This window comes from Lolium rigidum, chromosome 6 (genome assembly GCF_022539505.1).
Source record: "Lolium rigidum isolate FL_2022 chromosome 6, APGP_CSIRO_Lrig_0.1, whole genome shotgun sequence".
Lineage (NCBI taxonomy): Eukaryota > Viridiplantae > Streptophyta > Magnoliopsida > Poales > Poaceae > Lolium > Lolium rigidum.
In genome coordinates, this window is record NC_061513.1 from 314,633,596 (window position 1) to 314,705,684 (window position 72,089).

A 72,089-nucleotide genomic window follows, 5' to 3' on the forward strand; every position below is an offset into this window, starting at 1 on the left:
GGAGGGAGGACGGCGGGGGTCGGCCGGGAACAGACGAGGGAGAGGGTCGCCGGTGGCCGGCAGGAGTGGCGGCGGCGGCCTTGTGCGGGTGGTGGCGCGGCTGATACTTGGGGAAACCCTAGCGTGCTGCTCTCTCCTCTATCGTGAGTGCTGGAAACAAATCGCTCGGGTTGGCCGAGAATGAGGAGTTTGGAAAGGCAAATACTGATTCCACTCAGCGGTGGCAGCCAACGTAAATATTCCCGAATGACATGGGCAAGTCAAAAAAAGGTTAGCTGGTTAAAGTGAAAGCTGCGAGAAGCCATCTGAAGCACCTCCGAAGGTGCTTTCCCGAGTCTGCCTATTTCGGCCAATGGCTTTGGCAAAGCCAGAAGCGAAGCTGCCCCTTTTGTTTGGATTTCGTGGCTTATTCTACTGGAAAGCCACCAAAAGCTGAAACAAACAGGCCCTAAGGTCCAATTGAAAAATTAGAAAAATTGTAGAAAACACAATTAATATTTTAATCGAGCTTGAGTTTATGTTACTAAACTATATTATGGGCATCGACCAAAGACACATAGTTAGTGCGAACTGAATTATTTTTAAATGATTACTTAAAAGTGTGAACACATTGTTACTTACAATTATGTTTTATGTTACACTAAAGTTCATCAAAGCACACGTACCATATAAACTTTAATAGTGTTGTGTTCTACCATTAGAGCAACAAACGGCATAAATTATGAAGGAGATGAAGTATCGTAGCATATTATTTCATGTCATAATACAAATGATCAAAAGAATCCTACCATATTGTTGCTGTTACATAGGTTCGCGGTGATGATACACCCGCATAAACTCAAGTAAAATATGGAAACCTATTATGATGAAAACAAATACGTTAACTTTTAGACCGTGTTCTAATTTCTACTCATGTTTAAGGTTCATTCTAAATTAATAATTATCTTTAAAAATAGTCTAAAAGCTAGATCAAGGTTTTGGATTCAAATTTCGGTACATTGACATATTGACCTTGAAATAATCTTTGAAGTTAGTCTTTCGTTATAATCAATTTTAGATTTTTTAAATACATTGTAAATTAAGCGATAGATCAATATACAATATTTCACTTCACTGTAATGCAACGATGAATGCAGAAAATAACATTCAACTTTAAAACCCTAACTCTATTAAGCAATGATGATGGAGCGGTCGATCACGATGCCCTCTCATTAAAAACCTTCTTGTTTAAAAGAGCATGCATTGCTATGCATCCTAAGGCTCTTTGGCGACCATCCCTAGCCACCTACCTCTACAACCTAACCTATGATACCCCTGCAAGCATATATTCTTATATTGCAGCCTCCAAAAGTCTATGATCTAATAAGTCTCATTTTTTCATGCTGAATTTATACGTAATGATATTTTTTTGGTTCTAATATATGTTATATATTAATTTCATGATGTGCCATGTCAAATCCTTATTTTCAAATATAACTAGCGGGGTGATTGTGATCACTCATTATATCAAAAAAGGTAATTTGTATTGATCTCTCATACACAACATTAAACATACATTTTCTCATTAATGTGAAGCTATGCTTTTTTTTGTTATACAAGGATTCATCTTTTTGTTTTCATTTCGGATGCTTAAGGAAATGTCTTATTACAACGGATTTCACTCTAAAACAAGTCAAATAAAATGTATCACCCTTGGGTGCATATAATGTATGCCCATTAGCATATTATTATTATATTGTACGTGTGGTTATCCATCGATCCTTGAGATATTTACCTAACTTGGTAAAGTGAACGAAACTAGCAAACTTATCGAGATTTCTAAACCGCGATATTACTCGTAGGTGTAACTAAATAGAAAACTCTAGAGCTTTGAAGTTTTAACAATTGCCGACAACTATTAGGGGCCCAATGGTATGAGTGAACAAACAGGAAGCAGAAAGAAAGAGGTTCTCGTTCCCTCCCCTGTGTGACTGTGAGTGTGTCCTCTAGCTAGGTCTTGGCTCCGTTCCCAAATCCACGCGAGCGAGGAGTTCGCCGGAATGGCCCGCCGCCGCAGCACGGGCCTCCGTTCCGAAATCCACGCGAGCGAGTACGGCTCCCGAGTGGCCCGCCGCCGCAGCCCGCGCCTCCATCCCCAAATCCAGCCGAGCGAGGAGTCCGCCGGAGTGACACCCCGCCGCAGCCCGCGCCTACATCCCCAAAATCGCGCGCGCGAGGACTGCGCCGGATTGACCCGCCGCATCCGTCGCCGCAGAGCCACCTCGCCGGCGGAGCCTCCCAGCCTGCCGGACGACGACGACATGCTCCGGGAGATCCTCACCCGTCTCCCCCCGGAGCCGTCCTCCCTCCCGCGCGCCTCCGCCGTCTGCATGCGCTGGCGAGGGCTCGTCACCGACCCCAAGTTCCACCGCCAGTTCCTTGCGCACCATCGGAAGCCGCCCCACCTCGGCGTCATCCTGTGGTTCAGAAAGGAGGGGATCGTGTTCAACCCCATACTTGACCCTCCTGACCGCATCCCTCCCGCGCGCTTCTCCCTTGGACGCTACAGCAGCCGCGGCGACGATTGCATTTTGCTCGATTGCCGCCACGGTCTCGTCCTCATTTCCGACTGGGCACGGCATGAGGTCGCTGTGTGCGACCCCATCACCGGCGAGCAGCGCTGCGTGGCTGTTCCGTCCGAGATGAGGACTGGCTACCTCAAAGGGGTGGTGCTCTGCGCTGCCGGTGACCGGGGGCTTGCTGTCCGGGGGCAGAGACGATACTCCATGTCTTGCCTGTGTTTACACCTTGGAGACCGGCCTTTGGGGCAATCTCATCTCAACTGAGTCTTCATGGGATCTTTCTGATGGTGTCCCTGAAACCCTTGCTGTTCCTGCAACCCTTGTTGGTGATTGCCTTTACTGGTTACTGGGTTATGACATAATAGAGTTTGATTTCGATAAACAGAACCTAGCTGTGTTCATGGGGCCTCCATGTCCTGATTCTATGATATACGGAAACCATCAGATCATCCAGACTGCGGATGGCGCTGTTCGCTACGCCGTTTTGTCATATCCTCGCTTTGAAATGTGGCAGAGGAACATCGAGTGTCATGGTATTGCCACATGGGTGACGTGGAAGACCATCGAAATGCACAACATTCTTCAGCTCCGTTCTCTGGATTCAAGAAAGTGGGTACTGCTTGGGTATGATGGGGATGATGTTCTATTTTTATGGTATGCCTCAAGTGTCTACTTGGTTCAACTTAAACCGATGCAGGCCAGGAAACTTAATGGAATCTCTTCTCCCCTCATGACTCGCTATCATCTTTTCAAGAGTTTCTTTATGCCAGGTGATTCTCATTCTTAGCCCTTGTAGTGTAGGAATAACCTAATCTAGCTACCTTTGTCACATGATTGCTCGAATAACTTATTTCTGTTTTTAAAGTGTTTACCAACAACTTCAACTCACCAATTGCCCTTTTGACGATAGATAAGCAAACTAATATCTGTATTCCTTAGCATATGTTATCATTAGATATAGTTTTCAGCACTATCCTTATATCCAAATGAAGTATCAGCTGAGTAACTCTCTTGGCACATTTGTAACCTCAGAGCTAGTTATTCTTATATCCCAGAATGTTTATGGTTCTGATCTTGTTATTAAATAACTCCATATGAACTGCTTTTGTTGAGTCCATATGCAGCGCACAAAAATAAACTGCGTTTCTGGACTGTCAAGCTCCAGTTATTTAGAAGTGAATACCCAAAATCACTTTTGTTGTTACAAGAATTTATTAGTCTTGTCATATTTTAGTTTTGTATGCTTGACAGTTCGTGGGATGAGTTTAACATGAGATAAAGTAGATACCATGTCTTGGTTCTTATCAGCTAAATTCTCAATGATTAAATATCTAAGTATATTCCTCTTAGGACTATTCTTTCCATTTTACAACAGATGGGTATATTTGTTTGTCTATTGCTAGTAATAGTATCAAAAGTGAGCTATAAATCATCTATACAAATTAAGCTGTTTCGCTCAAGTTATATATGTCAGCTCGTCTGTGTTATTGACTCACCGTTACCTTCTCTTATGCATTTGCCTTTTCCTCGGTATTGTTATTAATTGTATGACTTCTTCTGCTTATAGGCACAGCCATTGCTGGTGGATTTAATGCAGCTGAATTGTCGCACATAGGATGGCTATCTGGTTTGATGTTCTAATGTGCTGAAGTAGTTCAACAGGTAAGAAGATCTTGTTGATGTAGTTTGTGAGATCTGGTTTCTAGACTGTTTGAGTACGGATAGCATACACCCATAAGGCCACAAAGTGATTTTTCATTTGACTGTTGGGATTCACTTATGTAGATAACACGGAGACCAATTAAAATGATGGTTATGCCAAGATAAATGGATTCTTTTTTAGACTGTAGGTGATATACAGATGATCGAAATGCTGAATATGGTTTTGGTGTTGAAATTTCTTGTGAGTGCTTATCTGGACATGCATAGATCTTTCCCTCGTTTTAGCTGTTTCATAGTCTGTAAGCTCAAATAGATTGCCCCTTTTCTTTTGGCTTCAGCTTGTGCAGATACTAGCTTCAGAGCTCTAAAAAAATTAGTTGTCATCAGCATTAAAGAGCTCATCTGGTGGGAGACGCCCTAAAATAATTAGTTGTTTATTTTGTTACGTATTAGTTTACTACAACAAATTATAGTGTAAGAATGCATCAAGGATTTACATTTTGTTGTCATCAGCATTCCTAGGAGATATCGGCAGTGAATTACAGAGCTCTTTTTTTTTTTGACGGGTCAACGGTGGGGGCAAAGCCCCACCTGAAACTTTATTATTAATCCAAAACAAAGGCGGAAGACCGCAAACAAGAGGGAGGATTACAAAGCGACACTTAAAGCCTCACCACACCGGGAGAAAAACGCACACACGAGGCTAAACGAGCGGGTTTAGGGCCTCACAGACATTCGCACACCACACTTCCATGGGAGGACTAGACAGTTTCTTCGGGAGGCGATGGAGCCAGAGCTCGCAGTGAGTGCTGATCATGCACGAAAGCTGGTGGGGAGGAGTCAAAGCATCATCGAAGACCTTGCGGTTCCTGCTTTTCCAGACAGAGCTCTTTTTTATGTTGATTAGCTGATAATGAGTTCATTTCTCCAGGTGAAGGGATAGCGGCTGCTGCAGTTCTCATCAGTCTGTCGCATTGATCAATGTAGTCGGCAGTGTTTACATGTTATGTGAACAAAAAAAAAAGTCATTGTGCCATAGTCTAGCTTGATTTCTAGTGTAGCAAGATGCTTTTGAGTACCTAATCTAGGGAATTTCAGCTTCCCCAAGTATTATTTCAAGTCGGATTCTGCCGTATCTTGCCCGTTTTACATGGTTGTGCTTGGCCAGCTCCTTATCTTGCCCGTTTCGAGTGCTCGGCAAGTACTGCAGGTTGTAAACTACCTGAATGCCAGGACATTGCTCCATACTGTTTATTGCAAAGCAGCACGTGGTTTGTATGGAAAATAATTAGACCCACAATGTGCGTACCATAACTCGACTAAATGGTGTTGTTCTATATAATCTCGCCTATCTGGACGACTGAACCTGGTTTCAGCCTACAGGTCATTCAACCGAAACTAATCAGAAGCACGCTGTTCTATCCTTTTCTGTCCACACGATCACCCAAATAGATAAAGTCGAATCTCGGCGGGCGTGTTAGCTAGGGCCTAACATTATTTTCCCTGGCTCGATACAGTCAGATCTCGGTGGGCGTGGTAGATATGGCGTAGCATTGTGTATCAGTCTGGCGACCAAAAGGAGGCCCAACCAGACGACTTCACCGCCGGCGAGCTTTAGGATCGGCAGAGTGCTTCGTCTCCGGCGCCTCCCTCAACTCTCACCGTCCGGAGGTGCGGCGACGGGACCTCCCTGACCGTCCAAGTCTCCCCTATCTCGCCGTGGCCGGTGGTGGCGGCGACAACGATGAGGTAAGTCAGCCAGCCAACTTCCCTGCTAGCGAAATCGCCCTTTCAGATATTCACGCCTTCCTGCGTGTTAGTAGGAGTGGAAATTGATGAAATTTGAACTTACAATATCAATAAATCGAAACCGAATCAAGCCTCATTTGCTCTCAGTATCCAGGAGCTCGACCTTAGTTAAGCTTCGTAGAACGCATTGCCATCTTGAGTTGTAAGCGAACGACTTTTCTTTTTGTTGTTGTGCCGAGTTAGCCAAGGACATTGGTGATATTGCTTCCACTGACAAAACGAATGGTGGCCAAACCGAATGCTATCTTCACGAAATGCGCAGATACCGGCACAGAAGCACAGAGATTCATGGCAAAACAATGGGATGAAGAGCTATTTAAGTATTTATTAATGATAGCCGGCCCTGAGTGATGAACCAAATTCAACATTCCTAGTTGCTCAATTTGTATTGCTTTAACTGTTATTAACATGTCTCCGTGAGGTCAAGTTGACCATATCAAACTTCTAGCCAGCACCAACTAGTAGTATCATTATTAATTGTTGTCAAGGACTTGTGAGCAGATATCTAATACATTATAGGACGGGGACGGCCACATTTAATACTAAAGATTCTCCCTGCTGCTCAGCTTGTTCTGCACACTGATTGGCACACCATGTTTTTTCAAAGTTTGCACTAATGAAACTCAATGTTTTGTCAGAGCTATTGGGTTGTTAAGAGAAGCAAGAGCAATGTTAAGTTCTCAGAAACAAATGACGATTTCAAGAGCTTGGCTGGTTCTTGTAGGCTTTAACAGGACTAGCGTTCCCCACTCACCAAGCCATGACAATGTTTTGATGATTTTAGACTCTGAAGTGCACAGGGAGGTCACCAGATCTACATCGGTTTCAAGCTAGGTGGGTTGCCCTTAATTTGGTTTTGTCTCTATTTCCTACCTCTTTTGGCAATATCCTAGATTGTACCACCAGAACTATCACTCTAGCAGATCAAAAGTAAGCAGTTTTCCTTGTCAGTACAAGCCGGGCATGTGGCTGCTCTCCGGTCTTAAGGGGTAAAAGGAACAAGGAGGACACCTCAAGTTGAAGATCAAATCCAGCTGCTTGTCATCAGCAAGCTAGCACACTCAGTCATAGTGTCATACCCATGACTCCATGAAAGTTTAGGATCTCTATGAGACTATTCTAAGGGTTTCAGATTCTGAACTGCACAAGGTGTTCATCAAGATTGATCAGATCTAAGCCATCAAAAGACTGGTGGTCCATGCTTCCCTAGTTTTCTGCCTATCTTACGTTGTACTTAGAACAATCTCCCGCAGTGCAAACTTTTTTTTTTGCGGGGAACCCTCAGTACAAACTAAAATCACTACTGATGTATATCTTTTGAAGTTAGTAACCCTACTATACTTTGAAAGGAATGCATAGACATTTTTCTTCCTCCACCACAAACACACTAAAGATTTTTCCGGGAAAAGGACCAGATTGTTAAATTATAACGGCGCCAAGGTTTTCCAATCTGGTAGTATGTTCAGCTTTTTGTTGCCGCCTATCATTTCTCTTGGATTAACAAAATATCTTGACTCATTCCTTAGTGTAGTTGCTGGTAATGCTTGTTACTTACGATATACTTAGCCCATGATGGACATATGCTCTTGCACTGTAAATACACACACACACACTGGCGTGGGAATTTCTAGCCTGCTAAAGTCAACACCCCTTTTAATTAAAGTAGTTTTAGCTAGATTAAAGATATATTGGTTTTGCCTAATGACTCTTGTGACATTATTATAGCTTTGTCTTCTTATTTTCTTGTTTGCGGTACTTCTTGCAGCCTAACCAACAACTCTAGTTATTTATATCTCCATACATCTGGCAATACTATTAGATGGATATTGAGAAAAAATGGAATTATGTTATCCGTAAGGCCCGAACTGTCAATTGACCAAATGTCTGAAAGTAGTAATATCCACATCCGTGAGCTGGCAGTTTGTCAGATTTGCTTCCCTCTTTCTTTTACTTGTTTAAGTTTCAACAGTTGGGGCATTTTAACCCTGAGATGTACCGATATGGAAGTGGAGCATGCATAGTCCATTATTTGGTGAGTGTTAGTTATCCCAGTCAATTAATAACATCAAGTTTGCCGCAGTTGACTATATCACATTCTCAAGTGTTTTGAAATTCTCATGGACCTGCCTGTCATAAGTACTGTTATTTTTTTATTATGTGAGTTCGATTTAGACAGGTCAACACTATAAACTAAGAGTTTAGGACTATACTTTCAAAGATTCTGCCCATTTAATTTTCTGTTCTGGTTGGAGAGTTTTGATCTGTTTTGGCAAGTGCTTGCTACTAGCACAATGCATTAATAGTCTAATTTATACATGAATTCATTTTGCAGTCGCCACTCTCATGATATTGAGGAAATTATACAGCTAGGCCACCACCCAACAATGAGAAAGTAGCAATTCTTAGAATGCAATGGCAGAGATTGTGATTCTTCTAGCCATTCAAAAGATAGGAATCGCCTTGGCAAATGGAGCAGCAGACCAGGCTAGCGCACAGTTTGCGAAGTACGGGACACAATTACTAGAGCTACAGGGCAGCACTGGACGTGTTGCCCGGGAGCTTCGAGTAATGCATGATGTTCTTTGTCAAATGGACATTCGAAACCACAACAATCAAGTATATGAGGGCTGGTTCCAGGAGGTACAGAAAGTAGCACATGTGATGGAGGACATGGTCGATGAGTACATGTATCTTGTTGGTTGGGAACATAATAAGGGTCTTATCTTTTACCTGAACAAAGGGCTCAGAAAACCAAGATCTCTGCCCTCTTTGAAACGGATAGCTTTCAAGGTGAAGGAAATAGAGAAAGACCTTTTACACCTGTCAGAGACAAAAAACTGTTGGGTTCCCATGATAAGCATCGGGGATACTGGCAGTTCAAATTACATTGTCAAGATGTCCCAAGATCTAGCAAATATTTCACGTTCCCTTGACGAAGAAGATCTAGTGGGGGTGGATAAAAACAGAGAAAAACTTGAGCAGTGGTTGGCAGGTGATGATTTGGAATGGTCTGTGATAGCGCTGCTTGGAATGGGAGGGCTTGGTAAGACAGCTTTAGCTGCAAACGTCTACAAGAAGGAAAGAGATAAATTCCAATGCCACGCCTGGGTCTCCATCTCCCAAACTTACTCTAGAGAAGATGTTTTGAGGGATATAGTCAAGGAACTTTTCAAAGATAAAGTCAGTGATCTATCTAACACTGTGGCTATGGATATCACATGCCTTGAAGAAACATTGAAGAAATATTTGGAGAAACAGAAGTATTTGATCATATTGGATGATGTTTGGACTCCCGAAGCATTTGATGACTTGTCTAGGGCACTTATTCATAATGATAAGGGCAGTAGACTAATAATCACGACAAGGGAAGGTGGTGTGGCTACACTTGCCTCTCAAGGACATATCTTAACACTGGAAGAATTACCAGAAGACAAGGCATGGGACCTATTTTGTATTAAAGCCTTTCCAAAAGATACAAATCATCAATGTCCCGCAGAGTTGAAGCCTTTGTCCGAGAAAATAGTTAGCAAGTGCAAAGGGTTGCCTCTTGTTATTGTGTTAGTTGGTAGCCTCTTGCGTGCGCGTGAGAAAAGCGTGGAAGAATGGAGAAGAATAAAGGACCAACTGAGTTGGGAACTAAAGAACAATTCGAGGCTCGATCACCTAAGGAATGTTTTACATCTGAGCTTCATCTACCTTCCAACACATTTGAAAAGTTGTTTCCTGTACTGCAGCTTATTTCCGGAAGACTATCTTTTCAGAAGGAAACAACTTGTGCGGTTATGGATAGCAGAGGGTTTCATCGAGGAGAGGGGTGAAAGCACATTAGAAGAAGTTGCAGAAGGCTATCTAAAGGAGTTGATTGACAGAAACATGCTACAACTTGTTGAGAGGAATTCATTTGGTAGGATGAAGAAATTCAGAATGCATGACATCTTACGTGAATTGGCACTTGGTTTGTGCCAGAAGAACTGTTTTGGTGCTACACATGAGGCCAAATGTAGGGGTTTAATCGAGACTGATTGTCGTCGATTGGTACTGCACAAACTTGAAAAAGATATTCAGCAGTCATTTTCTAGTATACACCGACTTCGAACTGTCATTACACTGGACAATGACATGTCATCATTCACTGTACTACCTCTGTTATGTAAGAAATCAAGATATATGACAGTGCTAGAATTAAGTGGTCTGCTGACCGAGAAGATTCCAGATGCTATTGGAGATCTTTTTAATCTCCGCCATTTGGGTTTGCGTAATTCAAAAGTGAAGATGCTCCCGAGGTCTGTTGATAAGCTTTCAAATTTGTTGACACTAGACCTTTATAGATCTGAAATGAATGAGCTGCCTAGTGGGATTGGGAAACTGAAGAAGCTTAGGCACTTGCCGAGAAAGTAATTGATCCAGATTGGAGAGAGATTCAATGTTCCAGGGGTATGCGTATCCCCAATGGGCTTGGGAATCTAACAAACCTGCAGACACTACATGCATTGGAAGCAGATGATGAGTCTGTTAGACATTTAGGGGAGCTGAGGCAACTGACAAACTTGAGTTTGCGGAATGTGAAGGGAATCTACTGTCGACGCATCAGTGAGTATCTACTTCAGATGCAGCATTTGTCCAAACTAGATGTGAATGCAAGTGATGAGAATGAGGTTCTGTTGTTGAGTGTCGTTCTGCCAAACCTGCGAAAGCTACGTTTGAGAGGACGATTAGCGGAAGGGGCATTGGACGACTCTCCTCTTTTCCAAGCTGTTGTGGGGCAGAATTTGTATTCATTGGCTCTATTTTGGTCACAGCTGAGAGAAGACCCCCTGCCTCCCCTTTCCCGTTTGTCGAACTTGACGCGTCTGCATTTCAGCAGAGCATACAATGGACAGCAGCTTGCATTTCTCAAGGGGTGGTTTCCCAAGCTAAAGATTCTCTATCTAAGAGACCTTCCTAATCTGAATCGGCTTGAGGTGCAGCAAGGTGCCATGGCGAGCCTGGAAACATTCTACTTAGTCAACCTGAACAGCATGACGGAGGTCCCACATGGCATTGAGTTCCTCATGCCCCTTGAGTATCTAGGCTTCCACGAAATCACTAGTTACTTCTTGATGTTGCTACGCCAGTGTTCTGCACTTCGAGGGACGCAGTTGCGCTATACTCTTCGAGATTGACCTGCCACACTGGTCGTGAAATGTGTAAGTATGTAAGCTATAGCCACTCGCTTCCTAGTACCACTACTTGTTTGCTCCCTCATCTCCAATCTTACTTCCTTAACATGTTAAGATACGGTATTGGTTATGTAGGTCATGGAGAAGGAAGTATTTCATTCAGTGAGTTATGGCATCAGTGAATCTGAAAAAGTGAAGATGCATATCCAGTGTTCGTATACGTTCCTGCTGCAGCTGATGGACTACATCCCGTTGGGGTTTCCTCTGGTTTTTCAAGATGTACAACTGCACCATTTTGCTGACGTCCACCTACGATACTCTTCACTTCTACTGCTACATCTACCTCCTGCTACCGCTGTTCATGTGCTTTTTCTCGTCACATGTGATAATAATTGCCTATCGATTCTGGCTGTGGCTTTTAAATAGCACATCACTTACTGTTGTTTCTGTAACCTGCTAGTTGGGGAACCTTGAAACGATGTCTCGATCAGGACCTCCGTTTTATAAATCTCTCTTATTCTGGACATGCATGTACATGATTTTTTTCCTTCTGGATTATGCTCCTTGTGAGCAATACATAGCCACAAAGGTGCAAGGAAGAGATGGACCTATAGATTATTACTAAGATTACAATGTTTTATGAGTGCTGAGGTAGAAACGAATGGCTAGCATACACCCACAAGGTCACAAACCACTTTTCATTTGGCTGTAGGCATTCACTCATGTAAATAACACGAAAAACAATCAAAATGATGGTTATGCCGAGATAAATGGCTCCTTTTTAGATTGCAATTGATGTCCAGATGATCGAAATGCTGAATATTGTTCTGCTGTTCAAATTTCCGACACTTACTATGGATTGTATGGAACATAATTAGATCCACAATCTGCGTACTATAGCTCGACTAAATGGTGTTGTTCCTCTCTGGACGACTGAACCTGGTTTCAGTTTACAGGTCATTCATATAGGCCTACATGAATGAAAAGATCGGAACGCATAGGCAGAAATCTCGCCTATCAATTCGTCGTTCTCACGGCCATTCAATGCTGGTGAATGGTGACACGTGACCATCGGCAGCAAGTCTCCGGTCACACCCACCATCACATGAACACGGTAGCAGAGAGTAGCACTCCTAGTTGGGAATTCTGAATTGCTACACTGAATCTGACTCGTACCTGCAAACTCTTCTTCAGGCCGTGTAACTGTCGAGATGGCACAAAACCTCGTGGCATATATGCCTAACAGGATGAACGAACCGACAATACAAAATGGTACAGTAAATAGCAGGAAAAAATTGGACAATATTACACGGCCACGCAGCTCCTGAAGAAGGCTAGTCTGTATTTCTGAGATCATGCAATATTCATCTACAGAAGGTGAAAATATCAGTCTAGCTTTACACAAGGTACTACGGCAACTCCAAGGAGGCAAATTATTTCTAACCCAAATTGTGTTCGTTTCTGTCCGTTTTGGTGGGTAGAGCATAAATGTCATTTTGCGTCTCATGCATACTGTAGTGTAGCGGCTGCGGTACACCGACCTACTTCAGCAACTCCTTGGAGAATGACATAACATACGCGCGAGACCGATCGCCACCTCCTAGAATATCTAGGCCAGCCGTGGACAACGAAAGCTCCTACTCGCGTCCGTAGGGGACCGGGAGTAGGGATCGGCGACGGAGAAGGGCTGGTCCGCCACTGCAGAGAAGAACTAGGAGCAAGCGACTATGGCGGTGGAGAAGCAAGCAACGGTGGCGGCTGCTACCTCAACTCCCAGGACGTGTTGTGGCTCCAACCGGTGGCACGTCGAGTAGGCTCTAGAAGTTTCGAACCAGTAGTGCACACATGCAACATGGGGTTTTTTTTGGAGAGAGAGATTCAAGAGAGAAGTAGTGGAGACTGTTGGATTTGTTTGATTGGCGTGGGAGCGGACAAGCTGGCAAACGAACACGTCCATTTGGACTCGAATTGACCCCAAATTTGGGTCCAAACGAACAAAAACCGTATAACATCTCCATTTGGATGGTGCATTGAGACATATTTGTTGTTTGTACGGACAAAACAGACAAATGGTTCATAAACGGGGTACCTCGAAATTGCTATTACTCACCTAATAATATATGTCTCCTAGGTAGATTATTACATTTTAGCACTTTATAATGGATATAGTGGCAAGACTTGTCTAGGATCTCTGCACTAGGTGAGATTTTCTGCATTAGGTGAGATTTTAGGATCAACTCATAGAAATTATATTTTGAAGTTTGCGAAAATGTAATTTTTTTTATATAAAATAGCTATGTGATGTAACTACAGCTCCTAGAAATTTCAGGTCAAAATTCAATCTATATTTGTATAAACAAAGTGAATAATTTTACTCTGAATGGTGTCACCTTTCACACCTAAATTTGTCTTTCTTTTTTCAATAAAGAGTATATATTAACACTACTAGGAAAAGGCCTAGCCGTAAGACTGCCATCAGTGGCGCACCATGCCTGCCGTGCGCCACTACTACTTAGCGGTGGCGCACCACAAAACGGTGGGCCACTGTTACAAAAGTAGTAGTGGCGCACCTTGATTCTGGTGCGCCATAAGTAAGTGGTGACAGGAGGCCAGATCCTCCCCAACCTAGTAGTGGCGCACGTCTATGGGGTGCGCCACTGCTACATTCCTTACCTATGGCGCACGTTGTAGAGGTGCGCCACCTGCTAGGAGGTGTCCGGAGACCGTTTAGAGATGATAGGCTTAGCAATGGCGCACTGCTGTGGTGCGCCACTGCTACATAGGTTACCTATGGCGCATGTCATTAGGTGCGCCACTGCTAGGGGTTGGCCAGAGCCCCTTTAGAGATGAGAGGCGTAGCAGTGGCGCACCACCTAGCAGTGCGCCATTGCTATGTTACCCTAGCAGTGGCGCACGGCTATGTGGTGCGCCACTGCTAACCTGGGACCATTTCCTGCTTTTCACCCTCCACTCACATGTGCCACCCACTTTCCCCAAACACTCTTGCACCACCACCTCCCACCAAATCTGGATCTGGTCGTGTTGCCCCTCCTTCCCACCTCATTTTCACCTCTTCATTCACCAAAATTAAGTTGGTAAACTTAATTTTCTTCATAGGTAAGTAATGGTGAAGCTTTCTTAGCTCAATACCTACTCAATCTCAACTTTTTACCTCATCCAACACTCTAGGTCTCGCCGTATCGGTAACTTTGTTGGTTTTATGCTTTGTGTGTGACCGGTTCCGATCGTCTTGCACACACACGTGTGTGTGCACATATGTTATGCGAAGCTCATGTGTTGTGCGCATGCGCGAAAAGCTTGTCGCGATCACGTGCATGTGTGTTGTTGTATGCGAAGCCGCCTCCACATGTGTTGTATATGCAAAGCCTCCGATCCACACATGTGTTGCATGTGTTTGTTTGCAGGGATTTGAAATGCGATGGAGTTGCCAATATTTTGCCGAAACGTTGATTCATTTCCGTTTCGGCGAATAGTGGGCATACTCGCATATACATATGTCCTATTTTTAGGGAAGGTCATGCCAAAATTTTCTTTTGGTATGCTAAGATATCCATTTTCTCTATACCCGCAGGCGACCATGGTCCGCATGATGAGCGAAGGCGTTGTGGCTAGGTTTTTGAAAGCCGCGACAGCCGAGATGATTAGAAATAACCAAAAGGAGATAAGATGTCCGTGTCGAAGATGCAAGCTGACGAGCCTTATGGACCCTAAAGCCGATATGGTGCGGGACCACCTTCTCATGCGTGGTTTCATGGATGGCTATCGGTGGGAAGGCGACGAAGATGATTATGAATTTGTCCATGGGATTTCAACAAGAAATAAGGAAGGAGGTGATCGGGATGTAGAAGATCTCGGGCATGATCGGGATGTAGAAGATCCCGGAGATGATCATGATCACAATGTGGGAGATCCTGGACCCGATGATGAGGAAGATCAAGATGGAGGTCATCATGACGATCATGAAGATGAAGACGATGGACCATCGTCGATGGACTGGGTGCAGGACCCTTATCTTCAAGAGCTACTTCTCAAGCAGACGAGTAACGCAAGAGCTGCCGCCCGAGAGAAAGCCAAGATGGATCAACTGGAGGTAGACGCGGTTACTCCATTGTATGAAGGATGCAGGCCGGAGGATACCCGCCTGAAAGTAACGCTCATGGCACCGGAGATGAAGGTAAAGCACAAAATGACCGACAAATCCTTCAACGACAACATGTCATTCTGGCAGGAACGTCTTCCCAAAGGTAACACGTGTCCGACTAGTATCGAGGAGGCCAAGAAAATCGTGTGTCCTCTGGATTTACCGCATGTGAAATATCATGTGTGCTTGAACGATTGCATCATTTATCGGAACGAGCACGCGGCGTGTACCATATGTCCGGTGTGCGGCGTCGGCTCGGTACAAGAAGGGGAAGAAAGCTCCTCGGAAGGTGGTGTGGTACTTTCCGATCACTCCTCGTCCGCAGCGGTATTTCGCGGATCCTAAGCAAGCAAAGCTAATGCGCTGGCACGCGGAGATGAGGAAGGTAGAAGATGACGCAGATGATCCGGACAAAAAGGAAAAGGACAGGATGTTGAGACACCCTTCGGATGCTAGCCAGTGGAATGCGTTGAACCTCGAGTACCCAGAATTTGGGGACGATCCTAGGAACATAAGGCTGGGCGCGAGCACCGACGGAGTCAATCCGTTTGGCAGCCGCAGCAGCACGCATAGCACCCGGCCCGTGTTTGTGTGGATGTACAACCTCCCCCCTGGTTGTGCATGAAGAGGAAGTACATTCAAATGAGTATGCTAATTGAAGGGCCGAAACAACCAGGGAACGACATCAATCCGTATATGGGGCTTCGAAAGAGGAGCTAGCCACGCTATGGGACACGCCTGCCAATACGTGGGACGCCGCCGCGGAAGAATATTTCCCTATGAGAGCCGCACTCGCTCACGACGGTGCACGACTTTCTCGGTTACGGATATGTCGCGGGGCAGGTGGTCCACGGATTCAATGCATGCGTCGGGTGCATGGACGACACAACGTACCGCCGGCTAGATAGAGATCCCGGGTCCTCGAAAACGGTGTTCATGGGACATCGAAGGTGGCTTCGCGAGGACGACGCATGGAGGAAACGCAAGGATCTGTTCGATGGTCAAGACGAACCCCGAAGACGGCCACGTACGAGAAGCGGCGAGCAAATAGACGAGCTATTGAAAAATTGGAAAGAGTGCCCACCGCCGGGAAAGAAGCGAAAGGCGCCGAGCCGCTGCTTAAGGTATGGAAGACGAGGTCTGTTTTCCGGGACTTGCCGTATCGGAAGATCCTCCGTGTGCCTCACAGCCTTGATGTCATGCACATCACGAAGAACGTGTGCGAGAGTCTGCTTGGTACCCTCCTCAACATGCCAGAGAAGACCAAAGATGGGCCGAAAGCAAGGTACGACTTGCAATCAATTGGGATCAGGGAGGAGCTTCACGCGGGACGCCCTAATGATGATGATGATGACGATGACGATGATGAGGCGGAGGACACGCAAAGTCGTCGCAAGGGCAAAAATGCCAAAAAGATTGAATATTACTGCCCCCCGCGTGCTTCACTCTAAGTCGAAGGAGATCGAGCAGTTTTTCGACTCGTCTCCTAGGAGTAAAACTTCCCTACGGTTACGCGGGGAAGATAAGCAGGTACCTAGACAAAGCGAAGCATAGGTTCAGCGGGATGAAGTCTCACGACCGTCACGTGCCGATGACGCGGATACTTCCGGTTGCAATCCGTGGGATCATGGACGCGCACGTCCGTGAAACGCTTTTTGGCCTATGCAACTTTTTCGACGTCATCTCTCGGAAGTCCGTTGGCGTGAGGCAACTTAGAAGGCTACAGGAAGAGATCGTGGTGATACCGTGCGAGCTTGAGATGTACTTCCCGCCCGCTTTCTTCGACGTTATGGTGCATCTCGCTGGTACATATCGTGGAGGATATCATCCAACCGGGGCCGATGTTCCCGCACAGCATGATGCCGTTCGAAAGGATGAATGGTGTCATCAAAGGGTACGTTCGCAACAGGTCACGTCCGGACGGAAGCATAGCCAAGGGCTTTTCGACCGAAGAGTGCATCTCCTTCCGCACGAGTTATCTAGAAATCGAGAACCCCGTTGGCCTGCCCGTAAACAGGCATCTCGGGAAGCTCGCTGGATGGGGTCACCGCGACGGTAGCCGCGAAATGCATGTCGACTTCAAGGGTCGAATCGCCGACTTTGAAAGAGCAAACCTAGTCGCGCTACAACACATAGACGTGGTCGATCCTTGGGTGGTAGAGCACAAAACCTTCATCGCAAAGACGTACAGTGATCAGGGCCAACAGAGGACAGACGGAGATATAATCAAAGAGCACAACTCAACCTTCACGCGGTGGTTCAAGGACAAGATGCTGACGTACCCTATAGACGAGGATTCTTCTGCGGAAGAAAAACTCATATTCGCCTTGTCACAGGGCGCCGAACACAACCTGGATGACATTTCGTGCGTACGATATCAACGGCTACACATTCTACACCGAGGAAAAGGACATGAAGAGCGATTATCGAACTCCGGGTAACGATGGAGTCCTACACCGGTGACGTCAAGCGGAGATACTACGGAAAGATCGAGGAGATCTGGGAGCTGAGCTACGCCGGAGAGAATGTGCCGATGTTCCGTGTCGTGGGCCAAGAACGTCATAAAAGAAGACCGGCATTTCACCACCATGGTTATACCCGAAGCCAAATCCAAGACAGCGGGCGCAAAGGTCACCGCGAAATATGAGCCATGGGTACTAGCTTCCCAAGTGGACCAATGCTTCTTCATTACCGACCCGCAAAAGCCCAGCCGTGTTGTCGTGAGGAGAGGCAAAAGGAGCATCATCGGAATGGATGGAGCCGCCAACGAGCTAGACTTTGACCAAGTACGGCGATCCGAAGATGGAAGATGACGATGACGATGATGAAGAACCATACACAACAAGAAGAAGCAGGACCACCCTACCTAAAGGCCGTCCATTCAAGAGAAGAAGTCTAGGAGTTCCGGGGCTAAATTATTCAACCGCGAGAAAGAAGGGCAAGAAGATTGTGAAAAGATAATTATGTATCATTTTTTTTTAGATCAATTATGTATCATTTTCTTGTATGAATAATGGATGTCATATTGTTAATCTACACATTGTACCGATCAAAATAGACATATAATTTATATTTTTGGATATTTTCTAGATTCTATAGTATTTTAAATATTCTACATAATAATAATTATTTATGCCTTTTATTTTGGTGTATTATGCTATGTACTATAGTGTTAAATCAATTTAATGAAAAAGTGAAAAAAATGGGGCCGCCAGTGGTTCGAACCTCGGCCGGCCAGGTTTGGCAAACCAACCAAGGGACAGAGCCGTGCGGTACTAATCGATTTCGTCAAACCCTGGTCTGTTTGCGTTTTGACCCAAACCTATACTGGTAGTGGCGCACCCCTAGAAGTGCGCCATTGCTAAGACTCATAGTGGCGCACCCCTTGAAGTGCGCCATTGCTAAGGGGGTCTGTGACTTAGACAAAAATCCCCGGCGCGCCGTCCCTTGGTTCTCCCCATTCTCCCCACTCGCTCTCGATTCACCTCCCACCGGCGACGCCCTCTCCGACGCCACCTCCCACCGGCGACCACCGGCGGCCGCCCCTCCCTCGATTCACCTCGGACCCCGGCGACGCCCGCCACGCGCGAGCGACGCCCGCCGGCTACCTGCCCCCGCCCCTCCCGACCGCAGTCATCGGGCGACGGAGAGGCTCCCCTCCCGGCGGCGACAGGTACCTCCTCCCTCCTCCCTACGCCTCCCTCCGCCCGCCGTCTTCTTTTTCGGGGCCTCCCCTTCCCTCCTTCACCCCTTCCCCCTGGCCGCCCCTCCCTGCCATGACCCAACCCTAACCCTAGAACTGCGGGTCGGGAGATGGTTTAACGGCGGCGGGAGGTGGTTCAACAGCGGCGGAAGGTGGGCGAACGACGGGACTAGGGGAGCCCGGTGCCCTCTCCCATGGACGTCGCAAAAATTCTGCCCGCCGCAAGACCGTCACCGCCATGGACGTCGTGCCACTACGGCTTCGGAGGCTGAGCTCGGGAGTTCTCTTTAGCTGGGTTGGCCTGCGCCTAGAGCTGCTAGGCTTTCGATTTGGATGCTAATAATGAATGAATTTGGTGTTGCTGGATAATTGATTCCGTGTCAACTGTGCTTGTGTAGAAATATTTGTTCCTCAACTTTGCTTGTTTTCATCCTTCAGATACATTATTACTTTGTGGATTGTTGTCTGGAATATGAAGTTACTTTGTCACAACTTCGTAAATCTGAATCACCAATTTACAGCTAGCGTGGATTGCAAATGACAATAATTTTTACAATCATCCGCCTCATCATTGTTATTCCACCGGCTGTCATTCTTTCTAACCGAACATGTCCTGAAATCGTAATTTATTCTTTTGTTTCACCGTTGTAATTGCATCTTACAAACTAATAACTCGTGAAAACTATTTTAAGTGCTTGCTGAACATTGCTTGCTGAACATTGGCATACTGAACATTGTGTGAAAAAAGGGAAAATTGGCATACCGAACATTGCTTGATGCTATCTCGATTCTCGGCCATAGTCCGTAGTGTCATTTTCCTATGTAAAGTTTCCATTTATTTGATTCCTTTTTAATGCTGATTTTAATGCTGCTAGGTGTGTATGTTGCTGCTACTTCCTGGAACTTGAGCACCTGACCTGATCTTCCTCGACCCGGAGCAACGCCACCGTCCCTCTTCTTCCCCTGAGCGACGCCGCCGTCCCTCTTCTTCCTCTCCGCCGGCGACGCCTTGCGCTACCACCCCTCCCCTTCTTCCTCTCCACCGGCGACGCCCTGCGCCCTGCACCAGATCCCACCGCGCAGGTACGTCCCCCTCGATTCACCTCCCCGCCGGCGGTCGCCTCCCCCCTCGATTCTCATCTGCTATTTAAGTTAAACAACTTACATGTGCTATTATTTTTCATATCTCTGTTTCCCTAAAGGTGAAAAAAAAGAAAGCTTCTCTGTTTGAACTCCACAGTACCATGAACATTTTGTTTGTTTCCCTTGGATCTCTCTTTCTCGCCGTAGCGTTAGTTTTTTTAGCTTACTCGGATGAAAGCTTGATGTTCTTGCTGCATATGTGTTTGCTAGCTTGCTACTCGCTAGTTGCTATGTGCTTGCTACTTGCTAGTTGCTAGGTTGTTAGTTGCTAGGTACCAATACTGTTAGCTTCCTCTTCGCCCCAATTCACCGACGCCTCTCTCCGTCGGGGCCTCTCTCCGCTCGCTGTTGCGCATCCTTCCCAAGTAGCCGCCGTGCTCCTCCCCTCCCCCCTCCTGCTCGCTGCTCGGTGCTCCCCTCGAGCCGGTGCTACTCCCGCTGCTGCTTGCTGCTTGGTGGTGCTGCTTGGTGGTGCCTGCCGCTTGATGCTCGTCGTTAGGTGCTGTCATGTCGTTAGGCTGTTAGGTGTTGTTAGGTGCTGAACTGAAATTCATATTAGGTCTGTTAGTTGATCTCGTCTCACGAAAAAATATGTTCCTTGTTAGCATGGTGAGGTGCTGCTAGGTGAGGTGCTGCTAGGTGCATTGGCTTAATTTGAAGGAAAAACATATAGATAAATGGCTATGTGCACCGACCAGTGAGCATTTCCTTCATAAAAAAAATAAAGAGCTACCCTTTTAGAGTGAAATAGGCCAAATCTAAACTAACTTGTTAGCAGTTTCATTTAGTTTAGGTGGCAGTAGCAAATTTAGGTTTAGGTGGCAGTAGCAAATTTAGGTTTAGGAAATTTAGGTTTAGGTGGCAGTAGCTTAGGTTCATCCACTGCTGCTGCTACCTAGTTGCTCCTCAGTAGCTTAGGTTCATCCACTGTGTGCTATGTGCTTGCTTGTTGCTGCTCCTATGTGCTTGCTTGTTGCTGCTGCTATTTTGGGAAGTCTATGGTTTTCCCTTACAACATACTACCGCTGATTTAACTCGCAAAAGAATTAGTAATGAAGAAGAAGCATGGCACTATATTGATGCTCACAATGTTCATTTTGATGTTTACAAGCACTAGTTGTTGCACGCCGCGCCGCCCGACCTCCACGCGCACCTTGGAGCAGCAGCTGGAGAAGCACGCCGCGCCGCCCTCGACCGCTGACGCCGCCGCAGAGGACCGCCGCCGCACTTGCAGACAGGTAGCTTGTTGTTGATGCATGCTGCTAGCTAGTTGCTGCTGCTAGCTGTTGATGCATGCTGCTAGCTGCTGCTGCTACTAGCTGCTGCTAGCTTGCCGCCGCTTGTCGTTGATGCATATTGCCGCTAGCCGCCGTCGCTACTAGTCTGCTACTAGCCGTTGTTGCTGCCGCCGCTGCTACTTGCCGTTGATGCCGCTGGTGTATATGGTGTCATATTCTTGTGCATGTGCCATGGTGCTCAGCTGGTGTATATGAGGAACAATTGTGCATGTGCCATGGTGCTGAGCTGGTGTATATGGTGACATATTCTTGTGCAGGGATCGACAGAGTTGCCCATTATCGCCGAAATGTTGATTCATTTCCGTTTCGGCGAAAATGGGGCACTCATATGTACATAAATTAGCATAGGTCATGCCCAATTTTGTTAGTGGAATGGATCGTAATATGGTTCAAAAATGTAAACATGTAGGATGGCCGGTCCCGGTGGCCGGCGAGGCGGTCGAGGCCGCGGTCTCGGGCGCCCGGGCCGGGGAAGGGGCCGCCGCGGTGGAGCAAGCAAGGGCCCCACTGGCCACCGTCACCCGCATCCTCCTCGTCTTCGGATGAGGAACGCCGCTTCGAGTTCCTCCTCCGCATCGACGACGACCCACTCGGCATCAAGAGGCTACCGGACAAGTTCGCCGAGTTCGTCGACGGCGTCGAGCCGGCGCACTTGCAGCTACGGGAGGCAGGCTGCAACTTCTGCCGCTGGTCCGTGGAGGTCCCTGTTCGACGGGCAGGGCAAGATGTACCTGCACACGGGGTGGGACAAGTTCGCCCGTGACCTCCACCTCGAGCCCGGCTGCCAGCTCACCTTCCTGTACGAGGGGGACGGCGAGATGATCGTCAAGGTGTTCGACGACACCGCCTGCCGTGTGCACTACCCCCACACCGGCGAATCCGGCTCGGACACCGATAGTTAGAACTTTTATCAACTCTATCTTCATTGCTTCGTGTTGTTTGAATTCTATATTAAATTGTATGAAGCTACGATGTTAGGTATGATGATGTTATGTCCAAATATCAATCTCTTGTGCATCCTACCTTGCCATTCCATTTGCTTTGGTATCTCAAAATGCCGATGATTAGAATGTTTGGTCAATCGTACACTCCGGGTGACGCCGGTGAGCCCGGTGTGATGGCACAAATATCAATCTCTTGTGCATCCTACCTGGCCTCACTGACGCCATCCCGGGATGTTCATATTTGTTTCGACCAACAATGTATGAGGCATTCCATTTAGTTCATACTAGCTACTTCTTAATTGCATTGGCCTTTCTTCCATTGTAGTGCCGATGATTAAATTGTTTGGTCACTTGTACACTTCGGCGTGGGGCCGGTGAGCCCGGTGCGATGGCACAAATATCAATCTCTTGTGCATCCTACCCGGCCTCACCGACCCCATCCCGAATGTTAATATTTCTTTCGACCAACAAAGTATGAGGCATATGATATCTAGTTGAGATACCACTTGGCTCTTTCTTCCATTTTAGTGCCGATGATTAGAATGTTTGGTCACCTATACGCCGCAATATACTTTCTAGACGGGCCCTCTTTCCCAGCCGCCGTTCCGTGAACGAGTCCTTGACGAGACAACAACGCCGACATGCCTCTCCGGTGTGGAACCACGCCAGTCCAAGCCGCCTCCCTTGTGGCCGCAAGGGAGGCGGCTGGGACTGCCGTGGTTTTGCGCCGGAGAGGCGGATCGGCGTTGTTGTGTCGTCAAGGACCCGTCTCATGGAACGGCGGCCGGGAAAAGGGCGCCCTTCTGCAAATTATACTGCGGTGTATACTGCAACTATGGTTTCTGACCATAGTATTTGTGTTGACCAATAATGTATGAGGCACTTATTCCATTTTGTCATTCCATTTGCTTTGGTATTTTCAAAATGCCGATGATTAAAATGTTTGGTCACCGTACACTTGGGGGTGGCGTAAGTGAGCCCGGTAAGATAGCACAAATATCAATCTCTTGTGCATCGGACTTGGTCTCACTTACGCCATCCTCGAATGTTAAAATTTGTTTTGACCAACAATGTATGAGGCCCTTGTCATTCCATTTGCTTTGGTTTTTCAGAATGCCGATGATTAGAATGTTTGGTCACCTATACACTTGGAGGAGGGGCCAGTGAACCTGGTGCGATGACACAAATATCAATCTCTTGTGCATCCTACTTGGTTTCACTGACGCCTTCTCTAAATGTTCATATTTGTTCCGACCAACAAAATATGAGGCATTCCATTTAATTCATACTAGCTACTTGTCTCTTATTTGAGTTTGCACTTCTTAATTGCATTGGCCGATGATTAAATTTCGTGGTCACTACACTTGGGGAGGCGCTAGTGAGCCCGGTGCGATGACACAAGTATCAATCTCTTGTGCATCCTACCTGGCCTCACTAACGCCTTCCCTAAATGTTAATATTTGTTTGGACCAACAATGTATGAGGCATTCCATTTAGTTCATACTAGCTACTTGTCTCTTATTTGAGTTTGCACTTCTTAGTTTCTTTGGCTTGTTCATATATGTGCAGATATGACGTGGTATGTCGTGTACAAGGGCAAGGTTCCCGGAGTCTACAACGACTGGGAGGAGTGTCGAAGACAGGTTCACCGTTTTAGCGGTAACAGCTACAAAGGGTACACCACTAGAGCGGAGGCCGAAGACAGATACGCACGCTATCTGGCGGGAGAGAGGACGGAGCGGAGGAGGAACCGAATGAAGACCACTATTATCGGGATGGTGCTAGTAGTGACTCTAGCTCTCTTCTATGTGATTGTACTTTAGATGATCGATCTTGTGTAACCACTAGCTCATTTGCGACTTTGTAACCCCGTAACTTGCATTGTAACCTCGTAACTTCTCTAATGTGAAATCTTGTGAATCATGTGGGGCTAATGTGAAGAATTATGTATGGATAAGTTGTGCTGTTGTTTATATGTGTTATGTATCCTGTATTGTGCTATTGTACTGTGATATACAACCTGTATAAATACCTGCCAGGATACAAAAAAAAAATTCGAAATACATAGCAGTGGCGCACTAGTGGCCCATCAGTGGCGCACGTCCACTAACTAGCAGTGGCGCACTACGCTGGATCCAGTGGCGCACTGCCCTGTGATCCCCTCCGAGACTAGCAGTGGCGCACCAGGAACCTCAGCAGTGGCGCACGTCCTGGAGACAGCAGTGGCGCACGTCCACACGCAGCAGTGGCGCACCGCCTCGCTGAAACAGTGGCGCACGCAAAACGGTAGCACTGGCGCACCTCGTCTAGACAGTGGTGGCGCACTGCCATTGACCAACAGTGGCGCACTACTTTGGAGTAATAGTGGCGCACTGTCTGTGAAGGAGATATGCCCTAGAGGCAATAATAAAGTGGTTATTATTTATATCTTTATGTTTATGATAAATGTTTATATATCATGCTAGAATTGTATTAACCGAAACATTAGTACATGTGTGATATGTAGACAAACAAGAAGTCCCTAGTATGCCTCTTAAACTAGCTTGTTGATTAATGGATGATTAGTTTCATAATCATGAACATTGGATGTTATTAATAACAAGGTTATGTCATTGTGTGAATGATATAATGGACACACCCAATTAAGCGTAGCATAAGATCTCGTCATTAAGTTATTTGCTATAAGCTTTCGATACATAGTTACCTAGTCCTTATGACCATGAGATCATGTAAATCACTTATACCGGAAAGGTACTTTGATTACACCAAACACCACTGCGTAAATGGGTGGCTACAAAGGTGGGATTAAGTATCCGGAAAGTATGAGTTGAGGCATATGGATCAACAGTGGGATTTGTCCATCCCGATGACGGATAGATATACTCGGGCCCTCTCGGTGGAATGTCGTCTAATGTCTTGCAAGCATATGAATGAGTTCATAAGAGACCACATACCACGGTACGAGTAAAGAGTACTTGTCGGAGACGAGGTTGAACAAGGTATAGAGTGATACCGAAGATCAAACCTCGGACAAGTAAAATATCGCGAGACAAAGGGAATTGGTAATATATGTGTATGGTTCATTCGATCACTAAAGTCATCGTTGAATATGTGGGAGCCATTATGGATCTCCGGATCCCGCTATTGGTTATTGGTCGGAGTGAGTACTCAACCATGTCCGCATAGTTCTCGAACCGTAGGGTGACACACTTAAAGTTGGATGTTGAAATGGTAGCACTTGAATTATGGAATGGAGTTCGAATATTTGTTCGGAGTCCCGGATGAGATCCCGGACATCACGAGGAGTTCCGGAATGGTCCGGAGAATAAGATTCATATATAGGATGTCATTTTATGTGAAATAAAATGTCGCGGAAGGTTCTATGGAAGGTTCTAGAAAAAGTCCGGAAGAAACCACCAAGGAAGGTGGAGTCCACAAGGGACTCCACCTCCATGGCCGGCCAGCCCTAGATGGGGTGGAGTCCCAAGTGGACTCCACCATAGGGGGCCGGCCACCCCCACATGGGAGGTGGGAATCCCACCTTTGGGTGGGAGTCCTAGTTGGGCTAGGTTTCCCCTCCTATGGAAGGTTTTGGTTTCGGGTCTTATTCGAAGACTTGGACACCAACACTTGGGATCCACCTATATAATGAGGGGCCAAGGGAGGGGCCGGCCACCCCAAGACCACAAGCTGGCCGCCCCCCTAGAGTGGCCGGCCACCCCTCCCAAACCCTAGCCAAGCTCCTCTCCTCCATATTGCCCGCATAGCTTAGCGAAGCTCCGCCGGACTTCTTCACCGCCACCGACACCACGCCGTCGTGCTGTCGGATTCAAGAGGAGCTACTACTTCCGCTGCCCGCTGGAACGGGGAGGTGGACATCGTCTTCATCAACAACCGAACGTGTGACCGAGTACGGAGGTGCTGCCCGTTCGTGGCACCGGAACCGATCGTGATCAAGATCTTCTACACGCTTTTGCAAGCGGCAAGTGATCGTCTACCGCAGCAATAAGAGCCTACTCTTATAGGCTTTGGAATCTCTTCAAGGGTTAGTCTTGATCATCCCCTCGTTGCTCCCATCTTCTAGATTGCATCTTGGCTTGGATTGCGTGTTCGCGGTAGGAAAATTTTTGTTTTCTATGCAACGTTATCCTACGAGTGGTATCGAGCCGTGTCTATGCATAGATGGTTGCACGAGTAGAACACAATGGTTTGTGGGCGTTGATGCTCTTGTTATCTTTAGTTTGAGTACTTTGCATCTTTGTGGCATAGTGGGATGAAGCGGCTCGGACTAACTTTACATGACCGCGTTCATGAGACTTGTTCCTCGTTCGACATGCAACTTGTATTGCATAAGAGGCTTTGCGGGTGTCCGTCTCTCCTACTATAGTGAAGATTCAATTTACTCTTCTATTGAAAACATTAGTATCAACGTTGTGGTTCATGTTCGTAGGTAGATTAGATCTCTCTCGAAAACCCTAAACCACGTAAAATATGCAAACCAAATTAGAGACGTCTAACTTGTTTTTGCAGGGTTTGGTGATGTGATATGGCCATAATGTGATGATGAATATGTATGAGATGATCATTATTGTATTGTGGCAACCGGCAGGAGCCTTATGGTTGTCTTTAAATTTCATGTTGAGTAGTATTTCAAAGTAGTTGTAATAGTTGCTACATGAGGTGAACAACCATGAAGACGGCGCCATGAACCTTGACGCTACGCCAACGATGATGGAGATCATGCCCGTTAATGATGGAGATCATGTCCGTGCTTTGGAGATGAAGATCGAAGGCGCAACGACAAAAGGGCCATATCATATCACATATGAATTGCATGTGATGTTAATCCTTTATGCATCTTATTTTGCTTAGAACGCGACGGTAGCATTATAAGATGATCCCTCACATTAATATCAAGATAATAAAGTGTTCTCCCCTCGTATGCACCGTTGTAACAGTTCGTCGTTTCAAAGCATCTCGTGATGATCGGATGTGATAGATTCAACGATTCACATACAACGGGTGTAAGCCATGTTGCACACGCGGAATACTTGGGTTTGCTTGACGAGCCTAGCATGTACAGACATGGCCTCGGGACAACGGAAACCGAAAGGTTGAACACGAGTCATATGGATGATATGATCAACATGTTGATGTTCACCATTGAAGCTACATCATCTCACGTGATGATCGGTTTTGGTGTAGTGGATTTGGATCGTGTACCACTTAACAACTATGAGGGATGTTGTATTAAGTGGGAGTTCATTAGTAATTAGATTAAAACATGAACTAATTATCATAAACATAGTCTCGAGTAGTATTTTGAATTAATTTTGTAGTATTGGCATCCGTTTACTACTATGCGCTAGTCTTATAATTGAGATAGAAATACTCGTTAAAATCTGACAAGAAACTTTACGGATTGGTACCGTATTGTTAAAGAATCAAGAATTGATTAAGTCCTATTGCAAACTTTTAGTAAACCTCACATTGTTGATTCAAAGAGCTATGGTTTCAATTAGTACCTAAAGTTATCTTGTCTCCGTGAAACTTGAAGTTCAAATCTGTTTGAAAAGTAAGGAGCTGAAAATTTAGTTTTCGAAATAATCAAAGTACGAGATATATGTGATATCTAAGACCTTATTGCAAGATGATAGAATATAAATTTGGTGAGACTACATAAACTCATAAGTTTTATGGGAATGTACGAAGGTTGAAGACGCAAGGCGTCCCAATCCTCCAACTATTGGGGCACTAACGATATTCGCATATCCATGAAGTGATTGTCCTTAGTATGCACCGTTGCTAAGACTCGTCGTTTCGAAGCATCACGTGATGATCGGGTGTTATAGATTCTACGTGTGCTTCCAACGGGTGCAAGCCAGATTTGCATATGCGAATACTAAGGTTTAAACTTTATGAGCCTAGCATGTACAGACATGGTCTCAGAAAGTTATCATGAATTGATGGATAAAATTATGAGTGAAATTGTTCATCATATTACAAAGTTACTAATAGTGAAATCTGAAACACTTGTCATATGATGATCAACTTCAAAGTAAGAACCTCAAGGTTATTGGTATTTGACCAACAAACCTAGAAGTTATTGATGTTGAAATGTTTTTCTGAATAATGAGGAAAGCTAAAAGAGAAACTGCAAAAGATATTTTGGCAAAAGAAAAGAAAAGACTAGAAAGTCTAGCTCAGGTGTATATAAATGATATACATGTTATGGTTGTATTCCTAGTTAAGTTACACAATGAAATTCTTGGGTATTAGTACCATATTGGTTGGTATGAAGTGTCATACAAAACAACGCAATACAAGAATACAATGGCCTAAGTGATCGACAAGGAATATGATAGGAATGCACGTCCGGAACAAAATAAAGTGTTATTATGTTCGTCGTTGGCATTCTATCTAGCCCTTAGAATTTATAATAAAGAACTTAATAATTGTTATTTTGCTCTGGTCAAATGAAAACAATGAGTTGTTCAAATTATGACATTACTCCATGTACGATGGATAAGTTATTATAAATCTTAATGGTGAAACATACATACATAACACTGACGCTAAAAATGCCATAAGGCAAATGATTTGAATTCCACTTATTTGTGGAACCGCAATTTAGGTCATGTTAGAAAGGATCGCATGAAGGAACTCCATGCAAATGGATTTTTGGAGTCATTTGATTTTTTGAATCGTTTGGCGCTTGCAAATCTTTTCTAAAAGAATGATTAAAATACCGTTCATAGGCCAAAAGTAGAACGGACAACTAACTTAGTGGAAAAATACATGATGATGTATGTGGTTCATCGGGCATAGTTGTGTGCGGGAGATTCTTCTACTTCATGAAAACTTTCAACAATGAATTGAGTATATATATGTGGATATATTCAAAAAGGAAGAAGTTTTGAAACATTTGAATGGATTCAAATAAATTTCAAGCATGAAGTGGAAATCATCGTAATAGAAATCAAATATCTATGATTGGATCATGGTGGAAATATTTGAATTACGAGTTTTAGCGAAACTTCTAAGAGAGTTATGAAATTGTTTTACAACTTACGTTTCTTGGAGTATCATAGTGATGATGAAGTATCCAAGAGATATATCCAAATTTTGTTGGATCAATGATGAGATAAAATATTGATGCCATTATATTTTTGTGGATTATGCTTTAGTGACTACCGCTTTTACACTCGAATAGAGCATCATCATGATCCGTTGAAATGACACCATACAAGTTATGGCATGGGTATAAACCCTAATAGTCAACCAAAATCGGATGAATGTCTTTGTTGGTTATCCCGGAGATTTAATTGGGAATTCTTCCCACGAGACAAAGACAAAAGTGTTTGTCAATGTTTCTTATTTCCGAGAAATTGTTTCGAGTGAAGTATTTGAGTGGGAGGACATTATAATTTGATAAGGTTTATGAACCCGAGCATAATGATCAGAGTAGCGCAGCATCGGAATTGGTTTCGGAAGCGACCACGACGATCATGGCTCTCATGACTACAAAGTGTTTTAGCCATGGAGATCGAAGTACATATTGAACCTTGTAGGTATGGTTTACTTTGTGATCAAATAAATGATTTGTGGACAAAGGATTGATTTTGAACAATGATAAACCAACTACAAACAAAGAAGTTATGATGGGCCCTGACTCCGTTAAAATGGCTATACGCCATGAAATCCAAGATAGATGAATACTTTTTGAAAGTAAATAGATCTATAAAATTGATGGACTTGGATGAAATATCCTTGAAGAAGCTTGACTTGTCGAAAAGTTGTTTATGACAAAGTTCAAAGAATTGACTACGACAAGATTAGATCTTCCGTAGCAATGCTTAAAGTCTATATGGATTATTCTAGTAATCACTACATATTTCCTTTATGAAGATATGTTAGTAGGATGGCAAAATACATTACTTATCAGAAGTGTGTATTAAAGGTGTATACAAGATACAACCAAGAGTTTTGTCTGGTCCGTGGTATATTAGATAGGTATACAAACTTCAACTTGATGAAGTAAGTATCGCGGAGTTTGAATCTTCACCGGATGAAATAGTCAAAGAGTTTTTGATTTCATCAGAAATGATGAAGAGGCTTGCATTTGCAAGAAATTAAGTGGGAGCGCTAAGACACATTTATAATACTTTATGTAGGTGACATATAGTTGGTTATAAATGATGTAATTATATACTTGATTAAAAGGATATGGATCTGAAACAAATTTAGTGTCAAGATCTATGAAGATAGATTGAAACACATAAATAAGTTTAAGTCAAAGTACATATGATGGATATTGAAGTAGTTCAATATAGAAATATTAAGAAAATGTTCTTGTCATGTGAAGGTTTAACAAGACTTGAGTGTATCTGACACTCGATGAGTAAAAACACATGAGTGATTTTAGATCACGAATAAAATGTACACAATCAGATATAATGTGCTATAAAGTGTTATGAGCATATACCAGAATGATTCATATGATGATCATTGGACGACAGTAAGAATATCCTTGAGTACTTTAGAAGAACTAAGGATATATATATATATTTGTATGAAGAAATGACAAACAAATCGCTGTAAGGTGTTACACCGATATTGGTTTTGTCACATATAAAATATAATTTCAATCTCAAATTAGACTAAGTGTTGTTTAAAAGGTAGCATAATGAGCTAGAAGTTGTCTATGCTAGATTTAGAAGAGTTCTAAATATTGTGACGGATTCTACAAAAGAAGGCCGAGTATGTCATTGTTTTGACAATGACAAAGGATGTTAAGTCAAGAGGTTCTTTGAGAACATGGTGTAGTTCCGACGGAATCAGAACTTTGAAGCTATATTGTGTATGACAATATTAGTGACATATTTCGGACCGCGGAATTAAGGTTCCACCAGAAGACCAAACATATTTAATGCCGACTCATTTGGAAATGAGTGATGCGTTGAGACGCAAATGAATTACAAAATACATACGTTTCTGAGCGTGTCAGATCCGTTGACTAAAAACCTCTCCCGTGAGCAATACATGATAAAACACCGGAAGGCCAAGGTGTTATATCTTTACAAATGTAAACTAGATTATTGACTCTAGTGCAAGTGGGAGACCGAAGGAGATATGCCCTAGAGGCAATAATAAAGTGGTTATTATTTATATCTTTATGTTTATGATAAATGTTTATATATCATGCTAGAATTGTATTAACCGAAACATTAGTACATGTGTGATATGTAGACAAACAAGAAGTCCCTAGTATGCCTCTTAAACTAGCTTGTTGATTAATGGATGATTAGTTTCATAATCATGAACATTGGATGTTATTAATAACAAGGTTATGTCATTGTGTGAATGATATAATGGACACACCCAATTAAGCGTAGCATAAGATCTCGTCATTAAGTTATTTGCTATAAGCTTTCGATACATAGTTACCTAGTCCTTATGACCATGAGATCATGTAAATCACTTATACCGGAAAGGTACTTTGATTACACCAAACACCACCGCGTAAATGGGTGGCTATAAAGGTGGGATTAAGTATCCGGAAAGTATGAGTTGAGGCATATGGATCAACGAGTGGGATTTGTCCATCCCGATGACGGATAGATATACTCCGGGCCCTCTCGGTGGAATGTCGTCTAATGTCTTGCAAGCATATGAATGAGTTCATAAGAGACCACATACCACGGTACGAGTAAAGAGTACTTGTCGGGAGACGAGGTTGAACAAGGTATAGAGTGATACCGAAGATCAAACCTCGGACAAGTAAAATATCGCGAGACAAAGGGAATTGGTAATATATGTGTATGGTTCATTCGATCACTAAAGTCATCGTTGAATATGTGGGAGCCATTATGGATCTCCGGATCCCGCTATTGGTTATTGGTCGGAGTGAGTACTCAACCATGTCCGCATAGTTCTCGAACCGTAGGGTGACACACTTAAAGTTGGATGTTGAAATGGTAGCACTTGAATTATGGAATGGAGTTCGAATATTTGTTCGAGTCCCGGATGAGATCCCGGACATCACGAGGAGTTCCGGAATGGTCCGGAGAATAAGATTCATATATAGGATGTCATTTTATGTGAAATAAAATGTCGCGGAAGGTTCTATGGAAGGTTCTAGAAGGTTCTAGAAAAGTCCGGAAGAAACCACCAAGGAAGGTGGAGTCCACAAGGGACTCCACCTCCATGGCCGGCCAGCCCTAGATGGGGTGGAGTCCCAAGTGGACTCCACCATAGGGGCCGGCCACCCCCACATGGGAGGTGGGAATCCCACCTTTGGGTGGGAGTCCTAGTTGGGCTAGGTTTCCCCTCCTATGGAAGGTTTTGGTTTCGGGTCTTATTCGAAGACTTGGACACCAACACTTGGGATCCACCTATATAATGAGGGGCCAAGGGAGGGGGCCGGCCACCCCAAGACCACAAGCTGGCCGCCCCCATAGAGTGGCCGGCCACCCCTCCCAAACCCTAGCCAAGCTCCTCTCCTCCATATTGCCCGCATAGCTTAGCGAAGCTCCGCCGGACTTCTTCACCGCCACCGACACCACGCCGTCGTGCTGTCGGATTCAAGAGGAGCTACTACTTCCGCTGCCCGCTGGAACGGGGAGGTGGACATCGTCTTCATCAACAACCGAACGTGTGACCGAGTACGGAGGTGCTGCCCGTTCGTGGCGCCGGAACCGATCGTGATCAAGATCTTCTACACGCTTTTGCAAGCGGCAAGTGATCGTCTACCGCAGCAATAAGAGCCTACTCTTATAGGCTTTGGAATCTCTTCAAGGGTTAGTCTTGATCATCCCCTCGTTGCTCCCATCTTCTAGATTGCATCTTGGCTTGGATTGCGTGTTCGCGGTAGGAAAATTTTTGTTTTCTATGCAACGTTATCCTACATGCTGGACATGTCAATGGCGCACCACGCAGTGCGCCACTGGTATCCAGGCTAGTAGTGGCGCACCCCTAGTGCGCCACTACTAGGAGTTAGCAGTGGCGTGATAGCAGTGGCGCACCACTAGTGCGCCACTGAAGGCTATATGTGGTGCGCCACTGATTGCCTTTTTCCTAGTAGTGTAATATCGCGAAGATACCAATTACACCTAGCCTCTGCAACAAAGTATTGCCTTAGTGGCACTACGGATGCATACAACCAAAAAAAAAAGAATTACAAAAAATAAAAGTCCCGCCACAGTGACTCAATCCTTCAAATAACATCACTACCACCACCAAGACAACACCATTCAAAAGCGACGCCTCCAAGAAGAAAACAGTGCACAAACACTGTCATCGCCCGATCATAGATCTTAGGTTTTCACCATGAAGAAAGTCTTCGCTCTCAAAACAATGCCTTAAACAAGGCCATTGCCAGACACAACCAACTAAGGTCAGATCTTGGGTTTTCACCCTCAGAGGTAGGACTATGATTTTCTCCAGCCGCCCCCACTTGCATGCCGCTGCTCCAAGTCTCAGATCACCAAGCCAATTCCTCAACACCGCACTAACTCGAACCACCATTGTCAGTCCACCGGATCATGGTCTCCATGACATTCTTCGCCAGCACCATGGAATGAGACCATGCCCCATGATATTAACAGCCGACCGAGCTTCGAAGCGCTCCCTCTGAACCTAAACGGTCAGAGAAAAACATGGGTGCGCACGACCGGATACCATTCCTCCACCAAACTCCAGGCAAGAGATGCATTGTTACATTTGCCCGTAGAGCCTTCCGGAACACGACACTGCAACCAGATCGATGAAGACCAACATCAGGCGGATCTTCGTCTTGGCATGAGAGAAACCCTAGGACTGCCTCCTTTATTCGACCAAGCCAGCAGCCCCCACGCCACCAGCCGGAGGCAGACGAGAAGATGGTCCAGCCAGCCACGCTAGAACCAAGCACGCAGCTGCATCCTAAGCTGCAAGCCCAGATCGAATCCGGGCCAAGCCAGCTGCAGCCGTCGTCTGCCATGTCTGCCACACGTCAGCGCCGCCGAGGAGGACCTCGCCGATCCGCCCAGTGCCGACACCACGACGGCTCCTCCTCTACAAGCCACCAAAACGCGTCGCCGTAGACGATGGGCCTAGGCGGGCAACCTAGACCCACGGCTTGTCACCGTCGCTCGCATCAAGGAAACAACAACCGTCGCTGCCATGGCCGAGTTCGCCGCCCGACCACCGCCCACGACCCGCTCCGTCGGCGCTGCCCCAGTCTCCCCTCCGAAGGAATTGCCTCTCCTTACTCCCCCAGCGTCTTAGACACCAGGGACCACCGCCATCGCGGCCTACGCCGATGGCAGCGGCAGAGATGGGCCGCTCGAGGTCTTGGAGTTGGTGGTGGGCGTGGGATCGCCCCGGTGACGCCCTGGGGGATGTCACGGGAGCCCTGGCGGCTAGGGGACAAGGAGTTGGCAGCGGAGAGGAGTGGAGAACGCGCTGGAGTTGGAGGAGATGAGGTGGCCGGCTGGGTTTGGGGTGGCATATGCCGGCGGTGCGATTGGATCGGGGAGGAGGAGGGGTTTCGGGTGTTTCTTGGTTGTCTAAGTGTAAGTTGAATTTGAAGCAGCAACTTTCCGACGTTGCAGATAATGCAGACGTCTGTTGTCAATTTTTTTTTTGGGAATATTTAACATGTTTTGTCTTTCCAAAAATAAATTTGATCTCATAGATTCCTACCTAAAATCAAATCTTACCCAAGTTGCCCGAATGCCCTAGGCTGCCGCCGGTTTGCCTGCCATACAAATGGCAGTACTGGGCCGTTGCTACGGACCGAGGCGGCCCACGCAACATTCATTCGCCCTCCAAAATCCCCTAAAACCCTAGCAGCCCTCCACCAGCAACCAGCTCCCCCGAACCGGCCGGCGGCGAGGCGGCGATGAGGGCGGTCACCGGAACCATCCTCTCCTCCCAGCCGTGCCCGGTCGCCAAGGTCTCGCGCGTCCTCGCGCGCTTCGTCGAGGAGTCCCCCTCCGGCCTCCTCTCCTCCGACGCCGCCACCTACCTCCGCACCGCCATCGAGGCCGCCGCCGAGCTCAACTGCTTCCGCCGCGACCTGCGCAGGCTTCAGGTTGGCGGCGAGAGCGAGAGGACCCATCGGCACAAGCCGGTAGAGGAGGAGGAGGCCAGATGGGAGCCCAAGGCGGCGGAGGAGGAGGACGGTAGGTGGGAGCCCAAGGCGGAGGAGGAGTACGGTAGGTGGGAGCCCAAGGCGGCGGCGGAGGAGGAGGAGTACGGTAGGTGGGAGCCGACGGCGGAGGAGGATGAGGAGTACGCCATGACGATTCCTGCTGCCGTTGAGAAGACGAGCAGCAAGAAGAAGGGGTCGAGGGAGGAGAAGCGGGACATTGCTGCTCCTCACGGAGATGTGCAGAGTCCTGTCAGTGAGAAGAGGAGGAAGAAGAAAGAGAAGCGTGTGAAGGAGGAAATTGAAACAGAGTATGCGATTGAGGAGCAGAGCAAGAAGGCCCTTGGTGATGCTCTGCAAGGTATGTTGTCCGAAGAAGGAATTGACAGTGAAAGGAAGGCCAAGAAGAAGAAGAAACACATCAAACAGGAAGAGGAGGAGGTGATGGGTGCGAAGGAGGCGGAGCAAAATAGGGTTCATGTTGGTGTGGCTGAAAATGGGCTGGCTAGTGAGGAGAAGAAAAGGAAGAAAAAGAAGCACGCTGAAGTGAAAGAGGTGAAGAAAGAAGTTGTTGATGATGGTGATTTGGGAAGCGAGAAGAAGAGGAAAAAGAAGAGGGGCAGAGATGGCGATAATGGTAACGATACAGAGCTAGTAGAGCATATGAAGAAGAAGCAGCGGAAGTGATCTTGGAGGTTAGGTTCAGAAGAACTCCATACTGTCGAGAAATGTGAAAGGTTTTTTGAAGATTGGTACGGTGAGGTTGATCTGTCTGTTGTATTTTAGGCTTTATAGAGGCTGTGGTCTTTTGACCACTTTGGTAGACCAACAGTTATGTTTTGTGACATCTGATGCTTATGCCATGCTATTGTTGCAATGAAATTTAAATTATTGTTATCCCTTGAGATGCCTCAGTTTCGTATTATGATTACTCTACTGCTAATGCTTATTAATTTTTGTCAGTGTGTATGAACAATATGTAGAATCTTTGTAATGACATTCTTTCATTTGAATAAGCTGCCAATATAGATGACACTTCTTACCTTGAAGCTAACATTTGAGACACACTATATCCTCTGTTCATTAATAAAAGTGCCGATGCAAAGAAACAACTACAATTGTCGAACTGATGGGCTTAGTGCTGCTGCAGCATTGGTATGTTTCTAGTTGTGTCTCTAATCAAGTGTGCCATTTTCCAAACCTGTAGTATGAGACTAATGTATGGCAAACGATAATGATTCCAGTAATCTATTTTCTAAACCATGAACCAGCTCTGATTCATTGCTGCTGCAGCATTAGTATGTTAACTGCATTAATCTTAGTTTAGTCAACCTTCACGTTTTATATATCCTATAATGGTGTTTGTTTGTTCTAGGGTTTTTCTTTTATTTTGGCAAAGATTTACTACCTCTGTCCATAAAAGGATGTCACAAGCTTGTCTAAATTTAGATGTATCTAGACACTCTTTATAGTGTATAAAAGATGTACTATCTCATCTGAATTTAGACAAATCTCCGGCATCCTTTTATGGACGGAGGGAGTAGAAGGTACTGTTTGAAAAGGATAATATATTGGAAAAAATTGTGAGAAGTGACTCTTCTTGCAAATGTTTTCTTTCAGTGTGGTCTTTTAATTAAATGTAAGGTACCTTCTAAGATGTCAGTCACCAGATTGAACAAAAGTCATAAGTACCTTTTTCAGATGAACTAGAAGTACAATAATCGTTGATATGTGACTAGGGTCCATCTGTGTTGGTGGTTTTGTTGTGACGTTCCTTATCTTAGAAGTACTCACAAAGGAAGATGAAAATAATTAAATGGAAGGTGAGGGTTGGTGAAACTTGTCAATCGATTCTTATGTAGGATGGAAATTGCCAGCTTTGTCACAGAACATCACAGCATAGAATTCCACCCACCACTTGAAATCACAACAAGAACCTGCAGCATACAGAAACCAGTCGAGCATTTAGCATTGGAATTAGGAATACTAGCAATGACCGGCGCGGCGGCACGCCGCGCCTGAAATGTGACTTCAAGTTAAAGTATAAACGATGTTCTTTTTTAAGATGGTCTTTTTTCAAGAGTGCATTGCCTAGTTCTACAAAAATGCTAGTTTGTCACTTTCACTAACATTCAAACGTGCCATGAGAGAAACCATCTATAGAGCAGACATGTAGATGCATGCCGTACATAATGTTCAGATTAGCTGATATGCTGTATCTCGTCATAATTTTTAGTACACCATTAAACATAAATGGAACAATACAATTAAAAATAAAACAGGACACACATTTGATAATAACCATAGCCTAAAAACACATTAATTAGAACACCATGCCAAGACAATTATTTGATTCTTTCAACTTGTAAAACCATCGGTACTTGTCGAAGTTGTCCTTGCAATCAGGGGATAAGACGATGATTTTCATGCATTCGCCAATTATGGTAAGGAACAGCACCACGGGTGAGCTCCTTGTGGAAGGCTTGGCTTTGGCACCGTTTGGGAAGCTGACATCTATCTAGTGGAGAAGACGCCCTCCTTCCTTCTGTGTCTCTTTCCTTCTGATAGGCAGATGGCTTGTATGGTTTCGATATCTAAGTTTCAGCTGGATCGACTCCTCTGTGGATGCCTGATATGTCCTTTTTTCTTTGGTCTTCGACATGAGCTCTTCTATTCAAATCAAGGCTGCAACCCTTTCATGGAAGTAGGGTATCTAGAAACAATGTAGAAATACAATTCGGAAGTGCAGTGTGAAGGCAAATCATGTTATTAACTTGGTCTATGTTCGGACATGAATAGAGGGTTGCATGGCTATAAGAAAATCAGGACAAAGTTAGCTGATTTTATTATGATAGCATGGTACAGAAAGTAGGATGCATGAAGCTAAATTGTGACAAATAACTAAGTGTAGATATAAATGGTTACATATTGTTTTTGACAATAAGCAAGCCAAGTGTCAAGTTTTCAGAAGATACCTCTTGGTTGTCGACAATAATGTCTACCTCATATGGCTGTTGTCGAGTTGTTTGAACCCTGTATTCCTATATGCAAGCAACACATTGGTATGCTCGAGGCCAGAAATCTTTCAGCAGGGAAATCTGCACGATTATTCTTCCAATCTCCCTGCGAGCATATAGTTGTAGCATCAATATTCATAAATAAATCACAAGGTAGACAATGCGGTGAGAAGATGTATCTTGCTTAATCTAAATGAAGTCAACAACTGAAACAACTTGATTTGATAAATAAATAGAGAAGAAGAAAAGTATGAAGGAGGAGAAATAAAAGAGAAAATATACATAACCAAGGTGATAAGGATAAAGTCATGCAATGCCTCACCTACAACTGAAACAATGACAATCACACTATTGTTTTACCATTAAATGATAATGCTTGAAAACATTTCAGCGGCATATCTTAGACAGAACATAACTTATATGTGATATAATGATGCACAAAGAGAACCCACCACTGGAATTAATACCCGCGGTGACTGAATCATTTCAGATGCCTTTGCTCTCTCCGTGGAAACCTCAGCTAGCTAGATGTGCTTCCAAGCTCTCTAAATTCTTGAGAGAACAATATAAGCCAGATTGGGTTACCATCAGTATTGCTAATTTTGCAAACTGGCATGTACAAAATTTACTTTATGTGTTTCCTTTATACTTTTGCAAATCGGCATGTACAAAAATTACTTTATGTGTTTCCTTTCTCTACCTCTTGGTGCTTAGTACCAAGCTCTGAAACTGATGCATGATTCTTTTCTTCCGCATATCGCATTGATCCTTGGATTTGCTATAACACAATTAGATTTAAATCTCATAGCATGTAAGAATAACTAATTGTCAAATTTGATAACGACAATGAACTACAAACATCCACAACCACGCAAATAACAAAACCACACATAGATACATGGTGTTCTAATTCTGGATCCACATATATGCCTGGACTAAAACCTTAGAATAACATAAGACACTATATATACCTACGAGTACTGTTTTTTTAGAGCAACTGCACTTAAACATATATGGATTTTTTAGAGCAACTACACTTAAACATTTATGGTCCTCCCTGCCAACTCTAAAATATGATGCCTTACCGGTAGGAAATTTTGAAGTATGGGACCTGAATGGACTGTGGCATGGAGTAATCAATATTCAATAGTTGACACAAAAATCCTAGAGTGCATTATATCTTCAAGCAATCATCTTTAAGAAAGTCAGATGTCTCAAGAGAAGTTCGCTGAATGACGCGTTTGTAATCCCTGAAATGAGGAAGGAATATCAGAATCCAGAGTGTATCACAAAAAAATTTAAACAATGCACAACTCACTTCAGTTTAAAATATTATGGGTTGATAATTGCATCATATGTAAGGTTTCATATTATATTTTGAAAAGAAGAAACTGTAGCACAATTGTTTCTCCAATACCGGTGTCAACCTGAATGGTCTAAAAGTTTCATCCAAATCTTGACTCAAAATTTGATTTTGGGGATGGATAAACTGAAAATCTACAAATTATTGCAGTTGTGACTTGAGAGGATTCAAACCAGACCTGCAGCCTTCCTAGGGCAGTAACTTATCACGCCTACAAGCTCAGCTTTGTGGTGAAAACATGACCATTGCCCGGCAGGGAAATCTACAGGAACCAACAGCAAGTGTGGAACAAAAGCACTCTTCACTGGACTCTAAAAACATATGATTTGCTTAGATATCAGTTCTATCCGTCTACAAAAAGGCTCTCTGAAATACACTATTACCAAGATCTATATTAAAAAGGCAATGCTATCACAAACATTAAGAGGCTATCTACTAAGCTCTACTCATAGATCATACTGCATACCAGCATTGAAATAGTAAAATTATGCAACAAACTGGTTGGCATAACATGTAGATCAGTTTGGCAGTATCACTGGCTATCTCCTGCTTGGGTCACAATTCCAGAGGCACATGTATCTATATGAGACATATCTGCATTGTAAAAATATTGAAGTTAATATTTACATGTACCTATATGAGTAATATCCACGAGGAAATAACGTAAAAACAAACAGTCAAATATTATCCTCTTGGATAATCTCTTGCCTTGATACGTAAAAACAAACAGTCAAATATTGTCCTCTTGGATAATCTCTTGCCTTGATTCAGAAAATCGGGTATAGAACAGATAATGCATAGGAATTTTAGTGATCTCATATTTTAGTCAAAATGGTCTTTATACGGATGATTAATGGTTTTTGTTATGATTTTGGGGATCTCATCTCTTAGTCAAAAGGGCGTGCCTCTACAGAGATGATTAATTCACTGTCACAGAGTAAAATCTATGTTAATTAGAAGTTCTAGTACGCGGATATATGAATAATAATATGGCCGTGCCACATAAGCAATCCATTAGCATCTCTAGCTTTGGTGCTCGGACCTACATGCACGACTTCTCATATGATTTTTTTTGGAGCAAAACAAATTCACTTCAGCACCTACGTCCTATGCTAGAAGGGGTGTGAAGTGAAGAAAACATATACAGATGCTACTTTTGATATTCTGTGAAAAGATATCTTTAGTGATATATACTAATAATTGATATCCTCGAACATATTACTCTCAACTCTCGAGAGATATCTGGGCAATAAATCTTACAAACCTAGTTTGTATAAGACATTGCTTCCAAGCACAAAAAGATGATACACATCTACGCAAAAGCTGGAAAAATATCAAATTGAATGGATGCACTTGTACGTGTCAATGTAATTAGCTAATTAATCGGGGGAGAACAATATAGTACATATTACGCAAAAGCTGGAAAAAGTATCAAATTGAAAGGATGCACTTGTCCGTGTTGATGTAATTAACTAATTAATCGGGGGAGAACAATATAGTATATATTAAATATGGTTTGGTGACTAAAAACTGGAGTACTATTGCTAGGACCAAGATCCTACCTAGGATGCACCACAAGAACGGCGAAGCTGTGATTGTCTGGCCTTGAGGATAGCTCAGCTAAACCTTGCGTTGGCTGCTTGGCTCCATGCGGCCTGCGCCCTAGCCTTGGCGCCACCTGCTCCTGCAACTTGCAAGGGGGCGCCGTCAGGAGAGACTCCATGAACGGAGATTGCCAGATCGAGACTGAGGCAAGACGAAACGAAGCTGTTGTGCAGATTTCTTCGAGGATCGAAATAGGAATGCAGTGACATAAAAACAAAGTCCAAACAATGAATTATACCAGGTGAATTTTGCCCAATTTGGCAGCCCTGTGGGAGAGAACAGCTCGAGCAATTTGGGAGCGCTGCTGCGTGACCTCCATCCACCAGCAGTTGTGCCGCTTGCAGGCACAGGGTCGACACGCAACACCATGCCCAGATCGGCGCCGCAGGGAGCTGCCGCCTGCAGTCCAAATCCAACGCTGATGGCGGCCTCCCGTGGTGAGGCGCCGCGCGGCTTAGGCCCCCGCCGGAGCCGCCGTCCTCCTCCTCCATCGGCGCGGGGTCAAGGCCGCTCTCCGCGCCCAGCAGCCATGACGCGAACCACTTAGACAGGAACCGGTTGGTGGCGTGCGCGGGCGGCGGCGGCGCGACATCAGAAGTCGCTGAGCAGGCACGAGTGGCGCCCGCGAGAGGCCTTGAAGAGCGAGGCCGACGCGGCCGCGAGCCCCTGGCGTTGGCCTGGATGCGGAGGCGGCGCCTGTCGAGCAGCGAGCAGCGCACGCCATAGCCATCCTGCAGGCAATGCCCACTCGCGGAGCGCGTCGACGTGGCCGAGCGAGGCGGCGCGCGACGTCCGCGTGGAGGTCACGGTCGTTCTTGGAGCAGCCTCCGCCGTTGAACTGGATGACGGCGAGCGAGTAGAGCGCGTCGCGGTGCCCGTCGCCCGCCGCCGCCGTCATCAGCGATGCGTCGTACCCGCGATCCTCCTCCTCGTCGATGATGGCTGACACGACCTCTGCACGCGCCGCATCGTCGCTGCAGCCTGCGACCGTTGATTTTTTTTGATAGAAGAGGGTGGAGGTAGAGGGAAATTGGAGGAACTGGAGGAAGGCGACAGGGCAGTGCCTTGACGGAGGAGGAAGAAGAGAAGAGGACAGGGCGGAGGTAAGAAAGAGAGAGCATCAAGAACCGATGCAGTTAAGCGGTACCACCGCTTTGACCATTTGTAACACTGCTACAGCCACCCCTCGAAGGAAGGGAAAAATAACCGCCTACATGTTTCCCACACTCTAAAAATCCTAGAGAGCACCAAAAGTTTACACAGGTTTAATTCATAGCAGACCTCAAAATTCTAAGAAAAAAGAAGTTTGTTCACCTTTAATATAGTAGTTATGGAGCCAGGAAAGGAGAGGAGCAGCGTCCTCGTAATTGGTGGCACAGGTCACATTGGCAAGCATATTGTTGCTGCGAGTATCCGCCTTGGCCATTCAACCTCTGTCCTCGTCAGGGATGCCACACAATCAGATCCAGCCAAGGCACAACTACTCAAGAACTTTGCTGATTCCGGTGTTGCTCTCATCAAAGTATGTGTAACTATCATCCCCTGTTATCTCTCTTTCAACTACTATTTTTTTCCCCCAGTTTCTGAATGGTTCTCATTTTCCTTCCTATAGGAAGAGAAAAGGAGTATTGAACTGTTAAAGGCTTTGCTATCAGGTCTTTTAATGTTAGTCATATACTCACCCATAGTATTCAATTGCCAACCAGAGTTCAACAATAAAAGCATTGTGCGATGGAGTTTAACAATTCAGGCGATTTTTCTAGTATATCTGTAACTTGGTAGTCACATACATCTCAAGGACATGATCAAAATTTAGGCTGACTTTCAAAATTGTTCCTCCCTTTACTCCTGCAACATCTTTTTTATGCTCAGGGAGATTTGTTTAATCACGAGAGCCTTGTTAAAGCCATTAAGGGTACAGACATCATCATCTCGGCTGTGGGGCCCCGTCAACTTGCCGAGCAGACGAGGATTGTCACGGCTATCAAGGATGCTGGCGATGTGAAGGTCAGATTATCTACTCGTCTTCTTATTTGATGATGATGGCTACAGATCACTGAACAATTCCTGTACAGAGGTTCCTGCCATCTGAGTTTGGCTCTGACGTAGAGCGGGTTCATACTGTGGATCCAGTGGCCTCATTGTACGCTAAAAAAGTCAACCTCCGCCGTCTGATCGAGGCGGAGGGTATACCTCACACTTATGTCTGCTGCAATGGATTTGCTGAAACCTACCTGCCAAGCATCGGTGATGTTACAACAGTTGGTGCTGGTCCTCCATCCAGCAAAATCACCGTCTTAGGTGATGGAGATGCAAAAGGTAAGTTGGCATCCTTTTTCTGCTACCAGAAATCTGCAGTCATTAGTCAGTGGTTGTATGAGAGTCACATCCTGCACTGATCCTGTATTGATTCTTGTTGCACACAGCGGTATTTGTGGTGGAAGAGGACATAGCTGTGTACACGATAAAGAGCGGTTGATGATCCGAGAACCCTGAACAAGATCCTCTACATGAGGCCACCAGCTAACATCATATCCCACAACGAGCTCATCTTAATGTGGGAGAGGAAAGCGGGCAAGACTTTACAGATATCGCGCATCCTGGAGGTGGATCTCCTGGAGTGGATCAAAGGTACATCCATTACCGCACACCCAGACACATGATAGTTACAGTTGCATCTCTGACCACTTTTTACAATTGTATGCAGAGGCAGCATTCCCTCTGAACATATTGCTGTCCATCGCGCTTTCCATCTTCGTCAGAGGTGACCAGGCTAACTTCGAGATTGAGCCATCCTTTGGCGTCGAGGCCACCGAGCTCTACCCTGACGTGAAATACACCACTGTCGACGAGTACCTTAACCGCCTTCTCTGACCTGCCTGTAATGGAACCCAATCACAATTGACATTCTCAATGAAGGTGGCTGAACTGGTATGTCTAATTATGTGTATGCATCTATCTTCTCTAAATTCACCAGGAAGAAGCTTGGATTTTGGTGTAAAAGTTAATAAGTTCGGCAGGGACTATGATCCCAAATGGCGCATGCCATACCTGCTTGATTATCATCAAGGACCGATCCATTGTGCTTTTCAAACTCAGGGTGATTATTCCTTTTTGGTTGAATAACCAATGGGACCTTTGATTAAATTTTCAGTTTCGTCACCAGACTGAAACAATTTTTCTTCACGTTTTTATAACCTAGCACCAACTCTTCAGAGTTATGGCTTCACATGCAGCAACACAATATCTCTTCCATTGCTTCAGATACAAGAACTCATATGATTCAGCAAATAAGGATAGGTTGGTGGTGTATTATCTCGTAGTACAGGCTGTTTTTCCATTTGGTCACGTAATAACTAGTGAAGCGCGAGGATAGATAGCACTAGGATTAATAGTGTGGTTGTGGTCGTTGCGAAATACTCACACTCCCGAGAACTTCTCATCGTGCTCTTTAATTACACTTGACCATTAGTATATTATTCACTTAATCATGGAAATTTTACAGACGGTATGGTAATGATTAAGGAGATGCTATTAAGACTTTTTTTTTTTGAACAGGGGATCGGTCCCGAAGGACCGGGAAGCTAGCATTCATTCACAACGGTGGAGTTACAGAATACAGAAGGGACGAAAGAGAATAAAGAAATTACAAACAAGTCCCTACATTTTGCACAAACGACCCTAGATCTAAAACTTGGAAAGTAATCGGGTCCAGCTCCTTCTCCACCGCGACCACGCATCGCAACACGGCCAAGCACACCGTCGCCGGGGATGCTACCACTTGGGACAGAGCACCGGGAGCATGCCGAGTTGGAGCAGAGGGGCCTCCTTGTTGGCTTAGAAGCCTGGAGGTTGGACATCGCCTTCGTTAGCCGGTCGGAAAAAACCGTCGCCGGTGATAGAGGATGGGAGAGTCGCCCTTCGACCATCAAAGGTGGCAGCCATGAGAGGGCTACCACGGATGCCTCCCCAAGAGAAGCTTCAGTGCTCCCCTGCCGCAGATGCAGCACCACACAGCCAAGGACGAGCTTGCAACCTTCAGCATCACCACGAAGACAGAGGAGAAGCTTCAAACCTTGAACAGCATGAATGGATGAATCTGCAGAGACTACACGAGCTTATTGTCGGAGATGGCGGAACTTCTCCCAACTGCTGCTTGCAGCACCACGCCAGCAGCACCCAGAGGGAGTACTCCGTCAGCCACCGCCTGCAGCTCGACAGCAGCGGCGACCCACTCCACAAAAAGGGCATGAAGCCAATACTGAGAAACAACTCAAAACTCTACACTACAGCTGTACAGGGAGGGGTCCCCCACCCACCACAACACCGGAGAGGGGAGGGAGAGGGGCCTGCCGGCCCAGATCTGAGGAACTAGGAGGAGGTTACTGTAGAGACCTGATAGACGGGATGGGGAGAAGTAGATGCTATTAAGACTAGGACATGATTATGATTAAGGAGGTGTGCTATGCTTACTGAGGCTGCAAAGGCAACCCGCAGATAATTCTCAGATGTTTAGATAAAAGAGGAGACACCGTGTGCAGAAAAATTCGAAATGTCGAGGAGATTTTAGGAACTGTGGAATTTGTCAAGACAACCTCTTTGGGCCATCATGTTCTTGGCAGAGCCGGGCAGGAGGCGGCATCAATAAGACCTTAGAGCATCTCCAGCCACGACCCCCCAAACGGACGGGGGGACATGTTATCTTCGTACCGTGTTTGGAGACGTCGCTCCCCAGCCGCGTCCCCAAAACGCGCCCCAAACAATAAAATAATGCATCTGTTTTTTTATAATTTTATTTTAATAAAGAGAAAAAAATTTGTAGGTACGGTGAAGACTTCGAAAAATATGAACTAATTTTCAAAGTAGTGCAACATAAATAAACTACATATTTTTTTTAAAAAAAATGAACTAATTTTTTAAACTACTTCTTCGATAGGCCTGCCTCGTCGTCCTTGTCACGGTAGCGCTTTCTACTCGTCACCTCTTCCGCAGAGGCGGTGTCGTTTGACTCGTCAGAGGAACTTGTGTCCTTCTCGTCGTCCTCCTCAGCCTCTTCAGTTTCTTCCTCTTCCTCCTCCTTCTCATGGCCGTCGTCGGCGACGGCCTTCCCCTCCTACTCATGGCCGTCGTCGGCCTCCCAATCCTCCTCCTGGCTGTCCGTCGGTGGGGTACTAGAGCTGCTAGTTGGTGGGGCACTACAGCTGCTAGGCATTGCAACTCTGTCCCACCAATGGCGCCATCCAAGCGGCTTCCCCTCGATGTCGGTGTCCGATGGCAAAGAGAGGTTGCTCATGGCGAGAGAGGATGATGAGAGAGGAGAGGAGAGATGAATGGCGCTGGCCGGTTGTAGATCGGAAAGCGCATACGTAGGGGTCTTATTGAGCGCGGATGAATGATGGCGCATATATTGAAGAGAGCTGGGGTTGCTCTTCCGCGGAGTTCGCGCTCCATTCCGGCGGTTCGCGCGTCGATCGACGCGGTTGCCACTGCGACGGTTTTCCTTGCCGGCAACTGCACCGTCGCTAGGTAGGCGACGGTTGAGCGTCTGTGAGTCGCTGAGGCGTTGGTCCCGCATCTCCCCGCCTTGCATTTCGTTGCGTCCGGCGTGGCCAGAGCGTCCCCTATGGAGCGGGGATGGGCTCGGGCGCCGGACATCGTATTGGGCCGTGTCGGACGAAAAATGCCTTTAGGGCACGCGACTGGGGAACGAAAAAATGTCCGACGCGCCTCAAATACCTTTTGGGAGCCATTTTGGGGGACGCGGCTGGAGATGTTGTTAGTGCTTGAGTTCTAGATGTACCTTCCTAACATCAGTTTTTTTTTCATCTACTGTGCACAAATGGTTATCACACCATCATCATTGTAATCGTGACAAAGGTATGCAGTAGAAGAGATGTTAGTTAGGGGGCCCCAAATGCAGCTATCCTTGTTGAATGTTTCAATAAAGCGCAGGCGTGAATCGATCGACCGAAGGTCGTGGAGATGCCGAAAAGCTACTGGCTACGCCCTTGAGGCAGGCCTTGATTACGATCAGGGCGAGGATAGATCGGCTGCGGAGGGAGCGAAACAGGCGGCGGGGAGATCGATTCAACTTTGGGAGAACTCGATCTGGTGGCGGATTGCATGAATCAGTCGATGGCACTAACAATTTCAAGGCAACGATGGTTCCACAGTCACACTCTTCTCTTCCTCATAGACCAGGCTCCGGAGGAACACGATCGAGAAGAGAGGGAGGAGGGATATGCCACGTCAATCCTTTACCATTTCGGGTCACTTGGCAGTGGCAGTAAATCGTAAATTTAAGCCGCTCCGTGTTCTGCTGAAACGAGAATCTCCAAAGATGCCACTTCGCAAAATTGCACTACTGGCAGCTCCGCTCCATCACCTCGGCTCTGCGGATTTGGAGTGTTCGGAGCGTTTCCGAACGGGCCCACTAGTTTTCAGGTGGTGGCGGATCGATTCTTCTAGGGTGTGCCTTGTCCTGCTTTTCGGCTCGAGCGGCCTAGTCTGCACTTGTTTGCTCCGTCCATGGCCAGGACAAAAAAGGGACCTAGCTAGTCAACTAGTATATCCTACACCGCAGAAACTATTTTTGAAAAGAGGAAACGTGGTTTTGTCACGTGTTCAACATAGTCAACTTGTGTCATTGATCCCGATCCCTTGTGTTCTCACATTTGTTGGGTTTGTCTCCCGTCTCCTTCATGGCACGCATTTGTTATGTCACATGTGTGATTTGTATAGGCTCTAGTGATATGGACATGCATGGTGAACTAAAGTGAGACAACGGAGCTTGCTATCTAGTCGGATGAAGGCTAAGTGGTATATAAGGGGAAGATCTCATTATTTGTGTATTACTAAGGTGGGTGGTGAAATCATTCTCCTATAGATGAACGTCCACGAGTTACAATACATGCATGTGTTGGTACTTGATATTTGGTAATATTCCTACTTTTCCGGAATCTAGATTTTATATCACAACTCTACCATTTTTCCTAATAAATATACCCGTACCGTTAAGATAGTACACTCGTCTTTTAAAACCGTCACAAGGCATTTTGGACTACAATGTTTTGTCCTGGCCATGGACGGAGCAAACAAGTGCAGACTAGGCCGCTCGAGCCGAAAAGCAGGAGAAAAAAGAAGCTAGCTAGCCAACTAGTATATCCTACACCGCACAAACTATTTTCAAAATGAGGAAACACGGTTTTATCACGTGTTCAACGCATTCAACTTGTGTCATTGATCCCGATGCCTCGTGTTCTCACATTTGTTTGGTTCTTCTCTCGTCTCCTTCATGCCACCCATTTGTAATGTCACATGTGTGATTTGTATAGGCTCTAGTGATATGGACATGCATAGTGAACTAAAGTGAGACAAACGAAGCTTGCTATCTAGTCGGATGAAGGCTAAGTGGTATATAAGGGGAAGATCTCATTATTTGTATGTTACTAAGGTGGGTGGTGGAATCATTCTCCTATAAATGAACGTCCATGAGTTACAATACATGCATTTGTTGGTACTTGATATTTGGTAATATTCCTACTTTTTCGGAATCTAGATTTTATATCACAAGTCTACCATTTTTCTAATAAATATACCCGTACCGTTAAGATAGTACACTCGTCTTTTAAAACCGTCACAAGGCATTTTGGACTACAATGGCCCATAGGCACATAGCTACCATACACCACTTTATGGAAAAACGCTACAATCGAAATAAAACGGTTCATGTCAAAACAAGAAAATAACTGTTCGACCTGGGGGTTTCGCATGGGCTCTTGCGGTAGGCATTTTCCAAGATTCAAACTCCGATGGGGCGTCAATCTTGATTGCTAGGCTCTCTCCTTGGGACCTCCCTCTTCTGCTCCCCTCCCCCCCCCCCCTTGTCGCGGCTCTGGCTAGGTTTTTTGGCGGGTGATGCTCGTGCGACACCACCTCCGTGCCTTAGTTTGGGTTAGGTGAGGTGGTGACTGTCATTGCGGGCGGGTCAGAGAAGGAGTCAACTAAAGCGGGGGCGTTGAATTTCCTGAACTTCCTATGCGATGAAGTTCAGACTAAGTCACCGCAGGCAAAGATTATTTTTCTCGTTGTTGGAAATACGGTCCAACATCCTTAGAATTTAATAATTAATCTAGAATTTACCAAGAGGGACGGGCCTGGCGCAGTGGTAGAGTATCTCCACTTGTGTCCTCGAGGTCTTGATTCGAACGAGGGACTTTGCACGAGCACGTGATTTTTCTTGGTGGCTTTTTTATTAGCTTTGCTGCCTAAACACATAGTATCACTTGGCTCTTTTGTTGTTGGTAGCTTGCTGCTTGCCGACGCTCTATCCAACTGTACATAATTGGCTCTACTCTGTATATCAAACTATTAAAACTTATGTATACATTGTTGTTGCTAGGTTGCAACTGCGATCTTGTGAGTCATGGACTTGCAAGTTGGCAAGTTATTAGTCCATGGTTGAATACTTTCTTTATCTTAATTATATATGTCAAATTGTACATATTAAATAGTTTGCATATATAATTATTTGTATAATTCAGCATTTATAAGAAGAAAATATAACTTTATATACTTAAACCGGCGGTTCGACCAGTAAAAACCTAAATCAATAGCCTCTCCAGTTCGGTCTCCCATCCAGTTATTTAAACTATGAGTCAAAGATAATGGTGGGTTTGCCTGGATGGGAGCTCGTGGCGCATTGATACGTCTCCGACGTATCGATAATTTCTTATGTTTCATGCCACATTATTGATGTTATCTACATGTTTTATGCACACTTTATGTCATATTCGTGCATTTTCTGGAACTAACCTATTAACAAGATGCCGAAGTGCCGCGTTCTCGTTTTCTCGCTGTTTTTGGTTTCGTAAATCCTAGTAACGAAATATTCTCGGAATCGGACGAAATCAACGCCCATGTTCCTATTTTGCCCGGAAGCATCCGAACACCCGAGAGCCGCCGAGAGGGGGCACCGGGCCCCGCACCATAGGTCGGTGCGGCCGGGGGGCCCGCGCCACCCTATGGTGTGGGCACCCCTTCGACCCTCCCGCGCCGCCTCTTCGCCTATTTAAAGCCTCCGTCACGAAAACCCTGATGCGTTCGACGAAACCCACAGAAACCTTCCAGAGCCGCCACCATCGCGAAGCCAAGATCTGGGGGACAGGAGTCTCTGTTCTGGCACGCCGCCGGAACGGGGAAGTGCCCCCGGAAGGCTTCTCCATCGACACCGCTGCCATCTCCACCGCCATCTTCATCACCGCTGCTGCTCCCATGAGGAGGGAGTAGTTCTCCATCGAGGCTCGGGGCTATACCGGTAGCTATGTGGTTCATCTCTCTCCTATGTGCTTCAATACAATAATCTCATGAGCTGCTTTACATGATTGAGATTCATATGATGATGCTTGTAATCTAGATGTCATTATGCTAGTCAAGTGAGTTTTACTTATGTGATCTCCGGAGACTCCTTGTCCCACGTGTGTAAAGGTGACAAGTGTGTGCACCGTGTGGGTCTCTTAGGCTATATTTCACGAATACTTATTCACCGATGAATGGCATAGTGAGGTGATTATTTATATCTCTTTATGATTGCAATGTATTTGTATCACAATTTATCTATGTGCTACTCTAGCAATGTTATTAAAGTAGTTTTATTCCTCCCGCACGATGTAATGGTGACGAGTGTGTGCATCCGTGTTAGTACTTGGTTTATGCTATGATCATGATCTCTTGTAGATTATGAAGTTAACTATTGCTATGATAGTATTGATGTGATCTATTCCTCCTACATATGCATGAAGGTGACAGTGTGCATGCTATGTTAGTACTTGGTTTAGTCTTTTGATCTATCTTACACTCTAAGGTTACTTAAATATGAACAATGAATTGTGGAGCTTGTTAACTCCGGCATTGAGGGTTCGTGTAATCCTACGCAATGTGTTCATCATCCAACAAGAGTGTAGAGTATGCATTTATCTATTCTGTTATGTGATCAATGTTGAGAGTGTCCACTAGTGAAAGTCTAATCCCTAGGCCTTGTTCCTAAATACCGCTGCGTTACTACTGCTTGTTTCATCGTTTCACCGTGTTACTACCGCCGCAATACTACCACCATCAACTACACGCCGACAAGCTATTTTCTCGGCACCGTTGCTACTGCTCATATATATTCATACCACCCGTATTTCACTATCTCTTCGCCGAACTAGTGCACCTATTAGGTGTGTTGGGGACACAAGAGACTTCTTGCTTTGTGGTTGCAGGGTTGCATGAGAGGGATATCTTTGACCTCTTCCTCCCCGAGTTCGATAAACCTTGGGTGATCCACTTAAGGGAAAACTTGCTCGCTGTTCTACAAACCTCTCGCTCTTGGAGGCCCAACACTGTCTACAGGAAAAGGAGGGGGGCGTAGACATCAAGCTATTTTCTGGCGCCGTTGCCGGGGAGGAAAGGTAAAAGGTACTCACACTCCGGATCTTGGCTACTAAGCTATTCTCGCCGTTGTAAGTACTCGAAGCTATTTCCTTTAGATCCTGCAATTGCATCTTTTTGTTTCTTGTTTACACTTGTTTGGCATAATGGACAAGAATGATCTTCTTATTCTATTTCCTGATTTAAAACATGGATTGTTTGATGTGAAAATTAAAAAACCTATGGAATCTTATTTGCATGCTGGTAGTAATATTAGTATGAACGCTTTGAACACCATTGTTGATAATAATATAGAAAGTTCTAAGCTTGGGGAAGCTGGTTTTCATGATCTTTTTAGTCCCCCAAGCATTGAGGAGAAAATTTTCTTTGATGATACTTTGCCTCCTATTTATGATGATTATAATGATATTGGTCTTTTAGTGCCGCCTACTATGGAGAGTAATTTTTATGATGATAATACTATGCCTCCTACACTTGATGAGAATAATAATGATAGCTACTTTGTTGAATTTGCTCCTACTACAATTAATAAGAATAACTATGCTTATGTTGGGAGTAGTACTAATTTTATGCATGAGACTCATGATAAGAATGCTTTATCTGATAGTTATATTGTTGAGTTTGCTCATGACACTACTGAAAGTTATTATGAGAGAGGAAAATATGGTTGTAGAAATTTTCATGTTACTAAAACACCTCTCTATGTGCTGAAATTTTTGAAGCTATACTTGTTTTATCTTCCTATGCTTGTTACTTTGCTTTTCATGAACTTGTTTATTTACAAGATTCCTATGCATAGGAAGCATGTTAGACTTAAATGTGTTTTGAATTTGCCTCTTGATGCTCTCTTTTGCTTCAAATACTATTTCTTGCGAGTGCATCATTAAAACCGCTCGAGCCCATCTTAATGGCTATAAAGAAAGAACTTCTTGGGAGATAACACATGTGTTATTTTGCTACAGTACTTTGTTTTATATTTGTGTCTTGGAAGTTGTTTACTACTGTAGCAACCTCTTCTTATCTTAGTTTTGTGTTTTGTTGTGTGATACGCGTTCAACACGCGTCCGTTGGGAACCCCAAGAGGAAGGTGTGATGCGTACAGCGGCAAGTTTTCCTCAGTATGAAACCAAGGTTATCGAACCAGTAGGAGCCAAGAAGCACGTTGAAGGTTGATGGCGGCGGGATGTAGTGCGGCGCAACACCAGAGATTCCGGCGCCAACGTGGAACCTACACAACACAACCAAAGTACTTTGCCCCAATGAAACAGTGAGGTTGTCAATCTCACCGGCTTGCTGTAACAAAGGATTAACCGTATTGTGTGGAAGATGATTGTTTGCGAGAAAACAGTAGAACAAGTATTGCGATAGATTGTATTTCAGTAAAGAGAATTGGACCGGGGTCCACAGCTCACTAGAGGTGTCTCTCCCATAAGATAAACGAGCATGTTGGGTGAACAAATTACAGTTGGGCAATTGACAAATAAAGAGGGCATGACCATGCACATACATATCATGATGAGTATAGTGAGATTTAATTGGGCATTACGACAAAGTACATAGACCGCCATCCAACCGCATCTATGCCTAAAAAGTCCACCTTCAGAGTTATCATCCGAACCCCCTCCGGTATTAAGTTGCAAAGCAACGGACAATTGCATTAAGTATGGTGCGTAATGTAATCAACAACTACATCCTTAGACATAGCATCAATGTTTTATCCCTAGTGGCAACAAGCACAACACAACCTTAGAACTTTCTCGTCACTCGTCCCAGGTGTCAATGCAGGCATGAACCCACTATCGAGCATAAATACTCCCTCTTGGAGTTACAAGCATCTACTTGGCCAGAGCATCTACTAGTAAGGGAGAGCATGCAAGATCATAAACAACACATAGATATAACTTTGATAATCAACATAACAAGTATTCTCTATTCATCGGATCCCAACAAACGCAACATATAGAATTACAGATAGATGATCTTGATCATGTTAGGCAGCTCACAAGATCCGACAATGAAGCACAATGGGGAGAAGACAACCATCTAGCTACCGCTATGGACCCATAGTCCGGGGGTAGACTACTCACACATCACTCCGGAGGCGACCATGGCGGCGTAGAGTCCTCCGGGAGATGAATCCCCTCTCCGGCAGGGTGCCGGAGGCGATCTCCTGGATCCCCGAGATGGGATCGGCGGCGGCGGCGTCTCAGTAAGGTTTTCCGTATCGTGGCTCTCGGTACTGGGGGTTTCGCGACGGAGGCTATTTGTAGGCGGAAGGGCATGTCAAGAGGCGGCACGAGGGCCCCACACCACAGGGCCTGGGCCGCGCCGCCCTATGGTGTGGCCCCCTCGTGGCCCCACTTCGTCTCCTCTTCGGTCTTCTGGAAGCTTCGTGGCAAAATAGGACCCTGGGCGTTGATTTCGTCCAATTCCGAGAATATTTCGTTACTAGGATTTCCGAAACCAAAAACAGCAAGAACAAGAATCGGCACTTCGGCATCTTGTTAATAGGTTAGTTCCGGAAAATGCACAAATATGACATAAAGTGTGCATAAAACATGTAGATAACATCAATAATGTGGCATGGAACATAAGAAATTATCGATACGTCGGAGACGTATCGGCATCCCCAAGATTAGTTACTGCTCGTCCCGAGCAGGTAAAACGATAACACGGATAATTTACGGAGTGTCATGCCATCATAATCTTGATCATACTATTTGTAAAGCATATGTAGTGAATGCAGCGATAAAAACAATGTATATGACATGAGTAAACAAGTGAATCATATAGCAAAGACTTTTCATGAATAGCTCTTCAAGACAAGCATCAATAAGTCTTGCATAAGAGTTAACTCATAAAGCAATAATTCAAAGTAAAGGCATTGAAGCAACACAAAAGAAGATTAAGTTTCAGCGGTTGCTTTCAACTTATAACATGTATATCTCATGAATATTGTCAACATAGAGTAATATAACAAGTGCAATATGCAAATATGTAGGAATCAATGCACAGTTCACACAAGTGTTTGCTTCTTGAGGTGGAGAGAAATAGGTGAACTGACTCAACATTAAAAGTAAAAGAATGGTCCTTCATAGAGGAAAAGCATCGATTGCTATATTTGTGCTAGAGCTTTGATTTTGAAAACATGAAACAATTTTGTCAACGGTAGTAATAAAGCATATGAGTTATGTAAATTATATCTTACAAGTTGCAAGTCTCATGCATAGTATACTAATAGTATCCGCACCTTGTCCTAATTAGCTTGGACTACCGGATCTTTGCAATCATGGGCGGGCCTACTTGTATTCATGGGTATGCAGGTGAATACCCAAAATATTTGTCAAAATTTTCAAATCATATGATACAGCTATCAATTATCATGACACTGTATAGAATACAGTCTACCAATTAACACTAGTAGTATGTTGGTCGGCTGGCTAGAGGTAGTTGGCTTGCATATGCACGTCCTGTGCTCGAATTCTGGCCTCCACACCATTTTTTCCAATTTTCTTTGTATTTTTTATTTGTTTGAATACCCATTTACAAAGTTCTGGGCCCGCCCATGTTTGCAATGCACATGTTTTAACCAAGTGTCACAATGGGGTACCTCCATGCTGCCTGTACAAAGGTCTAAGGAGAAAGCTCGCATTTTGGATTTCTCGCTTTTGATTATTCTCAACTTAGACATCCATACCGGGACAACATGGACAACAGATAATGGACTCCTCTTTAATGCATAAGCATGTGGCAACAATTATTATTCTCATATGAGATTGAGGATATATGTCCAAAACTGAAACTTCCACCATGGATCATGGCTTTAGTTAGCGGCCCAATGTTCTTCTCAAACAATATGCATGCTCCAACCATAAAGGTGGTAGATCTCTCTTACTTCAGACAAGACGGACATGCATAGCAACTCACATGATATTCAACAAAGAATAGTTGATGGCGTCCCCAGAAAACATGGTTATCGCACAACAAGCAACTTAATAAGAGATAAAGTGCATAAGTACATATTCAATACCACAATAGTTTTTAAGCTATTTGTCCCATGAGCTATATATTGTAAAGGTGAATGATGGAATTTTAAAGGTAGCACTCAAGCAATTTATTTTGGAATGGCGGAGAAATACCATGTAGTAGGTAGGTATGGTGGACACAAATGGCATAGTGGTTGGGTCAAGTATTTTGGATGCATGAGAAGTATTCCCTCTCGATACAAGGTTTAGGCTAGCAAGGCTTATTTGAAACAAACACAAGGATGAACCGGTGCAGCAAAACTCACATAAAAGACATATTGTAAACATTATAAGACTCTACACCGTCTTCCTTGTTGTTCAAACTCAATACTAGAAATTATCTAGACCTTAGAGAAACCAAATATGCAAACCAAATTTTAGCATGCTCTATGTATTTCTTCATTAATGGGTGCAAAGCATATGATACAAGAGCTTAAACATGAGCACAATAATTGCCAAGTATCACATTACCCAAGACATTTATAGCAATTACTACATGTATCATTTTCCAATTACAACCATATAACAATTTAACGAAGAAGGAACTTCGCCATGAATACTATGAGTAGAGCCTAAGGATATACTTGTCCATATGCTACAGCGGAGCGTGTCTCTCTCCCATAAAGTGAATGCTAGGATCCATTTTATTCAAACAAAACAAAAAACAAAAACAAACCGACGCTCCAAGCAAAGCACATAAGATGTGATGGAATAAAAATATAGTTTCAGGGGAGGAACCTGATAATGTTGTCGATGAAGAAGGGGATGCCTTGGGCATCCCCAAGTTTAGACGCTTGAGTCTTCTTGATATATGCAGGGGTGAACCACCGGGGCATCCCCAAGCTTAGAGCTTTCACTCTTCTTGATCATGTTGCATCATACTCCTCTCTTGATCCTTGAAAACTTCCTCCACACCAAACTCGAAACAACTCATTAGAGGGTTAGCGACAATAAAAATTAACATGTTCAAAGGTGACACAATCATTCTTAACACTTCTGGACATTGCATAAAGCTACTGGACATTAATGGATCAAAGAAATTCATCCAACATAGCAAAAGAGGCAATGCGAAATAAAAGGCAGAATCTGTCAAAACAGAACAGTTCGTATTGACGAATTTTAAAATGGCACCAGACTTGCTCAAATGAAAATGCCCAAATTGAATGAAAGTTGCGTACATATCTGTGGATCACGCACGTAAATTGGCAGATTTTTCTGAGCTACCTACAGAGAGGCAGGTCGGAATTCGTGACAGCAAAGAAATCTGAAACTGCGCAGTAATCCAAATCTAGTATGAACTTTACTATCAAAGACTTTACTTGGCACAACAAAACACAAAACTAAGATAAGGAGAGGTTGCTACAGTAGTAAACAACTTCCAAGACACAAATATAAAACAAAGTACTGTAGAAAAATAACACATGGGTTATCTCCCAAGAAGTTCTTTCTTTATAGCCATTAAGATGGGCTCAGCAGTTTTAATGATGCACTCCCAAGAAATAGTATTCGAAGCAAAAGAGAGCATCAAGAGGAAAGTATGAAACAAATTTAAGTCTAACATGCTTCCTATGCATAAGAATCTTGTAAATAAACAAATTCATGAAGCATAATGCAATAAGCATAGAAAGATAAAACAAGTGCAGCTTCAAGATTTTCAGCAAAAAGTGAGGTGTTTTAGTAACATGAAAATTTCTACAACCATATTTTCCTCTCTCATAATAATATCCAGTAGCATCATGAGCAAACTCAACAATATAACTATCACATACAGCATTCTTATCATGAGTCTCATGCATAAAATTATTACTCTCCACATAAGCATAATCAATTTTATTAGTTGTAGTGGGAGCAAATTCAACAAAGTAGCTATCATTATTATTCTCATCAAGTGTAGGAGGCATAGTATAATCATAATAAAATTTACTCTCCATAGTAGGCGGCACCAAAAGACCACTATCATTATAATCATCATAAATAGGAGGCAAAATATCATCAAAGAAAATTTTCTCCTCAATGCTTGGGGGACTAAAAATATCATGCTCATCAAAGCCAGCTTCCCCAAGCTTAGATTCTTCCATAGCTTTAGAAATAATAGTGTTCATACTAATAACATTGCTACTATCATGCAAATAAGGTTCAATAGGTTTTTTAATTTTTGCATCATACAATCCATGTCTTAACTCAGGAAATAGCTTCAAAAGCTCACTGTTACTTTCCATTATGCTTAACTAGTGAAATAAAAACATGCATGATATTAAGTAAAGTAAAACAAATAACTAATTTTTTTGTGTTTTCGATATAATGCAGCAAACAAAGTAGTAAATAAAAGTAAAGCAAAGCAAGACAAAAACAAAGTAAAGAGATTGGAAGTGGAGACTCCCCTTGCAGCGTGTCTTGATCTCCCCGGCAACGTCGCCAGAAAAAGCTGCTTGATACGCGTTCAACACGCGTCCGTTGGGAACCCCAAGAGGAAGGTGTGATGCGTACAGCGGCAAGTTTCCCTCAGTATGAAACCAAGGTTATCGAACCAGTAGGAGCCAAGAAGCACGTTGAAGGTTGATGGCGGCGGGATGTAGTGCGGCGCAACACCAGAGATTCGGCGCCAACGTGGAACCCGCACAACACAACCAAAGTACTTTGCCCCAACGAAACAGTGAGGTTGTCAATCTCACCGGCTTGCTGTAACAAAGGATTAACCGTATTGTGTGGAAGATGATTGTTTGCAGAAAACAGTAGAACACGTATTGCAGTAGATTGTATTTCAGTAAAGAGAATTAGACCGGGGTCCACAGTTCACTAGAGGTGTCTCTCCCATAAGATAAACAGCATGTTGGGTGAACAAATTACAGTTGGGCAATTGACAAATAAAGAGGGCATGACCATGCACATACATATCATGATGAGTATAGTGAGATTTAATTGGGCATTACGACAAAGTACATAGACCGCCATCCAACCGCATCTATGCCTAAAAAGTCCACCTTCGAGGTTATCATCCGAACCCCTCCGGTATTAAGTTGCAAAGCAACGGACAATTGCATTAAGTATGGTGCGTAATGTAATCAACAACTACATCCTTAGACATAGCATCAATGTTTTATCCCTAGTGGCAACAGCACAACACAACCTTAGAACTTTACGTCACACGTCCCGAGTGTCAATGCGGGCATGAACCCACTATCGAGCATAAATACTCCCTCTTGGAGTTACAAGCATCTACTTGGCCAGAGCATCTACTAGTAACGGAGAGCATGCAAGATCATAAACAACACATAGATATAACTTTGATAATCAACATAACAAGTATTCTCTATTCATCGGATCCCAACAAACGCAACATATAGAATTACGGATAGATGATCTTGATCATGTTAGGCAGCTCACAAGATCCGACAATGATAGCACAATGGGGAGAAGACAACCATCTAGCTACTGCTATGGACCCATAGTCCAGGGGTAGACTACTCACACATCACTCCGGAGGCGACCATGGCGGCGTAGAGTCCTCCGGGAGATGAATCCCCTCTCCGGCAGGGTGCCGGGAGGCGATCTCCTGGATCCCCGAGATGGGATCGGCGGTGGCGGCGTCTCAGTAAGGTTTTCCGTATCGTGGCTCTCGGTACTGGGGGTTTCGTCACGGAGGCTTTAAGTAGGCGGAAGGGCAAGTCAGGAGGCGGCACGAGGGCCCCACACCACAGGTCGGCGCGGCCAGGGCCTGGGCCGCGCCGCCCTATGGTGTGGCCCCCTCGTGGCCCCACTTCGTCTCCTCTTCGGTCTTCTGGAAGCTTCGTGGCAAAATAGGACCCTGGGCGTTGATTTCGTCCAATTCCGAGAATATTTCGTTACTAGGATTTCTGAAACCAAAAACAGCCAAGTCGGCACTTCGGCATCTTGTTAATAGGTTAGTTCCAGAAAATGCACAAATATGACATAAAGTGTGCATAAAACATGTAGATAACATCAATAATGTGGCATGGAACATAAGAAATTATCGATACGTCGGAGACGTATCATTGTGCCAAATAAAGTCTTTGATAGTAAAGTCAATACTAGATTTGGATTACTGCGCAGAAACTGTTTTCTTGCTGTCACGAATCTGGGCCTAATTCTCTGTAGGTAACTCAGAAAATTATGCCAATTTATGTGAGTGATCCTCAGATATGTACGCAACTTTCATTCAATTTGGGCATTTTCATCTGAGCAAGTCTGGTGCTATTTTAAAATTCGTCTTTACGGACTGTCTGCGTTTTGACAGATTCTGCCTTTTATTTCGCATTGCCTCTTTTGCTATGTGGGATGGATTTCTTTGTTCCATTAACTTCCAGTAGCTTTGGGCAATGTCCAGAAGTGTTAAGAATGATTGTGTCACCTCTGAACATGTGAATTTTTGATTATGCACTAACCCTCTAATGAGTTTGTTTCGAGTTTGGTGTGGAGGAAGTTTTCAAGAGCCAAGAGAGGAGGATGATATACTATGATCAAGAAGAGTGAAAAGTCTAAGCTTGGGGATGCCCCGGTGGTTCATCCCTGCATATTTCAAGAAGACTCAAGCGTCTAAGCTTGGGGATGCCCAAGGCATCCCCTTCTTCATCGACAAATTATCGAGTTCCTTCTCTTGAAACTATATTTTTATTCGGTCACATCTTATGTGCTTTACTTGGAGCGTCTGTGTGCTTTTGTTTTTGTTTGTGTTAGAATAAATTGGATTACATCATGCTTGTGTGGGAGAGAGACACGCTCCGCTGGTTCGTATGAACACATGTGTTCTTAGCTCATAATATTCATGGCGAAGTTTCTTCTTCGTTAAATTGTTATATGGTTGGAATTGGAAAATGATACATGTAGTAATTGCTATTAATGTCTTGGGTAATGTGATACTTGGCAATTGTTGTGCTCATGTTTAAGCTCTTGCATCATATGCTTTGCACCCATTAGTGAAGAAATACATAGAGCTTGCTAATTTGGTTTGCATATTTGGTTTCTCTAAGGTCTAGATAATTTCTAGTATTGAGTTTGAACAACAAGGAAGACGGTGTAGAGTCTTATAATGTTTACAATATGTCTTTTATGTGAGTTTTGCTGCACCGTTCATCCTTGTGTTTGTTTCAAATAACCTTGCTAGCCTAAACCTTGTATCGAGAGGGAATACTTCTCATGCATCCAAAATACTTGAGCCAACCACTATGCCATTTGTGTCCACCATACCTACCTACTACATGGTATTTCTCCGCCATTCCAAAGTAAATTGCTTGGGTGCTACCTTTAAATTTCCATTCTTCACCTTTACAATATATAGCTCATGGGACAAATAGCTTAAAAACTATTGTGGTATTGAATATGTACTTATGCACTTTATCTCTTATTAAGTTGCTTGTTGTGCGATAACCATGTTTACGGGGACGCCATCAACTATTCTTTGTTGAATATCATGTGAGTTGCTATGCATGTCCGTCTTGTTTGAAGTAAGAGCGATCTACCACCTTATGGTTAAGCATGCATATTGTTAGAGAAGAACATTGGGCCGCTAACTAAAGCCATGATCCATGGTGGAAGTTTCAGTTTTGGACAAATATCCTCAATCTCATATGAGAAATTTACTAATTGTTGCCACATGCTTATGCATAAAAGAGGAGTCCATTATCTGTTGTCTATGTTGTCCCGGTATGGATGTCTAAGTTGAGAATAATCAATAGCGAGAAATCCAATGCGAGCTTTCTCCTTAGACCTTTGTACAGGCGGCATAGAGGTACCCCTTTGTGACACTTGGTTAAAACATGTGCATTGTGATGATCCGGTAGTCCAAGCTAATTAGGACAAGGTGCGGGCACTATTAGTATACTATGCATGAGGCTTGCAACTTGTAAGATATAATTTACATGATACATATGCTTTATTACTACCGTTGACAAAATTATTTCATGTTTTCAAAATCAAAGCTCTAGCACAAATATAGCAATCAATGCTTTTCCTCTATGGAGGACCATTCTTTTACTTTCATTGTTGAGTCAGTTCACCCATTTCTCTCCACCTCAAGAAGCAAACACTTGTGTGAACTGTGCATTGATTCCTACATATTTGCATATTGCACTTGTTATATTACTCTATGTTGACAATATCCATGAGATATACATGTTACAAGTTGAAAGCAACCGCTGAAACTTAATCTTCCTTTGTGTTGCTTCAATACCTTTACTTTGAATTATTGCTTTATGAGTTAACTCTTATGCAAGACTTATTGATGCTTGTCTTGAAGTGCTATTCATGAAAAGTGTTTGCTTTATGATTCATTTGTTTACTCATGTCATTACCATTGTTTTGATCGCTGCATTCACTACATATGCTTTACAAATAGTATGATCAAGGTTATGATGGCATGTCACTCCAGAAATTATCTTTGTTATCGTTTTACCTGCTCGGGACGAGCAGAACTAAGCTTGGGGATGGTGATACGTCTCCGACGTATCGATAATTTCTTATGTTCCATGCCACATTATTGATGTTATCTACATGTTTTATGCACACTTTATGTCATATTCGTGCATTTTCTGGAACTAACCTATTAACAAGATGCCGAAGTGCCGGTTCTCGTTTTCTGCTGTTTTTGGTTTCAGAAATCCTAGTAACGAAATATTCTCGGAATCGGACGAAATCAACGCCCATGTTTCTATTTTGCCCGGAAGCATCCAGAACACCCGAGAGCCGCCAGAGAGGGGGCACTAGGCCCCCAGACCATAGGTCGGCGCGGCCAGGGGGGGCCCGCGCCACCCTATGGTGTGGGCACCCCTTCGACCCTCCTGCGCCGCCTCTTCGCCTATTTAAAGCCTCCGTCGCGAAAACCCTGATGCGTTCGACGAAACCCACAGAAACCTTCCAGAGCCGCCGCCATCGCGAAGCCAAGATCTGGGGGACAGGAGTCTCTGTTCCGGCATGCTGCCGGAACGGGGAAGTGCCCCCGGAAGGCTTCTCCATCGACACCGCTGCCATCTCCACCGCCATCTTCATCACCGCTGCTGCTCCCATGAGGAGGGAGTAGTTCTCCATCGAGGCTCGGGGCTGTACCGGTAGCTATGTGGTTCATCTCTCTCCTATGTGCTTCAATACAATAATCTCATGAGCTGCTTTACATGATTGAGATTCATATGATGATGCTTGTAATCTAGATGTCATTATGCTAGTCAAGTGAGTTTTACTTATGTGATCTCCGGAGACTCCTTGTCCCACGTGTGTAAATGTGACAGTGTGTGCACCGTGTGGGTCTCTTAGGCTATATTTCACAGAATACTTATTCAGTGATGAATGGCATAGTGAGGTGCTTATTTATATCTCTTTATGATTGCAATGTATTTGTATCACAATTTATCTATGTGCTACTCTAGCAATGTTATTAAAGTAGTTTTATTCCTCCCGCACGATGTAATGGTGACGAGTGTGTGCATCCGTGTTAGTACTTGGTTTATGCTATGATCATGATCTCTTGTAGATTATGAAGTTAACTATTGCTATGATAGTATTGATGTGATCTATTCCTCCTACATAAGCATGAAGGTGACAGTGTGCATGCTATGTTAGTACTTGGTTTAGTCTTTTGATCTATCTTACACTCTAAGGTTACTTAAATATGAACAATGAATTGTGGAGCTTGTTAACTCCGGCATTGAGGGTTCGTGTAATCCTACGCAATGTGTTCATCATCCAACAAGAGTGTAGAGTATGCATTTATCTATTATGTTATGTGATCAATGTTGAGAGTGTCCACTAGTGAAAGTCTAATCCCTAGGCCTTGTTCCTAAATACTGCTGCGTTACTACTGCTTGTTTCTTGTTTCACCTGTGTTACTACTCGCTGCAATACTACCACCATCAACTACACGCCAACAAGCTATTTTTCGGCACCGTTGCTACTGCTCATATATATTCATACCACCTGTATTTCACTATCTCTTCGCCGAACTAGTGCACCTATTAGGTGTGTTGGGGACACAAGAGACTTCTTGCTTTGTGGTTGCGGGGTTGCATGAGAGGGATATCTTTGACCTCTTCCTCCCTGAGTTCGATAAACCTTGGGTGATCCACTTAAGGGAAAACTTGCTGCTGTTCTACAAACCTCTGCTCTTGGAGGCCCAACACTGTCTACAGGAAAAGGAGGGGGGCGTAGACATCACGCATCATCTGAGGTTGGGCAGAGGAGAGACGTTTATTCATCTCTTGTGCTTTTTACTCACAGGAGGTTGAGAGGCGGACGTTCATGGTTGTGTTTATTATGTTTATGTTCTTCTCCAGCTGTGGACATTTCAGTATTATTTTTTGTGCTAAAATTTTAAATACGAGGATGGTGCTGGTTTAGATCCGAATCTTTTTTGTTAGCATTGGTATTGTTAAATCTGTGTAGTGTTTTGTATTATTTTTTGTGTGAAACGGGGTTGCAACTAAGACATAAATGCTCCAAAATCCGTCCTAAACGTGATTTCCTCTTTTTTATCGCAGTTACAAGTGAGGTTGCAACTGACCTTTCTTGCCAGTTGCAAGTGAGATCACACCTGAACTTTGTTGCCCAGTTGCAAGTGGAGCTACAATTGAGAGAGAAATGCTATGGAATCCGCGCCAGCCCCGAATTTCTCTTTATCCCAATTGCATGTGAGGTTGCACCAGTTGCACCTGACCTTTGTTGCCCAGTTGCAAGTGGAGTTACAACTGAGAGAGAAATGCTTTGAAATGCGTGCTAACCCTGATTTTCTCTTTATCCCAGTTGCAAGTGGGGTTGCAACTGAGAGAGAAATGCTTGGAATCCATTCTAACACTGAATTTCTCTTTATCACAGTTGCAAGTGGGGTCACAACTGACCTTTTATGTCTAGTTGCAGGTGGTGCTGAAATTGAGCGAGAAATGATCTCGAATCCATGTTAAACCCAATTTGTTCTTTTGTCCCAGTTGGGGTCGCAACTGACCTTCGTTTCCCAATTGCATGTAGGGTCACAACTGATCTTTGTTGCAACTTAGAGAGAAATACTCTAGAATCTGTGCTAAACTAGAATTTCTCTTTGTCCTAGTTGCAAGAGGGGCCGTAACTGAACTTTCTTGCCCAGTGGAGTTGCAACTAAGAGAGAATGCTCCGAAATCGTGCGAAACCCTAATTTCCATTTTGATCCACTTGCAAGTATGGTCGCAACTAGGTTTGTTGCCTAGTTGCAAGTGAATTTGCAACTAAGAGAGAAATATTTCAGAACAAGTGTGACTCAATTTTTATGGTTGCAAGCGAGATTACTACTAGATTTTTCTATAGTTGTAAGTGACTTTTTTGCGGTTGCAAATGAGGTTGCAACTAGGGAGAGCGAAATGCTCTGGAATCCGTGCTAAGCCATAGTTCATCTTTTTTCCCGTTTGCAAGTGGGGTGGCAGCTGGCCGTACTTGACCAATTGTAGTTGCAACTAAGAACAAAATGGTCTAGAATCCACACTAAAAAGGAGTTCGTTTTTCGACTCAGTTGCAAGTGAGATTGCAACTGACCGTTGTTGCCTAGTTGCAAGTGGGATCACAATTGACCGTGTTTGCTCAGTTACAAGTGGAGTTGCAACTGAGAGCAAAATGCTCTGAAATCAGCTCTATACTGTAGTTCGTGTTTTTGTCCCCAACTGATCGTTATTACCCAGTTGCAAGTGTGGTCACAATTGACCGTTGTTTCCAAGTTACAAGTGGGGTCATAACTGATCCTTTTGTTGCCCAGTTTTTGCAAGTGGGGTTGCAACTTAGAACGGAATGCGTCGGAATCCGCACGGAATCCTAGTTTATTCTTTTTTTCCTAGTGTTGCAAGTGGGGTTGTAACTGACCGCTTTGTTGATCAATTGTACGTGGGTTGCAATTTTGAGCGAAATGCTCTTGATTCTATGCTAAACTATAGTTCATATTTTTGCCGGGGTTTCAACTTAGAGTGAAATACACGTATATATTTATCCTCACAAACAATTAAACCGTAAGAATATTTAGTGTAAACACCGTGAACAATTACTGGAACTGCGTGAACGCTAACATTCCAACTGTCGTGTATAATTAGTTTGAACCGATAAACCTTTACTTTGATTGTACGTGAACAATTATTTTAAACTCGATATACATATATTTTGATCCTTGTACGAATTAGGCCTTGCAGTAGATTAACACTTGCGATTGCACAAAAAAAGGACGAGACTAGTGTGGATGAGTTTGAGCTAGCATGCTCCAAAGTACGTACTAGATGAGGAACACACAAGATTCCGATCCATCGGTAAACCAGAGAAGAGAGTGTTGTGCCGATCAGGAAGGAATGAATTTATTCGAAAAAAGGAACGAATTAACGAACACAGCAGCCAGCAGAGCTTACCGGCCCAAACCATTGATAAAAAAGGCTGAACAACTTGACAATCCAAATAAAATTCGACCCAACAAACGGGTACTGGAAAACGGGCTGAAAGGAGCCCAGATCAATCATGCTGATGTTAGTTTGCTGAGAGTTAAGCTAACTCTCAAGCCAACTCTCAGTAAATTGAGAGCTAGACACTTCCTAAAACAAATAAGGACAGGTTGTTGGTCCGTTATCTCGTAGTACATGCAGCTTTTCGATTTGGTTACTTAATAGCTAGTCAAGCGCAAGCATAGATAGCACTAGGATCAATAGTGTGGTTATGGTCGTCGTGAAACACCCATGCTGACCAGGGTTTCCGAGAACATCTCATCTAGTTCTTTAATTACACTTGACCATTGGTATATTATTCACTTAATCATGGAAATTTTACAGACGGTATGGTGATGATTAAGGAGAGGCTATTAAGACTAGGACATGATTATGATTAAAGAAAATAACATATCGAGGATGCAATAGTCTACAGTCATTGTCTTGTCCCCATGAAGTTAGCTTTCACAGTTTTTTTTTTGTTTTGTTTTGAAACCATCATAAGTCTCTATTCCTTCTTTGCTGATGTGACTAATTTCCTCCCATGGACCTGCTAAAAGGCCATGAGCCTAAGAAATTAACGAGCCAAACTTAAGATCACGTGCATGCCGAATACATAGCTACAACCAACAGGACAGTAGTCAGCAGGTCGATCGACCAAACCCCCCAACTAGAACACACCATTCGTTGCACACGGTGGCAGATTGATGGCTGGCTCCATCCTCTAGCGTGTGCTTTGGCCTTCCTTTGGGCTCGTGCGGTCTAGTATGCACTTGTTTACTCCGTACATGGTCAGCACCAAAAGAAAACTGCTCACTAGTCAATCAGTATATCCTACACCGCACAAAATAATTTCGAAATGAGGAAACACGGTTTTGTCACGGGATCCGTGCATCCAACTTGTGTCATTGATCCCGATGCCTCGTGTTCTCACATTTGTTGGGTTCGTCTCGCGTCTTCTTCATGGCACGCATTTTTTATGTCACCTGTTTGATGTATATAGGCTCTAGGGATATGAACATGTACGCTGAACTAAAGTGAGACAACGGAGCTTGCTATCTAGTCGGATGAAGGCTGTGGTATATAAGGGGCAAATCATTACTCGTTCAGTTTCGTCACCAGACTGAATCAATTATTCTTGAGGTTTGTCTTATAACCTAGCACCAACTCTTCAGAGTTATAGCTTCACATGCAGAAACGCAAAATCTATTCCATTGCTTCAGATACAAGTATATAATTCAGCAAATAAGGACAGGTTGGTGGTGTATTATCTCGTAGTACAGGCAGGTTTTCCATTTTGTCACGTAATAACTAGTGAAGCGCAAGCATAGATAGCACTAGGATTAATAGTGTGGTTGTGGCCGTTGCGAAATATCCATGCTGACCAGGGTTCCCGAGAACTTCTCATCTTGCTTTTTTTTTCCAGGGGAAACAACATGACCCTGCTGTTGATTTTATTAATCAAAGCACACTTTCATCATCAATTAACAGCGGGATCATCATCAACTAACAGCGGGATCATATGGTGGTTCCTCATTCCAAACAGAGCTCCACTGTTTTTTGCTAAAGAGTGAGCTACACTAAAGAAGTGAGCCTAGCTCAACTGGTTGGGAGAGTGGATGTACAAACCCAACACCTGAGTTCAAATCCTCACGGAGGCGAATTTAGGTTCCTATTTATACTTGAGGCCCAAACTAGTTCTGGTACTCATGCAATTTATCTTGAGGACTATGCTTTAATCTTAACAAAGATTAAAAATCTTAGTACTCATGCCAAATGGCTGTGTGCATCCCTGGTTGGTGCAGAGGCCGGGAAGTGAAATTCTCCCCATTTAAAAGGTGTGTGGGCAGGTGTTGCTTTTCCATACTCGCGTAGCAGAGAGTCCCGCACCCCTCGCACCTCCCTCCCTCACCCAAAAAACCCTAGCCGCCTCCCGCCGCCGCTGGCGCTGCCGAGCAAAGACCGCGGGGCGTGCCGGCGGCGGCGGGCTTCCCTCTTGACGCGGAGAGGACGACGGCTGGGGGATCCCCTCGATGCTGCGGCGATAGACCCCCTGCCCACGTGTGATGGCTGGGCGGCGGCGGCCGGAGGAAGGAGGCTGGGCGGCGGTCGGACGGTGGCTGATCTGCCGTGGCCTCCCCTGCCTCCCGTCGACGGCACACCGGTGGTGGCGGGTGGGGGGATGGGTTGCGCCATCTCCTCCCTTTCTCGCCGGTGCGGGGTGGTGACCTTGGGATTCTCCCGCGGCTCGAGGACGCCCGGGGCAGCAGCCTCGGGTTCGACGGAGGAGGCGACCTTCTTCTTCGTCGGAGGTGGTCGGCCATGCTGGTAGCCCTGTGTGGGGGATCATGGGATCTCACACAGGTTTCCGGCAATGGTGATCTAGTCCGGGGTGTCATGGCGGCCGGTGAAAACTGAGCCTCGACCTCGGTCTTGGCGGATGATGGCGGCGTCGGTCGACGTCGTTACCTTGTCGAAGGCGTCATCTTTGCCCATCTTGGCACTACACTCGGCGAGTTGGGGATGCGCGGCTGCCGGTGAAAACCGTGCACCGACTTCGGTTGGCGGACGATGGCGACGTGTCACGCCGCTACCTTCTTGAAGGCATCGTCGTCGCAGCTGCGGTCTCTCACTTGTGCTACTCCGGGGGAAACCCTAGGTCCGGGTCTCCCGGATCGGACGATGGCGGCGCGCCCTGCGTCGTTCTACCTCTTGGGGCATCGTTTTTGGAGCAGCTGCTGGATGTTGGTGGTTCTCGGTGGAGTGGTGTTCATCTACCACATTGTTGGCGCCGAGTCTCAGCGGCATGGTGCTGCAGGGTATCAACGACAGATGCGGGATGATGTATAGGTGCAGGATGGTGGAGCCGTCTGGCGTCATGGTGGCATCGACGGCAGGTCTTGCAAGGTTAATGCGATGATCTCTCTTGAAGATGGAGTCGAGGAAGACGGCGGGAGAAACTCCTGTGGCGTGGGCGTTGGCGTGCGCTGAGAGTCTGCTTGACTGCATGTGATTTTCACCTGCTATTGGGCGGTTTGGGAAGGCATTTAGTTTTGGTTGATGTGAGTTGGTGTATTGTCACCCTCTTCATCCCACTGTAGGTATAGTAAGGTTGCTTCGAGATTGGTCTTTTGTATTGTTTCTTGTAAGGTTCGTGAATAATCTAATAAAAAAAGCCCGTGTGCATCCTTTGGATGCAGAAGCTGGGGCGATATTTCCCCATTTCGAAAAAAAAAACTATTGGCATTCATAGGAACATAAACATACTCCACTCTAGAAAAAGATGTTGCCTGGATGCAAATATCTTGAAGGATCGGTGCAGCAGCCACACTGGACCATTTGTATGTTGTACACTTAATCATGTAATTTTTACAGTCGGTATGTTAATGATTAAGGCTTTATCGAAAAAATGTTAATGATTAAGGAGAGGCTATTAAGGCTAGCACATGATTACGATTAAGGAGGTGTGCTATGCTTACTGAGGCTGCAAAGGGAACACGCAGATAATTCTTAGATGTTTAGATAAAAGAGGAGACACCATGTGGATAAAATTCGAAATGTCGAGAAAATTTTAGGAACCGTGGAATTTGTGAAGACTCTTTGGACCACCCTGCTCCTGCAAGAGCCAGGCAGGAGGCGGCATCAATAAGACCCTACTGCTTGAGTTTTGGATGTATCTTGGCAACATCAGTTTTTTTCAATCTACTGTGCACAAAATGGTAATCACACCATCATCATGGTAATCGGGATAAAGGTATACATGAGAAGAGAGGTTAATTAGGTGGACCCAAAAGAAAATAACATATCGAGGATGCAGTAGTCTACAGTCAACAGAAGCAACATTGTACCATGAAGTTAGCTTCCACAGTTTTTTGTTTGTTTTGAAACCATCATAAGTATCTGTTCCTTCTTTGAAATGCTGATGTGACTAATTTCTCCCCATGGACCTGCTAAAATCCCATGAGCCTAAGAAATTAACGAGCCAAACTTAAGATCACGTGCGAATACATAGCTACAACCAACAGGACAGCACTCAGCAGATCGATCGACCAAAGCCCCCAACTAGAACACACCATCCGTTGCACCCGGTGGCAGATCGATGGCTGGCTCCATCCTCTAGCGTGTGCCTTGGCCTGCTGTTCGGCTCGTGCGGTCTAGTCTGCACTTGTTTGCTCCATCAATGGCCAGCACCAAAAAAGAAACTGCTCGCTAGTCAGTTAGTATATTCGACGCCGCACAAAATATTTCCGAAATGAGGAAACACCGTTTTGTCACGGTAGCTGCATATCCAACTTGTGTCGTTGATCCCAATGCCTCGTGTTCTTACGTTTGTTGGATTCGTCTCCTTCATGGCACTTATTTGTTTTGTCACTTGTTTGATGTGTATAGGCTCGTGATAAGAACATGCATGCAGAACTAAAATGAGAGAATGTAGCTTGCTACATAGTCCGATAAAGGCTAAGCGGTATATAAGGGGCAAATCATTATTCGTGTATAATAAGGTGGGTGGTGCACTCATTCTCCTATTAGATGAACGCCCATGAATTTCTAGACGTGTGTTGGTACTTGATATTTCGTAAATAAGATTCCTACTTTGCCCCAATCTAGCTTTGATATCTTAACTCCAAAACATGTCAAGTCATTAGGGATGGCACCCGCAGGGTATGGGTACGGGTAGAGCCATCCCATACCCGTACCCATCACCTTCAATCTTACCCGTCACCCGTACCCATACCCGTCAACGGGTACAAGTTTTTCCCATACCCGTCACCCGATAGGGTAAATGGGTACCCGTGAGTAAAAATATCCGCGCTTACAACACATCAAATTGATCAAAAAAATATGACAGGAGGTGAAGCGATCCTAAATAAGGGTTTAATTCTCATTAACCTACCAATGATTGTGAGACCGGAAAGCGTGAGGTTCAGCCTAGCAACATGAATGTATGATTAGGGAAAAATTAAGTAGTTTAAAATATTACAATAGCCCACTTGTTAATTTTAGATGGATACATGGGTACGCGGGTATGGGTTCTATGATCCCATACCCGTACGCACTATACCCGATGGGTATGATATTTTCCCAATTACAAACCCATGGGTAATATTTTGGACAAGGCGTCATACCGTCACAAGGCGTTTTGGACTACTCGACAATTGTCGAAGCTACCATACAGAACAACGAAATAGAACTGTTCGTGTAGGGTTTCATTGGAGCCAACGTGGTAGGCCATTTTCTAAGATATGAACTCCGGTGAGGCGACGATCTTGATTGTTCGGCTTTCTCCATGCAACCTCTCTTCTGGTCCTCCCTTCTCGTCGCGGTTCCATTGTATCGGGTAGGTTTTGGCAGGTGGTGTTCCTGCACCACTACCTCCATGCGTTAGCCGGGGTCGGGTTGGGTGGCTGGCTGCCATGGTGGATGGATCTGAGAAGAAGTCGATTGAAGCGGTGGTGTCAAATCCCCCTAATCTGACACGCGAAGATGTTCCGAATGAGTCACCGCAGGCTGAAAATGTGAAGATTGCGGCGGTTGGTGAAAAGGTTTACTGTCTAGGAGTGTCCTGTATCTTGGCTGCTCACTAGTGCATCAAGATCCGTACTAGCTCTTTTTTCCCTCTCAAAATTTCTCTTTATTATCTCTACACCATA

The 72,089-nt window shown here is 44.6% G+C and overlaps 1 protein-coding gene and 2 pseudogenes across 1 annotated transcript; all 3 read left to right on the forward strand.

Annotated features, from left to right (window-relative positions):
- Positions 1-2,382: 2,382 nt before the first annotated feature.
- LOC124660065 lies at positions 2,383-11,816 on the forward strand (annotated as a pseudogene).
- A 23,508-nt stretch (positions 11,817-35,324) lies between these two features.
- On the forward strand, positions 35,325-36,479 carry LOC124664629 (ABC transporter F family member 4-like). The gene has a single exon (XM_047202102.1). The coding sequence runs from the start codon at positions 35,325-35,327 to the stop codon at positions 36,258-36,260; it is 936 nt and encodes a 311-aa protein (XP_047058058.1). The 3' UTR covers positions 36,261-36,479.
- Positions 36,480-42,888: 6,409 nt separating this feature from the next.
- On the forward strand, positions 42,889-44,432 carry LOC124668324 (annotated as a pseudogene).
- Positions 44,433-72,089: the final 27,657 nt, after the last annotated feature.

Excerpts from the sequence above, each read along its gene's own strand:
- LOC124664629 (XM_047202102.1), top strand. The coding sequence starts at position 35,325 with ATGAGGGCGGTCACCGGAACCATCCTCTCCTCCCAGCCGTGCCCGGTC.